The 60948-nt window shown below is 46.9% G+C and overlaps 2 protein-coding genes and 1 long non-coding RNA gene across 11 annotated transcripts in view; 2 read left to right on the forward strand and 1 right to left on the reverse strand.

Moving 5' to 3' along the window:
- The window catches only part of LOC119515922, a 14091-nt gene extending 4481 nt beyond the window's left edge, over positions 1-9610 (forward strand). Inside the window, exons 1-3 of one of the 2 annotated variants that reach the window (XR_005213173.1) lie at positions 4344-4792; positions 5579-5732; positions 5995-9610. Coding sequence is in view for 1 of the 2 variants with exons in the window: in XM_037812169.1 (XP_037668097.1) it covers positions 5579-5732; positions 5995-6368 (528 nt within the window). In the remaining variant the exon portion in view is untranslated. Of the gene's footprint in view, positions 1-4343; positions 4793-5578; positions 5733-5994 lie in introns of those variants that run through there. The other variant, XM_037812169.1, reaches the window with a different exon arrangement.
- A 5942-nt stretch (positions 9611-15552) lies between these two features.
- Positions 15553-53228, reverse strand: CTCFL (CCCTC-binding factor like). 7 transcript variants are annotated; one of them, XM_037812204.1, is made up of 10 exons: positions 52665-53228; positions 52053-52278; positions 40221-40391; positions 39799-39932; positions 37433-37553; positions 36624-36773; positions 34652-34812; positions 30120-30302; positions 21526-21646; positions 15553-16203 (listed from the first exon to the last, which is right to left on the reverse strand). In XM_037812204.1, the coding sequence occupies exons 1-10, from the start codon at positions 53226-53228 to the stop codon at positions 16043-16045; spliced, it is 1992 nt and encodes a 663-aa protein (XP_037668132.1). In that variant the 3' UTR covers positions 15553-16042. The 7 variants fall into 7 exon arrangements, with proteins under 7 accessions (XP_037668132.1, XP_037668133.1, XP_037668131.1 ...); XM_037812205.1 differs by lacking the exon at positions 15553-16203 and having other exon boundaries at positions 19941-21646; positions 52665-52790; positions 52890-53228; XM_037812203.1 differs by lacking the exon at positions 15553-16203 and having other exon boundaries at positions 19941-21646; positions 52053-52263.
- Positions 53229-57421: 4193 nt separating this feature from the next.
- Positions 57422-60449, forward strand: LOC119515694. Of its 2 annotated transcripts, none has more exons than XR_005213122.1 (3): positions 57422-57503; positions 57993-58131; positions 58792-60449. It is a non-coding gene; the product is annotated as an uncharacterized LOC119515694 (long non-coding RNA). The 2 variants fall into 2 exon arrangements; XR_005213123.1 differs by lacking the exon at positions 57422-57503 and adding an exon at positions 57558-57581.
- The last annotated feature ends 499 nt before the right edge of the window (positions 60450-60948 follow it).

Genomic DNA, 60948 nt, shown 5'->3' on the forward strand with positions numbered 1-60948 from the left:
CCTGGGCCACCACCTGTGTGGGGTGTTCTATTCATAGCCGCTGAGGGCTGCCCCCGACCCTCCCCAGTCACCGGTGGCCTTAGAGTGCCAGGGAAAGCTGTCCTTGTAAACACAGTCACCACCATCGCTGTCCTTAGACAGCACCAGGCGGCCGCAGCAGCACGTGTACAAGGGGCCCGGAGCCTGGCTGGGGAGGGGGTGCAGGGGCTTCGGGACCTGCACCCTCGTTTCCCCTTCTCTCACATACTGGTGAGCCTCAGTTTCCCATCTTTAAAATGGGGGTGGTGACATACCACACATGTAGTGATGCTGATTCGGTTAGCCGATGCCGTGGAGGGGTTAGTGCAGGGCTGGGTTAAATAAGGGTTAAAACAGCACCGATCCTCAAGGTCATGGTAGCTGAGCACCCCTCTGCTTTAAATATGACCTTGCCATCCTGAAGAGTATGCAATTCTATTCCCACAACCCCTTCCCCTCCTCCCCTCTGTCCTCTCCTTGGGTTGGGATCCCGAAGTGGCATGAATGGGGGTGGGGACTGGCTTCAAGATCAAGCAGCCCCTCCATCAAGGCCCGGCTGGGTCTGAGCATAAACTGCTCCACCCAGCTGTGATCTCTACGGCAGCAGTGGGGCCTGAGGGTCCCTGGCAACCTCCACCTCAAAGTCGGCCCCAAAGATGGCCCCAGCACCTGCCAGACCCTAGCCTGGCCTCAGGCCTGGATAAGGAGCCACTTTGCATTTGCAAATGAGTGCTGGGCCTCCCCAGGCCCCGTGGTTGCCCCATGCCGCCTGCCACCTGCTATGTGCAGAAGAGGGGGGGCTGCAGCCACGTGGGTCCCTCCAAGGGGCTGAGTTAGGGGACCCCCTCCCCCATCAAGGGCTGGAAAGGAGCCAGAATCCCCTGGGGTGGTGGGGGAGGGACACAGTTGGCTTTTCCTTCTCTCTCTGCCTTAATTCCTTCCTTCCCTTCTTTCTTTTTCTTCCTGCCCCACTCCCTCCTCTTTCTCTGCCTCCCCCCGCCCTTGTCGCTCCCTCCATCCCCCCGCCCCATCCTTGCCTTCCTTTCTCCTCTCTCCCTCTCCCTTCTCTCTCAGCCTCTCTCTCTCTTAATCTCTCCCCACCCCCTCCCTCGCCCCCTGCCCCATCTCAGGGAGAGCCCAGGCTGGCCTGGCGCCCAGTGGGGGTTGGCGTAGGTGTCACTTAGTCCTTCTGACCCTGAAGTATAAACTGCAGGTGGAGCGGGAGCGTGACAGTGATTTACATTTCTGGTCTCTGCCCTCGCTCTTCTTTTCCTTGAACAAATGAGGCGGAGGCAGCAGGCCTGTGGTGGGCACACTGTCTCCCGAGGGGTGCTGGGGAGGGGCGCGGATGGGGGTGGGCCTGGGGCAACCCCCCCACCCCACCCTGCTGTCCTCTGATGTCCAGAACCCAGAAGAGTGTGGGGGTGGGGAGCTCAGGCAGGGCCTGGGTGGGGGGCTTCTGAGGCTCCCGTGGAACACCCCCTACCCACCCCCACCCCATTCTCCCATCCGTTCTGCCTGGGCATCTGCATGGACCCTCCTGGGTGGTCCTGGGCCAGAAGCCCCATCCCAAGCAACCCACAGGGGAGGGACCCGCCCTCAGGATCACAAAGACATCCCAGCTGGGGGGAGTCCCAAGAGGAAAATGGGTCCTGAGGGCCAGGGATGTACCTAACGCTCACCTCCCCACCCCGTACTCCCCCAGCTGCGGTGGCACCTGAGGCTGAGGCCCCCGAACTCCTCCCCAACACCCGGGATCCTCCCTCCGCAGTGACTGGAAGCCCTGGGAGATGATGCAAGAGGAGGTGGAGAGACCCCTGGGAGGTTCTCTGTCCTCCTGACGGGATAATGCAGGAGAATCCCACAGCCCAGGCTGCCCCTCCCTCAGGGCCCCTCTGACCTGGAGAGCTGGATGGGACATGACGGGGCCAGAGAGGGGGGCCATGCAGCCTGCTCTGCCTCCCAGCAAGGGGCTGAACCTCCCCACCCCCTTCTCCAAGCCCCCTCAGGCCTGGGGGCTGGGTGGAAGTCCACTCCCCAAAGGGTGCTCATTATGAGGCTTATTAACTTGCAGAAGACGCCAAGCTGGACCATAGTGGAAAGGAATATACGAACCCTTAAGAGCATGGTGGGCAGACCTGGGCTTTGCAGTCAGATGGGCCTGGGTTCAAATCTCACCTTCGCTTCTCGTCAGCTGCACTTGGCCTAGCTACTCCGCTCCCGTGAGCCTCGACAGCTGTGAAGTGGGATGGAGCGCACCCCTGTCTGCAGGGTGTCGTGGTGTCACCACCGCAGCATTTACATTCCACCACAGGGCCTTGGCACATGCCCTGGACGCCCCCTCCCCAGCACTCCCATCAAATTCTCTGTTCACCTTTTTGAGACACCGTTACCCCAGCTCCCCACTCCAGTGTTTCCAGACCCCACCCTGCTTTCCTTTCCTCCACAGCCCGACTACCACCTGTCCACCTTGTTTTTCACTTCTTTGTTTGACCTGTCACCTGAGTCTCCAGGGCTCTCAGGTAGCCCAGAGGGTGAAAGCTGCATCAGTGGTTTTCCCATCACCAGGAGAAAGCACAGGAGGAACTGGGGTTACTCAGACAGCACCAGCAAGGGACCCCGGGGCGTCAGGAGCCCCTGCCAGGAGGGGCTGCACACCAGTCGGAGGTCTGCCTGAGCACTGGAAACTTCTGGAAGTGCCTGGGCAGGGGGACGGCACCCCCCAGGTATCTGCAGCAGGAAGTGGATGTGCAGGCAGGGGTGGCCCCTGGTTACAGCTGCACACATTTCATTCATGGTTCCACGTTCACTTTCTCTCCCCGCTGTCGGACGGCTCGGGCCGCCCATTCCACAGCCCTTTTCCTTCAGCTCTCTCCCTGCACCGCCCCCTTCCTTGCCCCTGCATCGAGGAAAGTTCCAGGTTGTCTGGTTCTCAGCCCTGGCTGCCTGCTGAGCTCCCTGGAGAACTCTAACAATCCTGATGGCTTTGCTCTCCTGTTTCACCAACCACCCAGCACTGTGGATGCCTCTTCACCATTTGGTTCAAAGTTCTTGAGTTGCTTCGGAAGGGCAGACGCCTTCCCACGTTTCCCCAGGTCACCCTCAGGCACCTGCAGCAGCGGTGGGGTCACTTTGTTCTGTAGGTGATAACTGCTATGGAATGAACTCTGTCCCCCAAAAAGGATAGGCTCGCGTCCTACCCCCAGTGCCTGTGAAGGGACCGTACTCAGGAGCAGGTCTTTACAGAGGCCATCACGCTAGGATGAGGTCACCCTGGAGCAGGGTGGGCTCTGAGTCCAGGGCGACTGCGCCCCTAGAAGGAGAGACATAGACGGGAAGGGAGGATGCCCCAGGAAGGCAGGGACACGGATGGCAGCGAGGTGCCTACAAGCCCAGGAACCCCAAGGATTCCGGAAGCCACCAGAGGGCTGGACAGAGCCTCCAGGAGGAGCCAGCCAACTCCTTGGTCTGGGATTTCCGGCCCCCAGAACTGCAAGGGAAGACACTTTTTTTTAATCACCAGGTTGTGGTTCTTTGTTAGGGCAGCCACAGGACACACACACAGTAATAACAGAACACATTTGCGTAGCACTCAGCACTGCGGTCAGCAGGTTTCCCTGCACTGTCTCATTTCAAGGGCTGGAGAATCCAAGAGGCAGCCTGTTACAGAGAAGGGAACTGACACATGGGGAGGTGACCCCTCTCGGGGGTGAGGAAACTGAGACTCAGAAGCAGGGGCTAGTCCGGGGTTTATTAGAACTGGGAGGTGGGAGCTGGGACCCAGGCCAGGCCGCTCCTGCTCAGAAGCCCAAGCTTTTCTCCTGAAACCAATCAAACAACAATTCGGATTTTTTATGTTGCCCCAAACACCCACTTTCCTCATTTACACCATAATTTCCACAAGTGCTGAATGGGGAGAGATGAGGGAAAAGTCACTTTTTCTAGCTGAGGTTGGCTACTTCAGAGAGTCATTCTTGCAAAGCCACATTGCTTTGCTAAGGGAAACTTCGGTCTTGAAAGATAAATGTTTTGCATATCTAAATCAGATTTACAAAGCCCCATGCTGTGAGTTGTGCTACTTAGAAATATTGCTCGTTATGAGGTTGCTTTTGGCATTTGGTAAGGAATTTAAATCCCCATCAAGTAAATGAATTGCTGTTAGTCTAAAAGAATGGCCGTGGGTTTCTACTTCTTTCTAAAAAAAAAGCGGGGGCGGGGGGGAGCTGCAGGTTAATTCTGTCTGTGTGTGCCTGTAAAATTCCAGAACATGTGCTAATGATAATAATATGGATACTGGCTCAAACTCACTGCAAGTGTGCCGTTTTTAAACTCACTTTTCAACTTACTTATAAAATCAAATACATTTTAAAAATAAACTTTTTAATGCTGCTACAGGGAATGCAAAACCATTACTTGCCAAAAATAGTCGTCATCATCATCATCATCATCAGAAACATTTTGAGCATTTACTCTGTGGCAGGAAACTGAGTTTAAAATCCTTATTCCAAAACACTAACAGGAGTGTCCGGGGGAGGCACAAAACTTCTTTTCAGCCGTCTTGTTAACGCCCCTGGGTTGCCATCCTCTCCTGGTTCATCCTTAAACTGTGGGAAGCTGGTCCAGCAGCACGGGGCGGGGCCGGGAGCCCACGGCACCATCTCCGGTCCCAGGCGGAGCTCCTGGGGGGCAGTGGAGCTCCAGGAACCCTTATCGCCTAAACGGGCCCCCCGGGAGTGAAGGCAGGAAGCAAATGCAGATTCAGAGTCGACCACAGGTGAGCTTCCCACACACACCAGGAAGCCTTAGGCAGCCAGGGCGATGGGTCTATTTTAGCGCCTCCTTTCCTGGTCATAAAAGGGGAATAATGGTGGGAAGGGATGACATTGTATCTCTCTCATGGGACTGTTGGAAGGATTAAATGAGATAGTGCTATAAAGTATTGTAACAGTGCTGGATAGAACAAATGCTCCAAATGTTAGCAATAATGTTATTATTACTATTACATTATTATTACTATTATGACAAGCGATATTGATGCTTTCCATTCCTGTAGCGTTGTGAAGTTTTATTTAAAAAGAAATGTATTTGATTTTTTAAAGTGAATTGATTTAAAGAAAATAAGTAATTATCAGGGCAAGTGGTACCAAACCATTGGGTAGCACCACCACGGGGGAAAGGTAACCCAGCTGGGGCAGCTTCTGGAAGCCTGGTGACCTGGACACTGGTGACGGCTCTGCCATCCGTGTGGCCTGGCGGCCTGGACGTCAGTGTAGGGAGGCGGAGGCTGGCTGGAGGAGGCTGCAGATGTCCAGGACCCCAGGGGGCCACCAAGCGGTTTCCCACCACCCCTGGGCTGGCCGGCAGCCTCCACCCCAGACCTGGGCTGGTATTTTTAGTACACAGGCACTCTGCACAGCCCGGTACACTCTGACCAAATTTAGAAATCTCAAGAGGCCTTTCACTTCCACGCCCTCGGTAGGAGCAATGAATGAAAAGGCCCCCAGCCGAGGGTCTTGCTGGAGCAAAGGAAGATTTTATTTTTAAACCCTAATGTTTGCAGGTCTCCATCCGCGGGGCTGGTCGGGAAGTCCAAGATTTATCTCTCAGGGAGAAAAAGCAAGTTGCAGAATCACGTGTGAGAGGTCTGAGCATTTCAGCAAAAACAAAAAAGCCCTCAAGTGCATGTGCGTCAGAGACCGCAGAGCAGAAGACAGGTGCAAGGGGGGCGCAGGAGGGGCCCCCCCAGCTGCAGTGGATGGGACTTTTCGGGGGGAGGGGGATGGTTGCAGGGGGAGGGGGCGGGTGGAGGGGGCAGGGAGCTAATTAACCTCACCCTTTCCAAAGCTTCATATTTACTGTCTCCCTGGTTACAACAAGCATGCGTTACTTTTGAAATTTGAAACCATTAAGCCCTCAAAGTTTTAAATTACCTTAAGATTGAAAAGCCTCAGCCCCAGTGTCTATATGGGACTTCAGGGCTTGCCAAGCGCGTCGGGCTGTGTGCTGGACACTTGTCGTCTCTGACCTCCCGGCATCGCGCCCCCTCTCCCCTGATGTCCCCCAAAGGTTCCCGGGCACACCGTCCTCTGCACCCCCAGGTCCACACGGCCGCTGACTCCATCCCCCGCCCACGGAGGGTGTGGCCAGGGCTGCCTTCTGCTGGGGTTGCAGAGGAGGTGGGTGCAGGCCTGGGACTGCTGGCAGCCCCCATGCCACCAGGAGGGGGGAGCCTGGCTGGGAGGAGGGAGGACGAACTGGGTCCCTGGTACTGGGCTGGATCTGAGGCTCTACCCATGGAAGGAGCCAGTTCATTCCCTGTGGAGCGGAGCCAGTGGGAGTCGGGGTGGTAGCGGAGTGCTGCTGGGGCTCTTTCGGCCCCCAAAAGCTGATGGCTAGACCTTCAAGAACTTGGCATATCGGATGTTAAACATGGCCATTGCTAAAAATTAAATCACGTACACTTACCATTAAATACATTATATTAAAAACAATGGTAAATACTCAAAACACATCACCTCCTAATCACTACCCTTTCCTGTTTTCTGGTCCTGAGGTTACTTACCTTTGCTGGGTCCGAGCCGGAAACACCGAACACAGTTGTGCAGCTGTATCTCTCTTCTGGGGTGACAGCTGGCCGGGGTCCTCCAACTTGGGATACAGCCTGCTGGAAGACGCAAGCATTAACGAGGCACCTCTCTCCACTGCCCACGCCCCCCAAAAGAAAAGACACTTTTTTTCTCCTCTTGGGTCCGAGGAAAGGCTGAGAGCCATTTATGGAGAGAGGCTCGGTGGCTTCTGGGAAAGTAGGCTCACGTGCCGTCTTTCATTAATTATCACGGGGTCGGGGTGTGTCTGGACGTGTAAACAGTCCCTAGATGGGGGGCGGTAACGTGTTTCTGCTAAACTCTGGTCTAGTGACACAAGTTCTGAGGTAAGGGCAATCGAAAGCACTAGGCGTCTCTGGAAGAGACTTGGAGAAGTCTGATGGTGTCCACCATGCGGTTTAACTTTACTTTGGCCCATGAACCAAAGGCAGCAGTGCTACTGAGAACAGGACAGGCACCCTCACAGACGAGGCTGGAACAGTCTCAAACCTGGGCCTGGGGTCAGGCTTGTGGGCCAGAGGCCACGGACGCTCGTTTTCCCTGCCCACACCTGCCGAAGGCACCAAACTGGCATGTGCCCTTGCGTCGGTGGCAGAGGAAGAGACTGCATGGAGGTGGGCGTCTCCCGTGGCTTCTGGTGGCCTTTCCACAGCACTGCTGGTCACCTGGACGCACGGGGCAGGGCCGGACAGGCCCCATCTGGGCCAGCAGCAGCCAGAGCAGCTCTGCAGTCCAGCAGCCTGTGGGCTTTTCTCTTTCCAAGGGTGGGGCCTGCCTCTCTCCTGCTGTCTGCCCAGAGCGAGTCATTCTTTGTTTAATTAAACTGGACGTTTTAAAAATAGAAACTGTCAAGAAAAGTGGAAGGTTCTAACAGAAGACCCAGCTGGCTTGGGTCCTACACATGAGGTCAGTGGCGGCAGGACCCAGGATCTGATGCCCATCATGGCCTGGGTGTGCTGTCCGGGGCAGTGTGTGTGTTAGCTGGAAGTCAACTCTATGCAGTTATTCGAAATCATGATTTCATCGTAGCTGGCACACTGACGGTTGTACCGGGGCTGTGCTAATGCCACACCCGAGAGGGAAGTCTGCGCATCCCTGTCTGCGTGACGGGTGACCCCGCAGTTCTGAGAAGCCCAGGACACACGCCACCAGCCTTCCAGCCCAGCACTGAGCTCGTTCTTCTCCAATGGCCCTGCCCTTTGTCCTTAGCCGCGTGGCTGAGGGAACCCCCACGCTGCCAGCAGCAGGGCTGGAGGTCACAGCGGCCACCAGCCTGGGCCCTGCACGAGGGGAAGGCTTGGGTCAAGCCCCTGCTCCACTGTGTATGAGGCCAGGGACTGCAGTCTGCCCTCAGTCTGTTCCTCAGTAAAATGGGTGTCATAACAAGCTGCAATGGTACTAAGTCCAATGATGCATGTAAAGGGTCTGGTGTAGGATAAATAGTAGATAAATGTTTGCTGCTATGAAAGAAGCAAAAGTACTGAAAAGCCACAAGCGATAATCTGAAAATGCTGTTGAACATAATGGAAGTCTTCCTTTCAAAAATTATAACCAAATAAAACATAAAAAGTGGTGCATTACACATCTGGCTCCTGACTAGGATGGAAAGCTGGAAAGTGCATCTCTTCCATCCTAACAGTAAGAAAAGGCCAGATAATCCACAATCTCATAACTTCACTTGAACAGATCTATATTAGCTTCCTTGAGCTGCTAGAACAAACCCGGTGGTGCAAAGCAGCAGACACTGACCGCTCAGTTCTGGAGCCTAGAAGTCCCACAGGGGACTCTGCTCCTTGCCTCTCTCAGCTTCAGGGGGCGGCTACAGTCCTTGGCTTGTGGCTGCCTCTCTCCAATCTCTGTCCCGTGGTCACACAGCCACCCCCTCTTCTCTTCCTTGTGCCCTTTGTACAGTGCCTTCGAATTTCTGTCACTGGATTTAGGGCCTGTCTGGGTAACCCAGGATCATGTCTTCTTAAGATCCCCACCTTATTTCCATCTGCAAGGACCCTTTCTCCAAATAAGGTCCTATTCACAGGTTCCAGGGGCTTAACATCTTTTGGGGATCATTTTTTCTTTTTTTTTTTGGATCACCACACTATCAGAGAGCTGAGATCAGGGGCATCCAACTAATCTGGAATCGAGACGGGGGCATCTCTGGGGAGAAAGGAGCACGGGCCCTGGCTTACCTGGGGCCCAGGCCAGGAAGAAGCCAGGACTGTCATGCCAGCAGGTAAGACTTCAGCTTGCATTTAAAATGCATTGCTGGGGACCTAACAGGGGCCAGCAAGGGGAGAGGATCCCCGGGCACGGCCAGCGCTGACTCGTGTCTGGCTGGCTTGGGCCATGGGCTGCAGTTTGTCTACCCCATTCTAGAGGGATCTGAAGCTAACCGCAGCAACCACAAAACCCGAAACTGGATCAGTTCCTGACTAGATCGACTCCATCCTCCCACCCTAAAGGCCCAGCAGAAGAGGGGTACTCATTTCCAGGCATAAAGACCTTCTTCACATGATGTCTGGTTTTTGACCAAAAATTATGAGATGCAGGAAAAAGGAAGATAAAAACAACCTCTGTCAAAAGACAAATGAATCAGAAGAACTACTGATGGTACTGACGATGGGCTAACTCAGTGGAATCAAGGAAAGTCCAGAAATCGACCCCCCAACATGTGGTCAACGTACTGTCAGCAGAGCCACGAAGGGATTCCAGGGCAAGCGGAAGTTCTCCAATAAATGGCACGGGAACATCGATGGTCCATGTGTGAAAAAATGAACCTCCATCCACATCTTGTACCACAAACAAAAATTAACTCAAAATGCATTGCAGACATAAAACTATAAGACTTCTAGAAGTAAATATGGCAGAAAATCTTTGCAAAACATGTATGATAAAGAACTTGTATCCAGAATATGTAAGTAACTCTCAAAAACCCAATTTAAAAATGGTCAAAAGATTTGAACAGGCATTTTACCAAAGACGAATGGGAAAAAAGCACATGAAAAAATTTTCAAAATCACTGGTCATCAGTGAAATGCAAATTAAAACCACAATGACACGTCACTACACACCTAGTAGAATGGCTAAAAAAAAAAAGAAAAAAAAAACCAACCACAAAAAATATCCCCCAAACCCCATATCTGATAATACTCAGGGGTGGGATATGTTACACCACCAGAACTCTCACACCTCACTGGGGAGACGGCAAAATGGCACACCCGCTTTGAGAAAATTTGTCATTTTGTTATCAAGTTAAACAGATACTTACCCTGTGACCCAGCAATCCCACCCTTAGGTATTTACTCAAATTAAATGAAAATTTATATTTACACAAAAACCTGTATGCAAATGTTTCTAACGACTTCATTCATAATCCCTCCCAACTGGAAATAACCCGTTTCTTCCTTCGAAGCGGCGAATGAATAAACAAGTTTGGCACATTGGTATACAAGCGAATACGACTCAGCAAGAAGCAGGAAGGAGTGCTTGAGACATGCAAACTCATAGGTGAAGCTCCAAATCATCAAGCTGAGTGAAAGAAGCCAGGCTCAAAAGACCAAATGTTGCAGGATTCCGTTGCTAGCACATTCTGGGAAAGGCAAAATGACAGAAAAAGCAGAAGCTGGGCCAGGGAGTGGAGGAGGAGCTTTCTTCAGAGCGCATGAGGGAAGTTTGGTGGAGATAGAGCCGTTGTGGTCTTGGGTTACACGACTGTACGCGTACGTCAAGACTCATAGACTTGTTCATTAAAAGGGGGAAATATTTACTGTATTTAAATTATGCCTCAAAAAAGTAAAAAAAAAAAAAAAAAACCAAAACAACAACAACAAAATGCATTGCTGAAAACTAGCACTAAGAATTATTTCTTATAGCCATTTCACTTAGATAAAAAGTTGTGATTAGTAAACTGATTTCCATTTGGCCAACATTTGAACATCCCACTTTCTCAGGACTAATTTCTGATTCTTCATGGATTTAACAAAATTTGTTTTGGGGGGATATAAGCAAGTATGTGTCTGCACACATACATTCATGCAAACATTTGAAATTCTCCTACTCATTGTAAGTGGTAAAAGTAATTTTAAAAAAGCACCCAACTTTTACTATTCTGAAATGGGCTTATCTTATCCAAAATAGAATGCTGCCCTGTTAAAGGGCAAGACCAGTTTGACTCATCAGACCAGTATGTTTCCAGGGTGTAAATGAGTCCTGCTGGTGTGCCTGGCTGCACTATTAAATCCTGTGCAGTGTCAGGTCCTGAATCTCCTCGTGCCCCCTGCTTCCCGCGGGGCAGGCCTGTGGCTGCAGAGCAGGTGTCCCACCGGCCCCCATCCAGCCACGTGTGCCATTCCCGCGGCCAGACCCTGTGGAGCAGGCCTGGCAGATCCCCGCACACAGGCCCCCTGGGCGTTTCCAGAGGCTCTGCCTTCTTTTATTCCCTCTGGAACCAAACAACAGTTCACAGTCCACAACCAGGAGAGATGCTGATTTTTTTTTTAGAGTAGAATCACCCAGAATAACATGCTAAGGGCCTGGCTACTGAAAGGCTCAAATTTTCTCACATCAATGAAAGCAGGAAAGAAATCCAGACAGGAAAGCAGAGCCCCCCACCACCACCACCACTGCCCCCAAGCAGGCTTGGCCACAGAATCAGCTGCGAGATTTAACACCAACAAAAACAGCCGCTTTCAGTGATTCCAACTTGGGGCCCCTGGGGGTGCCCAGGAGCTGGCCAGAGTCTGTATTTTTCACACCTGATGCCCCCAGGTGTTTGGGAATCACTGCCATTGAGCAGGGGCTTGGGCATCAGGCAGGAGCTGGGATTCCACCCTGCAGGGGACGGGCAATGCGGGAAGGTCAGGTGTGTCGTGCAGCCAGAACAGCAGAGGCAGGTGGAGTGACCCAGGGAGGGGTGAGGCCACTGGGACCTCAACCCAGTGGCCCGTGGACTCCCGGAGCTGCTGCCCACGTCCCGTCAGGAGCTGGGCTCTCTCCCCGTCCACCGCACCAGGCAGCACCTGGCCCCTGCCCACCCCAGGAGCTGGTTCACCCCAGAACCCACCCTCCTCCCAGCAAAGGCCTGGGGTCACACCGGCAGCTCTTTCCCTCTAGTGCTTTCTTAAAGAATAACTTGCATTTAGTTTTAGTGCATCCGAGGGAATTCGGCCTTGTCATCAAATGGTACGTGGGTTAAAAGGTATTTACTGTATTATATTGCAAACTGGCGTCTTGGGGATCATGTTCTAAAATCTCGGGCAGACAAAGTCGAACAGGTGTAGGGTCAGCAGTCGTGGCCCTTTGTAGGGAAAACTGTTCGACTTTACAGTAATGCTGGGATGAGCCTGTGTCTTGGGTTCCAGGGCTCCTACTGACAAATCCATACACCCAATTATAACCGAGAAATTAAGAATTAACAAATGATTATGGTTACTGAATCATTATACAGATATTTTTCTTTCTATATTGTAGAATAGGCAGAAGTCAACACCTGAAATTACTACAACTCAACTAGTCTCACCCTTCTTCTACTTCCCATTATAGTGGTCACCCTAGCCTGGGCCCAGCCCTGTTCATACTTGATTCTGTGATGGTAACAACTCCATCTCCCCTCGCTTGAATCCATGAAAACCCTGAACTCCTTTGACTGGGGGAGACAGATTTTGGGGCCCACAGGCCATCTGATCTCCTGCTTTGCGCCTGGCAATGAGCTCTTTCTCTCATTCGAAGCCCGGTGTCATGTATTGGCTGTTAGGCGCATCAGGCAGAGAACCCACCGTGTTTGTTTGGTGTCACATTGATGAAGTTGTCCAATTCCTCTGAAAGACGCCTGTTTTCAGATCTAAGGTCTTCTGGGGTTGCTGGGAACAGGAGGCCTGCAGGCTGGTTAGCAGCTCTCTGTGGCCAAGAGAGCCAAGCTTAATTGTTCCTGTATTCCATTTAAATTGGCTTTTCAACTCCCAGGGCTGTGGATTTAGACCCGTCCCTATCAGCAGCAAAACTGAGCGTGCGCTTGTATAAGAAACGTTTCTTCTCCCCTCCTTAAGACCATTTAACTGGCGCAGTGGCTGTCCTTATCTAATAGAAGATCCTGGGATGCCTCTAAGACTGCTCTATCAGAACTCATAGGTGACTTCAACACTGGAGCACTCCCGGCTCATTTTTCTAAGGGAAAACAGTTCTCATGCTTTGAACAGCAGATAAGCTTCTTTTCACAAACAAGTAAGTACTTGAATGTTTCCAAAGAGCCATTAAATGCAGGGGCTACCTTAGAAAAGCAAGATCAACAAAGCTTTTTCTACTGACCGTAGTGACCAATGCTGATTGATTTACAGTAGAGCGATCCTTTGTCTAGTGTGCTGTTTTCTGTTATTACTTCACTGCTTGTAACAAGCTCGGGCCTTGGGCTATAATTATAATCCTCATCGGGATGAGTCTTTTAACCAGTAACCTTTGGACGAGGAACTGTCACACTCATTAGCAGGAAATGATAGCTGCAGCCGTTTCGACTCATTGGGTTGCTCTAAGAGGGATATTTCTCTATGACAGCTCCCCGCAGCCTGTCTCTGCACCTCCCTGGCCGGCTTCTCTCCACTGTGGAGCAATCAGTTTTTTGCTGGACTTTGTGTGTCATCCAGCAGGGCTGAGATATAGTATGGGCCTACATCGGCACTGCACAGAAAATAAGATTTAGACTTCTTTCCAAGTCCTAAATTGTGTATAATAAAAAAGACAGGGAGTTACAGAGCCCAGGTTCATTATCAACTTGGAAATCAAGTCTTGGAAATCATGCAAAATCTACAAGGTGCATCGTGAACTAGGCTGCCTCTTACGATCTGTGTGATCCGAGGATTGCAGTTAAAAATAAACTGCAGTAGAAGGCTGGGGAAATGCTGAAAGAGTCAAATGAGTAAGCCAAATGTTCTGATGCTTTCAGTGAATGACACGGCCATTAATGATGGAGTTACAAAGGACACCTGCACAGGGGCTACTCAGTAAGACTGCCAATGAGTATCGGAAAAAATCTGGAAAATAAGAAATCTTTGCTATTGCCAAATGATAGGCTGTTGAAGTTTTCTAACATACATGACTTCAGTTTCCTAAGGACTAGCCCCCAGCCCCTACCACCTTTGCACTATCAAACCGTTTCAATGACTAACCTCAAACAATAGCAGACTGTTAACCACCTGGTTGTAGGTTTGTTTAAAAAGCATCCTTTATATAGTAAAACTGCTTTCAAATGCTGCTGTACTTTAAATACCACCCCCCCCCAAAAAAAACCCAAAGTTGTTGAATTGCATAAGAGGTGGACATTCGAGAATTATTTACTCCTGGATCCCCACACTATTCTAAACTAACATGCTCTGCAGGCAGGTCACTCACCGAGAGCTCACCAAAGCTTCCCAAAGGGCCCCTTCTCTTATTCAGCCACAAGTACAAGAAGTCTGCCAGCTGTCATTAAAGACAAACCACTTTTAAATTAATTTTTGGGTTTGGCACGAAATTAATAAAATGAACTGCCAGGAGGTTGCTATAACTGCGCTATTTACAGAAGTTCTCAAATAGCGAAACGAGTCCAAGTGTTGAAAAGAAAGGCCTGACTGCCCTCTGGTGGGAACTGCTGTCACTACATCCGTGTCCCCAATCAAAGGCACTTCAGTAGTTCACTTCAGGAGCTATCCAGGGACTGTGGCCACTTACCAATCGATCAATCGATGTCGACCATCTGAATTTTGCTCTATGTAATACCTCATCTGGGTATTATACATGCAAAACACTTCAATTACTTATTAAAGTCCATTGAGGAGGAGTTTTTGATGATGTTTGGATACCACCTGGGCTTGCATTTCAAACACATTTCTTATATTATCTTTCCTTTAAAAAAAAAAAACAAACTATACTTCAGCTGGACTGTAAATACCACATTTCTGACCATTTTCAATTTTAAAATACTAGAAATTAAAGATGTACATGCTGTTTAAGGTTGCCAGACATTCAGATCTATTTTCTACAGAGGCAATCCTAAAGTCAATTTTTATTATGCTAGTGATGGAAAAAAAAACCCAACAGCTTTGATACAGAGAAGACATTTTTAAGGATCATCATTCACACATAACAAAGATAGCAATTTTAAGACATTTTATTTTATTGAGTTACGCAAAACACCTTGAACAATAGTCAGAAAATAATGAACTATCACAAACATTCGAACAGTCACAATGATAGCATACAACAGAGTGTAGGATTTAAGTCTTAGCATATGAATTTTACTGCTTTGTTGGCATGAAGAGAATATAATGCCCTTCTGGCTGGGAAATCACGTCCAAGTGTTAAGCTTCTACAGGGCTTCTGAACTTGGGAAATTTATAATGATAAATCAAAATTTCAAGAACTTCAATTTAAGATCTATCGATGATTTTAAATTTGAGGGAAAAAGTTCACATCAAAAAATAGCTGTTTAGCGAAGAAAAGAAGAAAAATCTAGCTCATTGTAAAGACAGGGACTAAGTTAATTCAAATGCTAAAGAGGCATTTCACAATCTGCTAGGGGGTGGAAAGAATCTTTTCAATCAACAAAAGAGAAATTCTCACTAATTATAGGACATTACAAAAAAGTACAAACTCTTCCCAAGTATACATTTTCATTATCAGTTTTTATGTTTCTTCTCATTCTGCCAATTATTTTAAAAAATATTTAAAAAAAAATAGTTTTACCAAAACAAAAGGACTATGAACTGATATACTAATAAGCAATAATAGAGACTAACTGGGGGATTTCATATCTGCCAAAGAACATAATTAAGAGAGAATACAAATTATAAAAGTGAACCATGTTGATACACCAAAGTAAAATAGATTTCATTATTTTCTAGCCTAATCTAGAGTTTTTCCAGTTCTTAGTTTTTAAAATAACATTAATATCTTTTTGGTTGAATTTAGAAATGATTAAAATCATTACAGTAGTTTTAAATTTTATGGAAAATTCATTTGTATAAAAAAGGATATAAAATTAGTCTTTTATATTTAAAAATCATAAAAGTATTTGAAATATCATGGGTGTGTGCAATTCAACATAAAAATTTCCTGCTCTGACTGTTTAGGCACTAAATAGTTGGTCTGTATTACTATCAAAATGACCATTATCCCAAAATCATGACTCATTTGTTGTAAGCCACTGTGTCAACACCAAGAGAATTCATAGGTTTGAGGTGTTATCTCTCAATTCAAGATTTAAGCCTTTTATAAAATACCTGCAATATTTTTTGAAATAGCTAGCCAAAAACAGGTAAACTATTCAGAACACTATTCAAACTTTGGGAAAATTACAACCATCCACTGTCATGAATAATTTTTTCAAAGAAGGTGCTGAAGGTTCCAACTTGCTTTAAGAACTAAGAGCTGCCTGAGCTGCAGCGCGCCCTCCATCACTTATCCATCATGTTGAGGATCATTTCGCAGGTCAGGCCTGTTTCCGGGTCCTCGCTTCCGGCCGTGGGCCCTCCGCAGTGCACGGGAACAATCTCAACCGGGTACTCTTCCCCTCCCACAGTGGAGACCTCCACAGCCAACACCTGCTTGGCAGCAGCTTCTTGGGAAAAAGGAACCAGGTTACCACACTTTAAAAAACCAAGAAATCAGAACTGACAGACCATGCAAATAGAGTTCAGAGACAATTGCTTGATTTTGAAACACAGACAGCAAGCATCTTAGAAAACCAACATTTACAGGACAGTACAAACATTCCAATCTCAACCGCTTGCTCTGAGTCAGGATTTCTTCATCCAGCACCACCTGCATTCTGGGCTGGATCGTTCTGTTTCGGGGGCCATCCTGTGCATTGAAGGATGTTTTGCAACACCCCTGGACTCCACTTCCTCGATGCCAGTAGCACCTTCTGCTCCCCTGAGTTGCGACAACCCAGAATGTCCCCAGGCATTGGCAAATGTCTCCTGGTAACCACTGCTGTGGGTTGAATGCAGATCCTACAGACCTTCACAGGGGCCGAGCTGCTCACCCATGTCTTGTTTCGGGGCTCACGGAATGACACTGCTGAAATGGGAAAAGCCAGCAGCTCGCAGGCATCTGTCCATTCAGAAATTGACAAATCCTGGGCACTTGCAATGCAAGTCAAGCGATGCTTCAGTCATCCCTGCCCACCCCCCAGCGCTGAGAGACCAGCCAGCACAAGTTAAACTTGGGAGGTGTAAAACGGATCACCGTACGGAACCCTCTTCTGCCCTTTTCCAATTACTTCCAAGGACATCCATGGGACATGAGGCAAAGAGCCTGCATCAAACGATGCAACTGCTGCCCCCAGCAGGTAAAGGGATAAACGAATGTCCATACACTGGACTGTGACTCGGCCGTAACAGGAACAGGGCTCTGACACGTGCTACAACACAGACGAACCTTGAAGACATTACTGCTGAAAGAGGCCAGATGCCAAAGGCCACACACTGCATGATCCATTTATATAAACTGTCCAGAACAGTGAAATCCACCGAGACGGAAAGTAGATTGGTGGTTGCCAGGGCTGGGGGGGGGGAGGGAATGGGGAGAACTGCTAACGGGGACAGGATTTTTGTCTGGGTGGTGAAAATGTTTTGGAACAAACAGAGGTGATGGCTGCAAACGTTGTGAAGACACTAAAGACACTAAAGGACGCTGAACTGCTCCCTTTAAAATGGTTCATTTTATGTTATGTGAATTTTACCCCAATTAAAAAAATAATTACTTCCTATTAGTACAAAGTTGAAGATTTTTTTTTTGCTCATGTTTCCTTGAAGCATTTGGGGGGAAGGGTAATAAGACCCAATTGTTCTGTATGAAAATAAACACTGAGATTCACCACCCAGTGTCATCGGCAGCTGCTGGCAGAGATGAAGCAGAAACCTGGCCAGACGATGCGCCGACTTAACAAGCAAAGCAAACGAGCAAATGAGACAGTTATCTGGATAGTGCAGGTTAAAAAAAAACGTAGAAATGCAAACGGGGGTGTATTTACTGCTGTCGTAAGCCAGGATACTTGCCTCAATTCATACTTTGCTTTGGATACAACAGTTGATTATCTACAATAGGAAAAAAGTTTTAATATGTCTGATCTCATAATCATCGTTTTCTGCTCTTTCGGAATGGGAGGGTTCAATGCCACCAGCATTTTGGGGTGCCCTCTTTCCTGATCTACGTCTAAATGATGCTCCTGTTTCAAAGCCAACTGTAAGTAAAAGGGACAGAAGATGTAAACTAGGATCTGCCTTTCATCTCTTTAATGTTTTATCACCGACTTTGATGTCTGTGTGTGGAAGTGCAGTTGCAGATGTCAGGACAAGTTAGTGAGGGCCACGTGTCTCCCCCCAGCTGCTGGGCTGGGGGCGCCGTCTGGAACCCATCAGGCTCTTCTCCAGAGCAGAAGTGTCACCCACCCTTTATATCCCAGATTGTTTGGTTTCTATTAACAGCTACTCTTATTCCAATAGAAACTTGACAGACATTTGGGGGGCTTTAATAGATAGTTAAAAAAAAAAAAAACCGAACTCCACCAGGTGTCAAGAGGAGAGCAGCAGGGCGGAGCCTGCCTGACGGCCGAAGTCACAGCTTCTTACAGGTTCAGCGTCTGTCCCACCTGGAGTTGGGGTCCCTGTAATCTAGCCTCAGGATCTCTTTCCACTGTGATTGAAGGATTATGACTTGAATTGCACTTTGCTATCTCCAACAGAGAACCACGTTCATTCTTCATCCACTTATTCAACCAGCGGGGAATGAGTGACCGGCTGCCGATGCCAGGGCTGGTGCCAAGGGCTGGGACGAGCCGGCCGGCCAGGGGAGTGTACGGGCATCTATTACAGAACCGATAAATGGGAAACCAGGAGCTTGGCCGCGTTCCACAGAGGACAGATTATAAAGTGGGGGCAGTGCTGAGATCTCAGGGAGCCATGGAGGCGCAGGAGCCGCCCAGGAATTCCAGGCCAGGGAAGAGCTGCCTGGCCTGGCTGAGGACCCAGGGGGGCCAGTGCGGCTGGAGTGCCAGGAGATTATTTGGAGCGTAGGGAGTCGAAGAGGGGGTTGGCAGCATGGGAAGCAAGATGGAGGGGCCTGTGGGGTGTGCGGAGAGCCCTCTTAGCTGCTAAGGGGAGGAGCAGATAGCCAAGGAGGCTGCGGACAGGCAAGATGGTGTCCGGGGCCTGGGGTGTTAGAAACGGATGACTCGGAGACGGCAGGCAGTGGAGTCCAAGGTCGGGAGACGTGGGGGAGCAGGGCGAGCAGTGGTGTCGGTGCCAAGTCCTGGACTTTACAGAACATAACTGCGTGATATGGTTTGCAGGAGAGAACCTGGAGATGACGGGAGAGATGATGCATGGGGTGTTGAGCTCAGTTCCCAATGGACTGAATCTGAGAAGCCAAGGAAAGACGCTCACCAGGAGGCTGAACATTCACACCTGGTCTCCAGAACCAGCTGGACTGGAGTCCCCAGCCATGAGTGACCTGTCCACGGGCAGTCACTGAAGGCAGGAGCAAGGGCATGGGTGCAGGCGTGGCTGTGGGACAGATGTGGGTGCAGGCGTGGTGCAGCTATGGGACAGGTGTGGGTGTGGCGTGGAAGGGAGGTGTCACCTATGGACAGCAGGGGAAGGAGCGGGAGTTGCAGGTGGTAGAAGATAAGGCTGCAGGGGAGAAGGCGGGGTGAGGGGAGGGGCCGGAGAAGCCCCAGGACTGAGGAGGCCGGTGGAGGGTGGGTCCGGAGGCTGGATGGCCAGCAGAGAGCCTGGAAATGGGCAGTGGGGTTATCACGGTAAGACCCCTGGTGAGAGAAGCAGACAGAGGGAGCTGAGGTGTGGATAGGGGATGAGAACTGAGGACACAACCTAGACTCAGTGACGTGTAAGAGGAGAGATGGGTTCAGGACCTGGAGGAAGGGGGAGTCCGCAGTGGCCTGTTTTTTCCTTAGGATGCCTGAGCATCTTTATGAGGAGGGGAAGGATCAGGCTGAGAGGGGTAAGAGAGAAGCGGCTGGAGGAGCTGCTGAAGTACAGGCCTCAGCAGAGGGGCAGCTCCTTCCACGCTGTCATGGGCCCCTTCCTCCATAAAAAGTAATAAAAAACTATGTTTTATGGCCACATTGGTATAAAGACAGCTACAAAATCCAGATTGAAATGATTATTTCACGTCCACCATTATGATGTTAATTTTTTCTTCTACTTTACCCACAAGCACGGTGGGCCCAGCTCCTCCAGGAGAGGACAGTGGCGATCGGCCTCCTCAGCTTGTGAGGTCGCCGAGGCCTCGGCCCAGAGGACAGCAGGTGCAGATGTGGATGCAGAGGGGCAGCCTGGGACGGCCTCTGGTGAGGGGTTCAAAACAAGGACTCTGGTTCTGGCCGTAGCTGTGTCGCCCCAGCCTGGGTGCTGGGGCAGGTTGCTCTGCTCTGGGATTCGACTCTCTGCACCTGAGGCTGGGAGGTAGGTGCCCAAGGCGTCAGGCTGCAGGAAGCTACAAGGAGCTTAGTGTGCAGCTGCAGACAAATGCCTGGCAGGTAACGAGTGCTCACTGGTAAACTTTAACTCCCGCAGGACTGAGATTCCAGACAGTTCTAACTGAGCTGGTGGCCGCATGCTGACCAGGGCCCCTCATCCTGCCGGCTCCCCGTCCACAGGACCTGTGCCATGGGCTGAAGCGTGTCCCCCAAAGCCACATCCAAGCCCTAAGCCCCAGTCCCCTGAATGTGACCCTATTTGGAAACAGGATTGCTGACCACATGATTGGTTAAGATGAAGCCAAACCGAGTAGGGTGAACCTTTGATCCTTGTAAGAAGGGAGAACTGGAGACGGACACAGAGACAGAGGAGGCCACGCGGCGATGGCGCAGACAGCAAAGCCCGAGGGCCGTGGCATCACCAGAAGTGGGAACAGGCGAGGAGAATCCTCTCCTCCTGACTTTAGACTGCTGACCTCCAGAACCCTGAGACCGTAAGTTTCTGTTGCTTTGAGCAGCAGCCCAAGAAAACCAAGCCAGCTGCCTACACAGGCAGGGAAGTAGAGAAGGTAGGACCTGAGGCACATCCAGGGTGGGAGGTTTGCCAGAAAGTGAGGCGCAGAAAATGGGGAGGCAAGCAGCATGCTGACAGTTACAGAAATGAGGGGCCCCAGAGCCCACACTGCACCAGGAGGAAGGGGAAGCACTGCAGGACACCCAGTTAAATGCGAATTTCAGATCCACAACAGATCATTTTTTAGGGTAAGTGTGTCCCAAAGAGTGTGTGAGACGTATTTATACTAAAAATTGCCTGTTTATCTGAGATCCAGATTTAACTGGGCATCCTCTACGTTAGCTGGCCATCCGTGGGAGCAGCTGCAAGTCAAGGATGGAGGACAGCATAACAATTTCAGGTAATGCTGCAGAATGCCGGGACACGCCAGCATTCCCGTTTGTTTCTGTCGTCAGCCGTGCTCTCTAAGATTCTCAGATGAAAGGCACTGAGAAGATAAAGCAGCACCCGCACCAGGTGAGGCCAGCTCCCACTCGGTGCACAGGAGACCCCATCTCTGTGCTCACCTGGAGCTCACACTGCTCCCCTGAGCCAGAGGGTGAGGACAGTGGGGCCCCAGGGCTGCAGCAGGCCCGGGGCCCTCCGCCAACGCACAGGACTGAGGGGAGGTCTGAAAGGGCAGAGGGCAGCGGGCGCGCGGTTATCATTCAGCTTTGCTAAAATGTCTCGTGGGCGAGCCAGTCATGTGTGTGTGCATGGGTGTGTGAGTGTGTGAGTGCACGGCTCCCCGCGATTCTGTGAGGTGGCAGATAACTGTTCCCACTTCTCCAGTAACCGAGCGTGGGCACCTCCAAGTCCACACCTGCCCTCCGAGACGGCCAGGCCGACCCGCACCCAGGAATATAAAGGGAATGCACAGGTACCGTCTTCCTTTCCCGCTCCCGGGGACGTCTGCCTCCTCTTCTTCGTTCTCATTCCCCTTCCCAAGGCAGCAGACTTTTCTCGCCCCGCTTCACACTTCTCTGAATGTTTGTGCATGTTATTCTGTCGGAGAAAGGACACAAAGAATGCACAGAGAAAGTCAGCATCACCAAAAGAATACATTTGAAAAAACTCATGATTGCAGGAACAGGCTCTGGGACAAGAGTGGGCCACGTGTACCTTGTATAATCTTGTGCAAAAAGATGGCATTTATGTAAAGCGACACTTTCTGTTGTGTTCAGGTCTAGCCGTAAGCTGGCTTGTTTTTTTTTTTTTTTAAACCACAGAAGACAGAAAATATGATTTATCTTTCTAGAATGCTTTTACTCTCTAAAGTGAGGCTGGCTGTTAGATGAGAAATTCAGCCTCCAAGTCAATTTTATGAAAATTGAATAATACACCATAGAGCTTTTACTGACTGACCAGCTTCTCTCCTAAACCTACTGTGCATGGAACTCTTGAATGGAAGTTGTGAAAATTGTTTGCAACACACAGAATGAAAAGGAAGCCAAAGACTTCCCAGTTAAGCCAACAATGATACAGTCTTATATACAAATACACACTCAGGATAGTTTAAAACAAGCCAGAACATTTTCACTATTTGCAAAGTTCATATGCAAAATTAAATATTGGTGACACGTCTTTAAATTTGTTCTTGGTTGCTCCTGGTTTTTGGCAAATAGGAATAAAGCTGCTTTAAACATTTGAGCGCAGGTTTTTCTGCTGACATAAGTTTTCAACTCATTTGGGTCAATACGAAGAACGTGATTCCCGGATTTAGAGTAAGAGTAAGTTTGGCTTTGAAGAAACTTCCAAACTGTCTTCCAAAATGGCTGTACCATTTTGCATTCCCACCAGCAGTAAATGAGAGTTCCGCTGTCCCACATTCTCTCCAGCATTTGCTGATGTCAGTGTTTGGATTTTAGTCATTCTAATAGGTATGTAATGCGATCTCACTGTTGCTGAACGTTGCAATTTCCTAATGACATATGACAGCGGGCAACATTTCATTTGCTTATTTACCATCTGTACATCTCCTTTGGTGAGGTGTCTGTTCAGATCTTTTGCCCAATTTTTAATTGGATTGTTTCTTTTTCTTACAGTTGAGTTTTAACAATTCTTTGTATATTTTGGATATAAATCCTTTGTCAGATACATGTTTTGCAAATATTTTCTCCCAGTATGTGGCTTTTTTTCATTCTCTGTTTTTCGCAGAGAAGTTTTTAATTTTATTGAGGTGAACGCAATAATATTTTTCTTTTGTAGATTGTGTTTTTGGTATTATATCTAAAAAGTAATCACTAACCCCAAGGCCACATCATTTTTCTCTTCTAGAAGATGTGGAATTTTGCATTTTATATGTAGGTCTAGGATTCATTTTGAGTTAATTTTTGTGATAAGTGTAAAGTCTGTATCTAGATTCTTTTTTTTTTTTTTTCACATAGACATCCAATTGCTCCAGCACCATTTGTTGAAAAGACTGTCTTTTCTCCATCAACTTGCCTTTGCTCCTTTGTCAAAAATCAGCAGATTGTATTTCTGTGGGTCTACTTCTGGACCTTCTGTTCTGTTCCATTGATGTATTTGTCTATTCTTTTGCCAACACCACACGTCTTGATCACTTTTCAGTTAAGTCTTGAAAGCTGGGTAGTGGAGTCTCTCTGACTTTGCACTTCTTTGGTATTGTGTTGGCTATTCTGGATCTTCTGCCTTTTCATAAATACTTTAAAATTTTGTCAATATCCATAGAGTAACTTGCTGGGATTTTGATTGTGATTGCAGTGAATCTATAGATCCAGTTGGGAAGAACTGATACCTTAATAATTTTGAGTTTTCCTATCCATGAACACAGAACATCTTTTCATTTTATATCTTCTTTGACTACTTTCATCAGAGTTTTATGGTTTTCATCATACAGATACTGTACATATTTTGTTAGGTTTATACTTAGGTACTTCATTTTTTGCATATGCTAATGTAAACAGTGTTGTGTTTTTTAATTTCAAATTCCAATTGTTCACTGCTGGTATGTAGGAAAGCATTTGACTTTTGTATGTCAACCTTGTACCCTGCAACCTTGCTGTTACTGTTTATTAGTTCCAGGAGTTTTTTGGTTGCTTTTTTTAAAAAAAATTTCTTAATAGATATTCCTATCATCTGTGAACAAAATTTTATTTTTTCCTTTCCTATCTGTGTACCTTTTATTTCTTTTTCTTGTCTTATCACATTAGCTAGAACTTCTAGTACAGTGTTGAACTGGAGCACTAAAGAGGGGACATCCTTACCTTTGTCCTGATCTTAGGGAGAAAGCATCTAGTTAAAGAGTAAATTGGATTCAAGAATCCAGATTTGCTTTCTTTAAAAAAAAATAAAACACACAGCTTTATTGACACATAATTCATATACAATTCATGTGGTGGTGTGAAGCTGTATGTACTCCAGAAAGGCATTCCTTAAATCTAACCCACTCCTGTGGGTGTGGACCCATTGTAAGTAGGGCCTTTTGAGGAGGCAACTCCAGTTAAGGTTTGTCCCAGCTCATTCAGGATGGGTCTTAACCATCTTACTGAAGTCCTGTATAAATGGAATGAATACTGAGGGGGGTGGGGTGGATATCCATGGAAGCAAGAAGCTGAAAGCAACGAAATGCGGGAGAGAAGGGAGAGACCAACAGATGCCGCCATGCCCCTTGTCATGTGGCAGAGGAACCAAGGATTGCCGGCAGCCGGTCTTTGGGAAGAAAGCATCGCCCTTGTTGATACCTTGATTTGGACATTTTTCTCAGCCTCAAAACTATAGGCTTGTAAGCTCATAAATTCACACTGTTAAAGCCAACACATTTCATGGTATCTACTGTCAGCAGCCTGGCAAACTAAAACAATTCACATACTATAGAGCTCACCCTTTAAGCTGTACAGTTCAGTGGTTTTTAGTAAATTCACAGAGTTGTGCAACCATCACCACAATCAATTTTAGAAAATTTTCAACACCCCCAAAAGAAATCCCAAACCCGTTAGCAGCCACTCCTCATTACCCCCTGCCAGTTTCTGTCTGTACTGATTTGCCTGCTTTGGAAATTGCATATAAATGGAATCATGCAATATGTGGTCTTTTGTGTCTGGCTTCTTTTACTCAGCATAATGTTTTCAAGGCTCATCCTTGTTGTAGCATGAATCAGTACTTCATTCTTTGTAGCTGTTTAATATTCCATTGCATGGATGTACCACATCTTGTTTATTGCCAGTTGATAGACATTATTCCATTGTATGGCTATACTACATTTTATTGCCAGTTGATAGACATTTGGGTAGATTCTACTTTTTGACTATTATGAATAAAGATGCTAGGAACATTCAGGTATTATTATTTTTTTTTGTGTGTGTGAACTCTGTTTTTTATTCTCTTGGGTGTATAACTAGGAGTGAAATTGCTGGGTCATATGGCAACTCCATGTTTCACTCTTTTAAGAGCTTCAAGACTGTTTTTCAAAGCAGCTGCACCATTCTACATTCCCACTAGCAATGCATGTGGTTCCCCACATCCTTGCTAACACTTGCTATTGTCTGTTTTTTTTTTTTTTTATTATAGCCATGGGTGTGAAATGGTACCTTGTGGTTTTGATTTGCATTTCTCTAATGACCAATGATGTTGAGCATCTTGTCACAGGCTTATTGGTCATTTGAATGTCTTCTTTGGAGAAACAAATGGACCTTTTGCCCATTTTTAAAAATTGGGTTGTCTTTTTATTATTGAGTGGTAAGAGCTCTTCATATATTCTAGATAAAAGTCCCAATATGCTTTCTTGGATGGAAGAAAAATGTTTCAAAACTTCTGATTTTAGGTTCTCAGGTACTCTATGGGGCTGACTCATTCTTTGTTTTCTTGGTTTTCACCCCACAGAGCAGCCCTTTTACAATATTAGCTCCGTATTAATGATACTGTTTTTGTAGCACTGCCATCACTTTCATTTGAAATTTTGAACTAATATCACTCTTTAATGTTCCAGAGTGATCCCAATACATAGGAAAACGCAAAGCACTACTCTTTTCTGTTAAGAAAGGATAACATTTTCTCTCATAAAAATAGCCAACTTTCAGAACATTCAAAACTTTTATCAAGTTGAGTTGAAGCACCGATTTCCAAATGTGGTAGTTTAAAAACGTCCACAGATTCTCTGATAGTCTTCCCCATGAGGGACCTCATTTCCTTCCCCTTGAGTGTGGCTGGACGTAGAGACTCACTTCTTTTTTTTTTTTTTTTCCTTTATGGTGTACTTTTTTTTTTTAAATTTTATTTTGAAATAAATTCAAAGTTACAGGAACAGTTGCAAAAACAATACTAACCCCATACACAGAACTCCAGCATACCCTGACCCCCTCCCCTGATACCCCGATCCAGCAACTTTAACATCCTGTCACACCACCATTTCTTTCTTTCCCTCCCTCCCTCCCTATCTATCATCCATCATCTATTGCTCTGTCTTCTGAACATATGAGAGCTAGCTGCACACATCCTTGAACAAACAATATAATTCACGTATACAATTTCCATGAACAAGATCATTCTTTTATGAAATCCCATTAAGCGCAGCTAAGAAGTTCAAGGAATTCAACATTGATACAAAGCATACATTATATATTTCCTTTTTTTTTTCTTATGACTCAACTGTGACCCTTTGAGCCTCCTGTCCTCCATCCTCAGATCCCATCCAGGATCATCCTTGGCATTCAATTGTCATCTATTTAAACTGTCTTGTTTTTGTGTTTTTTTTTTTCAATTGTGGAAACATATATACAGCCTAAACCTTCCCATTCCACCTCCTCCCTAGCATTCCATTAGTGGGATTAATCACATTTAGAATGTTGTAATGCTATCACCTTCCCACCTTCCATTACTAGAAATTTCCCTTCACCTCAAACAGCAACCCTACACTCATTTCTTAACTCCCCATTGCCCCTTCCCCCACTTCTCATAACCCATACTCTACTTTTCATCTCTATGGTCTTATTCTCTGATAATTTCTTTGTGTTTACTGTGGGACTTAAATTTAACCTCTTAAATCCATAACAATCTTGTTTCTCTTAGATACCAACTTAACTTCAATAGGACACATAAACTATGTTCCTATACTCCTCCACTCCCCCACCTTTGTATAGTTCTTGTCAAAAATTACGTATTTTACATTGAGTCCAAAACCACTGATTTGTCATTAGAGTCTGTGTATTTTATGTCATGTAGGAAGTAAATAGTGGAGTTACAAATCAAAAATTATTGATTTCTATTTGTATTCCATTGTGGTCAGAGAATGTGCTTTGAATATATTCAACTGTTTGTTTGTTTTTTAAATTTATTGAGGCTTGTTTTATGTCCCAGTGTATGGTCTATTCTGGAGAAAGATCCATGAGCACAAGAGAAAAACGTGTGTCCTAGTGATTTGGGATGTAAGGTTTTATATATGTCTGTTAAAATTCTCTCTCTCTCTCTCTCTCCTTTCTTTGTTTCTCTGTTGGTAGGGCTCCCTTTAGCATCTGAAGTAGGGCAGGTCTTTTATTACCAAATCTCTCAGCATTTGTTTGTCTGTGAAAAATTTGAGCTCTCCCTCAAATTTGAAGGAGAGTTTTCCTGGATAAAGTATTCTTGGTTGGAAATTTTTCTCTCTCAGAATTTTAAATATGTCATGCCACTGCCTTCTCGCCTCCATGGTGGCCGCTGAGTAGTCACAACTTAGTCTTATGTTGTTTCCTTAGTATGTGGTGAATTGCTTTTCTCTTGCTGCTTTCAGAACTTGCTCCTTCTCTTCAGCATTTGACAGTCTGATCAGAATATGTCTTGCAGTGGGTTTATTCTATTTGGAGTTCACTGGGCATGTATGTTTTGTGTATTTATATTGTGTAGAAGGTTTGGGAAGTTTTCCCCAACAATTTCTTTGAAAACTCTTTCTAGACCTTTACCCTTTTCTTCCCCTTATGGGACACCAATGAGTCTTACATTTGGATGTTTTATTTTATCTATCATATCCCTGAGACCCATTTTGATTTTTTCGATTTTTTTCTCCATTCTTTCTTTTGTTCTTTCATTTTCTGTTCTGTGGTCCTCCAGGACACTGTGTCGTTGTTCAACTTCCTCTAATCTTGTATTATGAGTATCCAGAGTCTTTTTAATTTGGCCAACAGTTTCTTTTATTTCCATAAGATCTTCTATTTTTTTATTTACTCTTGCAATTTCTTCTTTATGCTCTTCTAGGGTCTTCTTTATGTCCTTTATGTCCTGTGCCATATTCTTCTTCATGTCCTTTATACCCTGTTGCCATGCTCTCATTCTTTGTAATCCTTTGATTAATCGCACCAAGTACTGTGTCTCTTCTGATATTTTGATTTGGGTGTTTGGGATTGGGTTCTCCTTATTGTCTGGTTTTATCATATGCTTTAAGATTTTCTGTTGTTTTTGGCCTCTTGGCATTTCCTTTGCTTGATAGGGTTCTTTCAAGTTGTAAAAAATACAAGTTGTGGGGCGTGTGTCCAGGTGGTTAGGGAGGCAGGGCAGCTTTAATATTCAAACCTCCCAGGTGTTCCCAGAGATCCAAGGCTGTTGCAAGAGTTTAAGCCTTCATTTCAGTTTTGCCCCAGATTTTCTCTGCTGCTGACCCACAAGTCCCTGGCACTGACATAGCGTCTCTGGGTTTTCCGAGCGGGCCCCCCTTCTCAGCTGTGATCTTCCAGGACCTCTGCTGAGGGATGGCTGTGCTATGTCACAAGTGTGCGCCGTCCCTCAAGGGAAGCCCCGGGCCGCCGGGCCATGCAGGGGCGCTCCCAGCCTGATGCAAAGATGGCTGAATGGGGCATCTCAACCCCCCCACTTTTCGCACAGCTCCGCCTTCCCAGCTCTGGGATAACTAGTTGTGTATGCACCCAAGGCCACTGTCCACGGCTGATATTGTGGCATGTGCACAGTGCGGTGGGATACACTCCCCCGTCACACTGGGTTTCTTGGCGCGGCTCTGGGCTGTGGGCACGGCCCCAGGCAGGAGTGTCTCCAGCCCGCCAGGGAGCCGGCTGCAAGCAGCATGGTTTCTTTCTCCTTTTGGCTCTCCCCTCTGCCCCCCGGCCCTGAGGGAATCAGCAGTGGTCTATCCTCCACACCAGACACCGAGAGGTTGGCACAGCCCGCTCCTGCCGTGCTTCACTGCGCAGTTCTCACCGTCATAACTGCAGCTGCTCCTGGGTTTCCCCACACTGCAGCATGGCCACAGGACTTTCAGCCGGCTTACTCACTCATTTCAGAATGCAGACTCCCGGTTTCACCAAGTGCACAGTCCCTGTGGTTTTAGCAGACCTTGTCCAGCTGGTGCATCTCTGAAACTGGTGTTCTGGGTCACTTGCTGGTTTTTATCTAGCATTTTTCACAGAGGTGTTTTTTGGCTCTGTCTCACCTAGCCGCCATCTTAGGTTCTCTTGAGACTCACTTCTAACCAACAGAAGTCATGTGTGTCGCTTTCAAGACCAGGCCACAAAGGCACAGTGCTTTTCTCCTCTCTCTTGATTGCTTGCTCTGGGGGAAGACACGTTCTGTCACGAGGACACTCAAGTAGCCCTGTGGGGAGGTCCAGGTGGCAAGGAACTGAGTCTCCTGCACGAGAGGGCTCCATCTTGGAAGTGGATCCCCTGCTCCGTCAAGCCTTTGGATGGCGGAGCCCGGCCAAAAGCATGACCCCAAATGACCACAAATGATCTCGAATCAGCTCAAATGACCACAGATGAGCACAAATGACCACAGAGGACTGCAAATGATCTTAAATGGCCACAGAGGACTGCAAATGACCACAAACGACCACAGACAACTGTAGATGACCACAAATGATCTCAAATGACCACAAATGACCACAGATGCTCTCAAATGACCACAAATGACCACAGATGCTCTCAAATGACCACCAGTGACCACAATCCCATGAGGGACCCCAGCCAGACCCCACCCCCAGCCAGCAACTCCCAAACTCCTGACTACAGAAATCTTAAGAAAAATAAATGTTGTTTAACGCCATTAAGCTTTGAGGTAACCTCCAGCAGTAGATAACTGATCTATCATGTAAAAAGAATAAAATTAAAGAGCAACCTATTTCTTAGCACTATACCAACAGCATTATTCTAAGAACATCCAGGTGAAACTCTGAAAATTGTGTTTTCTCTGTGAAGGAGCCTAAATTGGATTCACAGGAATTACTTTTTAATTTTACCCTAAAAGCAGGGGTTCATTGCATGTGGGTTTTAGGGAGTCTGAGCTTCCTGGAAGTATCTACACACTTGGGTTTGTGGGCCTGTCCTTTCTTGGGGAAGGAGGGAACCACACTGTCATGAGCTTCTTCAAGAGTTTTGTGCTGCTCAAAAATTAATAACCACTTCTCCTAAGGCATTACAGATGCTATCTTATGTCCTGGCAGGTTTCTAAAATTGGGTTTCAACTCTCCTGGTGTGACACTGTCCTTCTGAGACACAGGGATCTTCCTAGGGAGGATTTACTATGATTTAAGTAAGCTCACCCAGCGGGAAAAGCCTTTGCCACATGTGGGGCATTCATAAACAGTCGGAATGAAATTTGTATCATGGTATTTCTTAAAGCGAACATTTGGAAGTTGCTTCTGCTGGAAACATTTATTGCAGGAAAGGCAGGCAAACGGTTTTTCTCCAGTGTGGGTACATATGTGAATTGTCGTATGACATTCCTAGGAGCGAAGGGAAGAAAACAAACAGCTTCCCTATTTAAAGGATTATTTTACTATTAGACACTGTTTATCATGTAATACCTTTGTTTTCTTCCCAAAGATGAGTGTACTGCTAAGCAAAGCCACTCCAAACTTTCTCAACAGTGTACCACTAAATCTCTCCGTGTATGGCCTTTTACAAGACAAACTCATTTACGGTCTCTGCCATCAAGCTACAAAGTTCCTAGAATCGATTTCCTCTCAGTTCTTCAGTTCTCTGAGGGATGCAGTAGCACCGTTTGGGGGAGTGAATCAATAATCCCCTCCAAAAGAGATCCTTATTTCTATATAATTATTTGCAGTTACTTGAGTTTACAAAGGGCAGACAGACTCTGCAAACTTAAAAATCTAATACTAGAGTTTCAATTCAGAGGATATTTGGCTGAAAGTATGAAAGTATTGAAACTTTCCCTCCTACTTCCAATAGCTTTAATATAAATCTTAAAACAGATTTAAAAGCACAATGGTGAAAATAATTGTTCTTGGCAAAGAAATTACTACATACTGTAACTAAGCTTTAGAGTGAGCAGGTAATTTAGGGAATTAGGACCAAAATATGTCTAGAGTCAAGCGAAAGTACGCATTTTGTTTTACTGAAAATGCTATGATTATTTGGGTTCAATACACGGCCACTTCCGCGTTCCTGTTAGTACCCAGGGGCTGGTTTTCCTTCCCAACTCTCTCCTCTAAGTGCCCAGATGTCCTCTTCCTCACCTGTCATCCCCTCACTCCCCAGGAGAGGGTCACTGGGTCTCCCTCCTGGGAGTCACCCTCCTCCCCGCCAGGACCACAGCCGCTCAGAGGCCCAGTGTGTCGGGCCTCCTCTCCCGCCTCTGCTCTGGCCAAGGCCTGTCTGCTGCCCGCTGCTCCCCCAAACGCCGAGCACCCTGCGCCCCCTACGCTGGCCAGCCTCCTCCCTTCCCAGCTCACTTTCACAGACGTGACCCTGGGGCCTCAGAGAATCCCAATGCTTAGGTTCTGTTAGAAAACTCCTCTCTTTCATTCAAAGCATCTACTATTTATAGGCTGCCCTTCAAAACACAGTAAGTATAGAGATCCACTTTTGCAACCATGGGCACAATATCCACCCAGTGCTTCAAGGCCTCAGTTTTGTAACTTTGGTCTTGGCGCCTCCATGTGCTCTTAAAAATTACTGCGGATTCCAAAGAGCTTTTGTTTATGCGGGTGATTTCTATCAATATTTACCATCTAAGAAATTAAAACTGAAGAATTTAAAAAGTACTTATCAATACTTTTAACAATAACAACCAACCAACTACAAGTTAACATAAATAGCACATTCCTGTAAAAAATATTATCTTTCAAAACAAAATATTCAGTGAGAAAAATGGCATTGTTTTATATTTCTGTAAATATCTTGAACGTCTGGCTTAATAAAAAAGATTGCTAGTTAAAATACAGGCTGTGATATTTGGGACATACTTATATTTTAAAACCATTCATCATTTATCTGAAATTCCAATTTTACTGGGTGTCCTGTTTTGTTTTGTTTTTTAAATGAATGAAATCTATTGCTTCCAACCTTAGCCGGGCTCTCGGAGCTTTCTCTCAGCAACCTTTTTAGCTGTCCTTGCTCAAGCCCCTATCTTGTTCCCTTCTCTGGTTGACTCTTCCAATTCCTCAAGCCACCTGCCCGATAGCCCCTCTGTCCTCAGCAGACAGTAACGGCTAGCATTACGAGTGCCCGCTGCAGACCAGGCACTGTCTCAAGGGTTTCACATGCACTAACTCCCCCAGTTCTCCTGAACCCTACGAAGCAAATACTCTAACCATCACCTCTATTTACAGATCAGAATGCGAGGGCATGGAGAGCACGCTACTTGTCTGAGGTCGCAAAATAAAAAGACAATTCCAACCAGGTGGTCTGGCTCCAGAGTCCACATCCTACACTACTGATTTTATTTCATTTCCAAATTTTATTTCCAAATTTCTAAAATTTGCAAACACTCTATACCCACCAAAAAACAACTCCCCCACCCCCATCCCCTGGTAACTGCTAATCTACTTTCTGTCTTTAGGAATTTGCTTTTTCTAGATATTCCATGTGACTGTAATCATACAGTCGTTCTTTTGTGTCTGGCTCATTTTGCTTTGCATGGTATTTTACCTGGTTCATCCGCGTTGCAGCAGGCGTCAGAGCTTCAGTCCTTTTTATGGATGAACAGTATTCCACTGCATGTATATACCACATTTTGTTCATCAGTCAATGGACATCTGCTTTTTTCCACCTTTCAGCTATTGTGAATAATGCTGCTGTGGACACTAGTGTACAAATATCTGTTCGAGTTGAATTCCTTTGTTTATATACCTGTTCTAGTTTGCTAATGCCACTGGAATGCAAAACACCAGAGATGGATTGGCTTTTATAAAAGGGGGGTTATTTGGCTACACAGTTACAGTCTTAAGGCCATAAAGTGTCCATAAATAGAAGTGTACCTTCACCAGAGGATGGCTAATGGTCTGGGAAGGCACATGGCTGGTGTCTGCTCCAAGTTCTGGTTCCAAAATGACTTTCTCCCAGGATGTTCCTCTCTAGGCCACAGCTCCTCTTCAAAATGTCACTCTTGGTTACTCTTGGGGCATTTGTCCTCTCTTAGCTTCCCTGGAGCAAGAGTCTGCTTTCAATGGGCATCTTCAAACTGTCTCTCATCTGCAGCTGCTCTCTCTCAGCTTCTTCAAAGTGTCCCTCTTGGCTGTAGCTCCTCTTCAAAATGTCACTCTCGGCTGCACTGAGTTCCTTCTGTTTGTCAGCTCATTTATATGGCTCCAGTGATCTAATTGACACCCAGCCTGAATGGGCGGGGCCACACCTCCATGGAAACTATCCAGAGTTATCACCCACGGTTGGGTGGGGCGCATCTCCAGAAATAACCCAATCCAAACGTTCCAACTTAATCCCCACCGATATGTCTGCCCCCACAAGATTGCATCAAAGAACATGGCTTTTTCTGGGGGACATAATATATACAAACCGGCACAATACCAAAGAGTGGAATTGCCAAGCCATCTGTGCTTTTATCTGCTAGGTCTAGCAACGCTATTAAAATAAGACAGCTGGATTCTCATCTCTGCTTCTGCCTTCGGCCTACTGGGGTATGTTGCTGTGGTTGCAAGTATATGAAGAAAATCAGGTCTCATGTGTAGCTGGGAAAGGGAGAAGACTTCGGATAGCTTTTTCAAACAATTGTGGACCTTCTTCTTTGACATTATATCAAAACTCAACAAGTGGTAGATTCTTGAAGGTTGGTTGCAACAGGCAATCTTAAACCACACCATGAACTTTTGTATTCTGTTAAAGTCCACTGGCCTGGCGTGTGTGTTGAATGGATATTTTACCCAGACATGAACTTGTAACACTAGCACTGGTCATTTGGAAAACATCAGTTTACTGAGTTATGGAAAGCTTCTAAAGTTTGATACATTTCATTATATAATATAAAAAAAATTGCTTTCTTAAAACCACCCCATCTTATGAGAAAAGTCTTCAAGTATTGGAAAGCTGTCAAGCTCATGGCAGTTGTTATAAGTTTTCTAAAATTTGAACTTTCTCTTAATGCTGAAATTGTATCACGTCAACGAATATTGCCCTCAAAGTGACAGGCTCACTGTGTTCATTTCCAAGAGAACATCCGCCAAATACCCAGTAACTGAGTAAGCCAAGTCTGTGTGCAAATCATTCTTTCCAGTAAAAAGGGGGCTCTGTGAAAAGGGGCTCCCTGGTTAAGCTCAAACAGTCCTGCAGAGATGACTACTGGGCTTTGGAAGACGGCAGGAGTGCTTCATGAGAACTTAATCATTTCATCACACAGAATATTAAAAAGATGAGTATGCGGGGTCAAGATTTCATAAAGCTTGACTTGTACAGCTTCATCAAGAACATTCTGCAGTAGAGCTGCCACTTCCATCACACGTGTGTGAGACTGACAGGCACAGCGACAGTGGTCCCAGAAGTGCCGCGGCTTTGACCACGCTCAGGTGCCGCCTCGGCTTCTGCACCATCGGCGCAAACGTCAACACAGAGCAAAGGGCATGTCACGTCCTGGTGTCATCAGGACAGTAGTTTTGATCTTGTGGCCCCACGTGGGTCTGCGAACCGTACTTTGGAGAATTATTGCTTTAGAAGTACTGGCTCCTGGCTCCTTGTGGTTATTCTGAATGGTGTATTAGATTAAAGCATGACTTTTTTTACCCCCCGATATTTTCAGAGTGACAGAGAATCTCCCTCCAACCCTTCCTCCCGCCATGTACCACTGCCTCCTACCGCCTCCCCCAACCCACCGAAACAGTACCTGCTTGCAGGCACAGCTGCAGCACTTGCACTTGAAGCTTTTCTCATTTTTATGAGTTTTCTGGTGCTGGATGAGGGCATAGCGTTCATGGAATACGGCAGGACAGTAGCGGCATTTCATCTCGGTAGCTTTGTATGTATGCAAGTTCCGTAAATGGACACCTAAAAGAGGGGCACGTTATGTACTTGAAGGGCAGTGCTTTCAGTCAGGCTGCCATTCCCCAGTTCTCTAAGTCAGGGTTTCTCAACTTGGGCATGATCAGCATTTGGAGCCAGCTGATTCCCATGGGGGGGGGGGGCTGCACATTTAGGGTGCTTGGCAGCATCCCTGGCCTCTACCCACAAGATGCCAGAAGTATCCCCCCAACTGGGTATCTCCAGATCTTGGTAAATGTCCCCTGAGGGGTAAAACTGCTGTCAGTGAGACCAACTGCTCTAAATGAACAGGATGCTGCCATGTCTTTTCAACCTGAAGCTAAATATCATATAAGATAGGTGAGATTGGACAGGTGCTACAGTGTCTCTTTAACAAAATACTTTAAGACCTTTATCATGGTGTGGGTGGATTTTCAGGATAACAATAAGGTGGTTTTACAAAACAAAAATATAACCTCTGTATTTTATCCTAAAGACTAGTAGCCAAAAAAAAAAAGTCCAGGCATTCTGCTAGAGGCCAAGGCCCTGAGATTTCCTATGCCATAAGGGATATGGGGCAGGGGGAGGTCTAAGAGCTCCAGGTCCACTTCTCTTCAGCCCAGTTGGGATTCAAAGCTGCCCAGCTTTGTGATACTTTGTGTAAGAGGCCAAATAAAAATATCCAATGACACACTGCCTCGGTCATTCAAAGGGCTTGATTTCTCATATGGTAACAGGAGGGAAAATCGAGTGTGTTATATGATGGCACCTACTGGGACAGAATACAGGCCATATTACTTTGCCATGTGCCTGAAACATCTTATGTCCTTTCTTGGCACCTCACTCATGACCCTTGATCTCTACAAAGTCCTGCTGGGGCCGTGCTTGTGCTGGCAGCTATGGTACCAGTGACAGAATGTACAGGATGAAAACCAACAGGTAGAACTTTGTTAAACACCTCCACCCTTTCAGAAGTGTCTCAAAACAGTGCATCTCATCTCCAGGATTTCTCTGGGCAAACTGGTGAATTTGGATTTTTGCCAACATATTTTGCACATCTTGGTGTCATCACGTATTTTGGAAAGAGATAAAAGGTACTGGGAAGAGGGCAGCCCAGGGTTCCTGGGACACCAAAGTCATTCACTCCTCCTCCCTACGGCTCCCCGGAGCTGGATGTTGCCTGGCTTCTCTTGAAGGCAGGATAAACTCCAAACTCTGCAGTTTGGCCAGCAGAGTCCCTCACCATTAAGCTCCCTTCTTGTTCCATGGCCAGACCTCACGCCGTCATGAGGGCTGGCTGGGTTATAACACGGCTTTTATTGAACTGAGCTCCTTAGGGGAGAGCCATCCATGCCTTGGTTCTTAACTTTATACCCTCGGCTCCTGGCACTTTTCAGGAACACAGTGAGTGTTTAACAAATGCTTGGTGAGTATCTCTGGAGCGAAAGTTACATAAAGAGCCAGAACGACCCACCTGGCAGCCTCTAGCCCCCCCAGTCATGTACTGTCAGCCAGTGCACTCGATGTCTCTGTGCCTGTTTCCTCATCTGTAAAAATGAGTCCCATGTGGACTAAAGTAATACCCACGGAGGTGCTTCATGAGCTAAAGAGCCTGTGAGAGCAACCACATGCATCAGGAGGCAGGGCCGGGAAACACGTCATGAAAATGCACTTCTGCAGTGCAACCACAGGGTGGCACCACAGGACCGGGGAAGAAAACTCCTCCCTGGGAGCCGCGCGGGGAGACCACAGCCGTGCGGGAGCAAAGCCCAGGGCTGCACCTGGACAGCCCTGCAAGGATCGTGGAGAAAGAAGGGCCACAAGACCCGACCACTCACGCAGGTCGCTCTTCCTTGCAATGATGGTGGCACAGTGTGGGCACTGGTACTTGGGCACGTTGTGGCTGTGCTTCTGCAGAATGTGGATTTTCATGGTCCCGCTCTGGGTGAAGCGTGCGTGGCACACGTGGCACTCGTACGGCTTCTCACCTGGGGGACAGGTGACAAAAGTGACCACCTGGAGTGGCCTCCCTGCCAGGTCGAGCCTAGCCTGTGGCTGAGGACGTTCCTCTCACGCCCCGGGCCCCTTTTTCAACTCCACTCACCTGTGCATAAACCCCACTTAGTCCACGCCTCCGAAATCAAGGCGATGTCAAGGAGAGAAGTGGCAACAACGCCCGGACGGGCAACCTTCCCAAGGCCTGGGGCCTCCCTACTTCATCAGTTCCAGACAGATGTAAAGTTCATATCCAGGGGTGGTATAAAGAACCGAGACGGTTGCATAAACAATAGTCTATGCAACAAAATATACAGTGAGCACATTCTGAAACCAGCAAATTTTGTTTTGCCTTGAAGGATGAATTTAGGGGCTGACTTTAAATATGTGAAAAATCTATGAAAGCAAATACCTTACAGTGTTTTGTTTGCAATGGCTGGAGAGATAGCAAAGCATTATGTGGCCTCTTTAATGCTAAATGAATGCAAAAATATAGATCAAAATCCCCAGGTCTCCGTGGAACAAAGAAATTCTTCCACATTTGAACTTTACCTTTGCCATTGCAGAGTAATGTTTAAAAAGCTCTGGCACTTAAAAAAAAAAAAAGAAACAACTATACCATTACTAGATCTGAAACATGCAAAATGTTTACCTGAATGAGTCCTCATGTGGCGTTTCAGCTTGTAGGTGTCCTTACTAGCATAACTACAGAGACAACACTGAAAAGGGCGTTCCCCGGTGTGAGAACGAATGTGACGCTTCAATTTACTTGCCTATTAAACAAATGTAAGTTGTAGAGTCTTAAATTAACCAGCATTATAAAATATTTCTATCAATTGGATTTTAACATATTTAATCAGAGCAGACTTCACACGCTAAAAATCAGGGAAAAGTCATGACTTTTATTTTCTGTTGCAGGCTGTTTCTTTATTCAACACCTGTGTATAAGATCCTAACGAACAGTAGTTTCCAGAGACATTCATATTTAACTTCTCTTTGCAAAGGGAGAACTGAAATCTATCTTCTCAATGTTATACATGATTATATTTTTATTTCTAAGGCAATATACAATAGAGTTTGCATCCTATTGCAAAAACACAAAGGCTAGAAAATTTTCTTTAGCTCAAGTAAAGTGAGATCCTTGACACATTAAATCCTTAATGTCGGATGGGATATCTGCATGAGGTACTTCAGAATTACAAGTCCTGAAGACCCCAAAATGCCAGCCCCAAGGGACAATGGCACATGACTGAGGAAGGTTTGCCTGAAAATTAAGCTGAGGTACCATGTGTTAGTGGTTTCTTGATAAGAACTAGCTTTTAAGTACAGGAAAATAAATTCTAATTTGATTAATTACATCTTCCAGACAATCAGTTAAAAGGCAAGCAATTGATCACTTTTTTGCCTGGTTGTTTTATCACCTTCTAGAGCACCTTCTAGAGCACCTTCTAGAGCATTCTCATTCACTTATTGCAGCCATTCTCTGCTTTTAGTAGGAAACAGAATGCAACCCACCATCCTGGGCTGCAGACACTAGAAAAGCCCACAGCGTCCTGCTCGTGGTCTCAGCAAGGCCACACTCGGCTCTGGTTCCGAACCACCCGACAGGCACGCGTGAGCCCGAAGAATGTTCAGGAACAAGAGAGGACTCAGAATGGAAAACAAGATGCAAACCAAAAAGGTCAGCCTAGAGTTGTAAAAAAGTGGATGTCTTCATGTCCTTTGGAAAGCAAAAGTAGTTTCTAAAATCACAGCACAGAGTGCCTGGGTAAAGCAGGGTGAAGGACCAGAGAGAGCTGTGCATGAACCCCCCGCTGGAGGCGGCTGGACGAAAGCTCTCAGAAGCGTGTCTGCACCAGGGTGTCCCCTGCTGGCCGTGGGCAGACGGACAGGGTGGGGGGGCTACACCCTCTTGGAGCAGACAGCTGGGGGGGGTGGCTTGGACACTGCAGAAGTGGGGATGGGGTCAGCAGTGGCAGAAACTACCCCCCAAGCTGCAGACTGTGGAAGCTCGGAGAGTCTCAGGAGGGCCTCAGAATTTTATGCCAGGATCTGGCGAGACACCAGCAAAAAGTTCATTCCAGGCTTAGGATTCTAAGATGGCTTTGTGCTTTGAAACCTTCCCTTTATAGTCTTATAATACAGTCACGACCTTTACCTCAGATGAGAAATAATTTTTAAAAATAGTAATGACAGGAAAAAAAATAGTGCAAAATTTCTGACCCTGCCTGTGAAATGCCCCGATTTATGAAACACAGTTGCATTATTACTATATTTAAACTTTAGCTCTCCCCTTTAACTTACTTCCATTTGAGTGTATTTTTTATCCCTTTCCAACTGGGCTCAAAAATAGGATCCAGGCTGCTTCCTAATAAACAGTGAACCTGTAAGTTCACTGTAAGTTTGTAGGAAATGGATGTCAGAAAGTAAGGTGTAGGGTTCTGCCATCCTTTCATTTAGAGCACTGCAAACCTGTTAGAAGGTATAAATAAAACGATCTAGTTGCAATGACCATGACACGTAACTGAAATTTGAAAAGGAGAGTCTCGCTGTAATTACGGGTGGAAAATGCTTGTGCTTTTCAAGCAAGTTGCTTTGTATCTGACCAAATGGCATTGAGGTAAACACAAAAAACTCGGCAAAAGTTCAGAACGCATCTGCGTTCTCCATCAGAGCAAATACACTTCGACTCTGGGAGGGAGCACTGCCTACAGGACTTAAGTGGAACTTTTCAACAAATCTGGGAACTACTTCCTGGACACAAGTAACCTTATTTGCGACCAGTACACCTTTATGTATTGCTTTCATTAAATGGTAATCAGAGGAAAAGAGAAATCCAATTTCCTGTTTTAAATTAAAAAAATAAGAGTATGTACTATTTCCTGTATCGATTTGTATGGCAATGTCTTTAGGAAAAAACGTTTTAGAGCAGATTCTAGCGTTAATATAACTTGATAGAACTTTTGCTGCAACAACTCATGAAGGCCTCACAAAGCTTGAGTAGAAGCGTGCACTTACTTCCACGCTAGCGTACTTGCACATGGGACACTTAAAGGGCTTCTCATGAGTGTGTTTGTAACGCCTGTGTCGCACGAGCTCTCCGCTGGTGACAAATGCCATGTCACAGTCGCCACACTTATATGGCCGTGTACCTGTAAAGACACATATTTTATGCTTTTAAAACAAGATTTAACCAAAATATTTCCTAGGAATTTATAACTTATAAATTACATTAAGTTTCAAAATGCTCTTGCAGTTAAGCACAGGTTCTTTAAACCACAAATACATTTGAGAAAATCTTTGCAACATTCAATGATTTTAAGCAAAACTGAAGTTTAAAACAGTAAGACATTCTTTTAGCGCACAACTCGGTGGACTCCCAGGCTACCTAAACCTTGCCATAAACCATTCAAGGAGAGGGCACTGCTCAGCTCTTTCACCTGTGTGGGTGTTGACATGATTTCGCAGCAGGGTGACGGTACGGAACGCTTTCAGACAGAGGTGGCACGTGTGCGGTTTTTCATTGGTGTGAGTTTTCATATGACGATTGAAACTTGAAACTCGAGAAGAGGTGAATACGCAGATATCACAATGGAAAGTTTGCTTTCCTCCTACAGGAAGACAACATAAAGTTCAATTTTTCTTTGGAAGAAACTGTTCAAATTCCATTTAAACCACAGAAAGTGACTTGTCACATCCCTTTTTAACCTAACATGGTAACTCAACAATAAAATACACTATCTCTACGTATGCGCTGATTTAAACAGTTTAAGACAAAATGCCCTTGGACAGCAAGCAACACGTTTTTGCTACCAAAACAATGGTCTATCTCAGTTTCCAGCCAAACGGACCATCTTTCCCACTGAAAACAAAGAATCAAAATGCCAGGGGAAAAGTGTTGTAAAGTTTTAGAAGGCCCTGGAGTTCACAGGAGACACAAGACAAGGCTTAGCTCTTGCCCAAAGTGGGGAGTCCAAGAAGACAGTCACCTCTAAAGATGGGGCCTTAACAGATATACACTCTCAGTACGACGGTGAACTGAAGATAACCCACCCCTGTCACCTGCACCCCTTGTCCCAGCCCCGGGACTGCAAGGAAAGCAGTATAGAATGGCATAATCACAAATAATAGCCACTAGCCACATATGGCTATTTAAACATGAATTTACAGTCATTAAATTAAACGCAATTAAAATTTAATCCCTCGGTTGCAAGTCACATTTCAACTGCCCCAAAGTCACATGTGGCTAGAGGCTACCAAACCTGACAGTCCTGATGTAGAGCATATCTACTGTCACGGGAAGTTTCATTGGATAGTGCTGGTCTAGAACCAGAGCAGGGGAAAATTCTCCCCTATGAAGTTGACTCCAAAGAAGGTTTGCAGCCCCAGTGAACCTTTCCCGGGTGGTTCTCAGGGTGGTTTTTCCAGAGCCTGGCAGAAGTCAATACAAATCATCCCTCAAAGAAGCCACCTTCACCCCAGGCTTTGAAGATAAACCTGCCCCCCGCCTCCAAAAAAAAAAAAAAAAGATTCACAATAAATAAAGGTGCCACAATCAAGAGCCGGCAGAAAACACAAACCGAAGAACCAGGCCTGCAAAGACTTCAGATTACAGAATGATCGAAAACAGAATGTAGCTTTGACATGAGCAAAAACAGGGGAGTAAGGAACTCCCACAGTCTCTGCCTCCATAAAAGCAGCAAAAAATCAGCAAAAACTATCAGAATCAACTTTTTCCAGCTCTGCAAACTAACCAAAGCTTGCAGCAACCAGGAGAATGCTTAACCAACAATAACAAACTGGCTGAATCTTGGTAAAAACTGAAGTTCGTGGCATTTTAACCTACCCTGGTCTCACCTTCCACTCCCCAGCTCAGTGGTAGCCTTGAAAATAGCAACCTACATCCCCAGTACTGGTACTGGTGGGAGCAGAACAGATCTCCTTTGCAAAAATCATCATTATTGGTTTGACCAGTCTGGAGGCCCCCTGGAAGTCCAGCTCGAAGCGCTTGCCTTTATCTCCCTAACCTGGAACTTGCTCAGTGCTAAAGCAGTTACCTGGTGGTTGGGGGGTGTTTGTTGAAACATTTACAGGCAGTGGATAACAGTTGGGGCAAACATCAGGCTAAGTGAAATCTTGGGAAGAAAGTCTGGGAATGAGAATGGGGAATAAGGGCTCTGAAAAGCTCTGACATAATCCTGGAAACCAAGAAGTCCCAGAGCTGTGTGTAAGCTCCGGAAAGCTCTGGAAAGCCCTAAGCTCTCACTCTGGCTGACTTTCAGGCTCTGCAGAAGCAGGAAGAGAAAGCTAGGGTGGAGTTGTCAACTGCCTGGCTGGGTGCTGAAGGCATGCCCCAATACCCACCCAGAGCCCATCTGCAGAGACTGGGGATTTCTTTTGGTTCCAGGTGTTTTAAGTAAATCTCTGCTCAATCATTAGCTGACCACTAAGCTAATGGGACAGAAACTTCTGCGGCCACACCTAACAAAGAGTACACACTTTACAAAATAAGTTCAGAAACGCCACCAAATGACCTAGGAAGGAGAGGACATAATAATATTTATCAAAAACTAATGAAGCATGCAAAACAACAACAACAACAACAAAAACAATCAAACATGGTCCCTACACACAATGGGAAAAAGCAAACAACAAAAACTGGGTCTGAGGAAACCCAGACACTGGACTTATTTCTACTAAACAAAGACGTTTAATCAGCTATTTTAAATACGTTCAACGAAACCCTGTCTAAAGAACTAAAGGAAACCATGAGAATGAGGCCTCACCAAACACAGAATTTCAACAGAGACAGACATTATAAAAAAAAGGACAAAATAGGATTCTGGATAAATGAAATTAAATAAATGAAATAAATAAACGAAAAGAAAAATTTACTAGAGGGGCTCAACAACAGATTTGAGCAGACTGAAGAAAGAATCAGTGAACTCGAAGGCATGTCAATTGAAAAGAAAGAAAAATGAATGAAGAAAAATGAACTGAGCAACATATTTATAATAGCGAAAATATGATGGACCCAAACGTCCATCAGCTGATGAATGGATAAACAAAATATGGTCTATCTGTTCAAGGGAATATTATTCAGCTTTAAAAAGGAATGAAATACCAACACATAGTACAGTGTGGATGAACCTTGAGAACATTATGCTCAAAGAAGGCAAACACAGAAGGCCACATATGGTATGTGTACGACTCCATTTACACAAAATGTCCAGAACAGGCAAATCTGTAGAGACAGAAAGAAGACTAGCTGTTGCCAGGGCCCGGGAGGGGGAAGTCGAGAGTGACAGCTTAATGAGTATGGAGTTTCTTTTTGAGGTGATGAAATGTTCTGGAATTAAACAGTGATGATGGTTGCACCACATTATACTATATTAAAAACAACTGAACCACAGAGAAATACATTGGAAGGGGCAAAAATGACAAATTTTATGTTATGGGAATTTCATCTTTAGAAATATGTTTATATATCATATAATACAAAGATATACAATAAATATTATATATTAACACAGCAGATATATAATAAATGTCAAGTGACTAAATACTCCAAGTAGAAGCGAAGACCATTAGCCTGAGATTTAAAAGAAAATCCAGTTACATGGCATTTACAGAAGACATAGCAACAGGATACAGAATGCATGGTATGCAGTGTGATTAGGTTAGAAATCAATAACATGAAAGTTAACTAGAAAAAAGCCCATGTGACTGGAAGGTAAGAAACACTTCCAAAAATCAAGAGTCAAAGTAGAAATCATAATAAAAATTTAAAAAGACACAGGAAATGATAAAATATTGTCAAATATCATGGGATGTAGATAAAGCACATTTAGAGAGAATTTTATTATCTTAAACACTTATACAAGACACGAAGAAAGGCTGAAAATTAAAGAGCCTGGTAAGTATCCAGCTTAAGAAATTAGAAAAAGAATGGCAGACTAAACTAAATGAAAGTACAGGGAAGGCAAATGTACAATACAGGAGACCCAAGCAGCCAGAAGGTGGTTCTTTTAAAAGATTAATAAAATTGACAATTCTCTGGCAATACTGACTGAGAAAGAAACAATTACAACAGAAAAACTATATGGACCTCACTTCCTCACAAAATTCAATTCCAGATGGAATAAAGATCTAACCATGAAAGGCAAAACGTTAAAGCTTTAGAATACAGTATAGAATCATATATTTATGACTTTGGGATAGGGTTAGATTTCTGAAATAAGATACCAGGGGGAAAAATGTGAATAAGAAAAGAAAATGTTGATAAATTCAACTACCATGAAATCAGAAATTTCTTTTTTTTAAATCAAAAGACACCATATGGAGTAACGAAAATGTTCAAAAATTTACTGTGGTGATGAATGCACAACTAAATGATGGTACTGTGAACTGTTTGTGCACTCTGGATGACTGTAGGGTATGGGACCATATCACAATAAAATTGAATTTTAAAAAAAGACACCATAAACAGTAAAAAGCAAAGCTATGCGCTGGGAAAAGCTATTTGCAACACAAATCACTAACAACAACAACAAAAAAGAATATGCAGAATACGTAATGAGCTCTTACAGACTGCTAAGTAAAAGACCACCAGCCTGGCAGAAAAATGGGCAAAAGACATGAACAGTCACATCCCAGAAGGGACCCCGACTTCGGTGGCAGGAGCCATCCATTCTGGAATGTGCTTTGTGCACGTGGTGACCAGCATATCCACTCCCAGGCACGGACGCACCCTCGACAAGCTCCTGCACGTGGGCTTCGGGAAAACCCGTGCAAAACCCAGAAGCAATCCAAACGTCCACCGACGGCGGAATGAATAAATTATAAAGAGAATGAAATACCATAGAGCAGTGGGAATAAAAGAAACTAAAGCCACTCACAGCAACATGGACGGCTTTTAGGGACTTGGCAGTGCATGGAGAAAGCAGTCAAACAAAACAGCAAATCAAACAAAATGTATTTAGATCAAGCATTGCGTTCAAACAAAGAAGACCAAGAGACTTGTGAACATAAAATCTGAGGGCAGAAGGGAAGGGAAGTGATTCAAAAGAAGGCACCTAGGGCATTTCAAAGGTAAAAGCAAATTCTTTTCTAGACTGAGTATGAGGTGCACTGAAGCATCATCTGCTGTATTATCCTTACACCTTAGGTATATTTTATTAGTATTTTGTAGCTACTTAACTTTTAATAAAATATTTAAAAAGATATGTGTACACTATCAAGTTACGCCAAGTGACACATGAAACTTATCTTTGGGTCACGTGACACATGAAACTTATCATTCGTAAACTCAGTACTTTCAAAAGGTATGTATGCATCCAAAAAGCAATTGTGTGCAACCTTTCTAAAGTGAGGCTGTGAAGACTCAGGGCATAAAACCACTTTGCAACCCAAGCACAGGGATAGTCAGATCCCCATGTCTTATATTACAAAATACCCATGAAACCCCACAAGCATTGTTTTAAGACAATATCAACGATGCAGAAATATGAAGTCAAATGGAATCAAAGAGCCCAGAAAAACTGCACACCAAAGGCCCTGCAGTGCCAGTGATTTGCTGGGTCTTTGCTGACTTCCTGGGACACCTTAACTGTGCTTGAAGAAGGAAGTCTTTTTGACAGATAAAGTTATAATAAAATGCTAAGAGCGGTTATACCTGGGAGGAGGGATTATGGAGGATTTTATTTTCTCCTTTCATTCACATTTTATGAGGCTTCTTTAGAGACCATGTTTTAATTAGCAAAATAAAATTAAACAAAAAGTACTTCCCTTTCCTTCTACACTCCTGAGTCTTGCAGTTTTCTCCAATAAATTTCTCTCCCAGAACTGAGTCATGCAAAAGCTGCAATGGAGGTCAGAGACGACCAGGTGGCCAAACAGACCCGACCCCGACAACCACTTTCCCAGGATCACCGAGTGCCCGCAAGCCCGTGGCCAGGCTTGTATAAGTCTCCCCAGGCCAAGGCTGAAGGGGAAACTAGCTTCGAGTGTGTACGTCGTTACATTGGTTAAATTGTTTGGGAAGTGTTTACTGACATGGTCATGTCTAAAACTCAGGATCTCAACATCCTTGGGAAAGGGACATTCTGCTGGCTTCGTCCCCGGCTTTACTGCATCTCAAACCAGGGGCCTGTCTTGCACGTGTGCAGCTAGCCACAGGGGAACAAAGTAAAAAAATGTAGGCGATTTGATCAAATTCCCAAAAGAGAAAAGCTCAAAATGCAAAAGCTGCAGGTGGGTCAGGCTGTGTAGGCAAAAAGTCATCTTGAGTCTAGATCTGGCTATTTGACTCCAGCTGCCAGGCACAGGGACACGGGTGGGCACCTAGTGCAGTCAGAAGTGTAAAAAAAATGAGCTAGAAATTGGCATTTTGGTGTGAAATCACTTGATTTAAATAAGCAGGAAACTAATATAAAAATACTTCAAAAATATATAAGCCAAAAAATCATTTCTGAGAGTCAAATTCCTCCGGCGGGCTGCTGGGCTGCCAACTGCTTTAATAAGCCTTTCGTACGGTTTCCAGGTCCTTTCTAATCCAGTCAACCTACCTCTCCAAGCACCCACCCCACACCCACCCACAGGAGAGCTGCTCACCCACCCTCATGTAGGAATCCACACACTTCCGGAGCGTCACACTGGCCCTCCATGGGCTCCTCGTCCTCCTTCCAGGCTACCTCTCCCAGAAGCGGTCTCCGCTGCCTCCTAAAGGAGTGACAGCTCCTTCTGTCCCGAAGTGCGGGGACTGAGCTTGTGCCTCGACTTACCAGGCCTGGGCCAGGGGACCTGATCACCCCCTGGGGAGGGTAGTAGGTACGGGCGTGAGTGCCCTCTGCAGCCCCCCCGAGCCTGAGGAGCGAGGTCAAGGCAGCTCCCTTTTCCTCACCCAAAATGCCACTGGCAGGGGAGGCTTGCCGGAGGAAACCGCCTTTCTCCCAACCGCCCTTTCCTCACTTCCTTATCTTACCCACTCACTCCCTGGTGCCAAGGCCACTCCTGCCACCGCCAGCGCGCATGCACCGTGGCCAAAACAACCCCCGCCCGCTGCAATGGCTCCTGCGTCCTCTCAGAACCAATCCTAGCCCCTCTTCCTTCAGTATTGCCATTTAAGGCTACTTCACCTCCTTTCCAGCCCTGCCCCTCTTACCAGCCTATATAACCTGTAATCACCCCAGAATAAATCTCTTTGGCGCATACTCCTACTGGATGAAGAGTGTTTTTGTCCTTATCGCCGCCCTCCATACCTTGCACGCCTCTCGCCGAGGACCCGGCCACGTCCTCCGCCTCGCCCTCGCCTCCGGGAAAGAGCCCCCGCCGCCGGTACCCTTTAAGCAGCCCCGAGAGCTGAGGGCTCGGCTACCGGCCGCCACTCCCCCTAGAAGCAGTAACCCCGACCACAACTGGTGCCCCGTGTGAGGAACGTCTCCACACAACAGTTTGGCAGGTCACCCGCTCGCCCGGACGCCTCTCCAGCTTCCCATTTCCTCGCCTGCAAGGTAAGGGCCGCCTCTCCCTCGCCGCTTCCGGAGCCGTGTGAGGTTCCTTGCTCCGAAGCCGCTCCTCCCTTCCCCCACGCTCTCTTCATCCAGTAGGAACTCCTCCCTTCCCCCACGCTCTCTTCGTCCTCTTGTATGCGCACTTCTATGACCCCCGTTCCTCCTAACACTCTCCCTCTTCCCCTCCATTACTTTGCTGTAGTTCTTTGTATCTTTATTTCCTCATTTGGTGCCGTGTGCCTCTTTGCAACCGCCCCCCCTGACTGCTCCCGTTGCCAAAGGGCACTGCTTTCTGCTCTCGCCGTCTCCTTCGGCCTCAAGGCCACAGTTTATCTCATTCTCTCTGCTCGGTAAACAACTCCTCCTCCTCCTCCCCGCCAGCCGGGCCGGCCCGGCTCGGGAACAACTCCCCCTCCTCTCCCCTCAGCTATGGGTAATCGTATATCTACATGTCAGGCACCTCAAGTTCGTGCTCTAGCGGGTCTCCTAGACACGCATCGCTGTAAAGTGTCTGTCCGGCAGCTGCAGATATACTGGGATCTCCTGCTGCCCTTTAACCCATGGCTCACCACTTGCCATCTTTGGGACCCTGTTACTTATGATCGCCTTATTGATCGAGTCACCAACGCCATGGAACATGAGAGCAAGCGTTTCCCTCCCGGCTTGCTCCCCACCTTAATAACCATCCGCTCCTGCCTTCAAGGCTCCCTCCCCCCTGATCGAGGCCCCGTTAAATCCAAGGAAGCCCTATCAACCCAGCCAACAGATTCAGATAGCGATACTAATTCAAATCATGACTCGGACACGGAGTCCTTAGTCGAGCAGATTAACAACGCGCTCGAGGTGACTCCCAAAAAGCAAAATAACACTGCGCCACGCCAAAATGGCGAACTTCCTCCTTCTTCTTCCATCGAGGGGAGGAAATGCTCCGGCGATGACATCAGCCCTAAGCTGGGCCGGAAACCGCATATGCTTTACCCTGCCCTTTCACAGGGCGGAGCTAGTCCACCATCTTGTGCCTTGGACCCCGCCCTTTCACAGGGCGGGGCTGATCCACCATCTTGTGTCTTAGCCACACCTACCGCGCCGCCATCTTGCGACGCTTGGGGCCTCCCACTCCCGCCTTCCCCTTCGGCGAGCTCCCCCTCGGAGCCGCTACCGGCAGCTGCCGCCGCTCCTCCCACCCTGCCGACTAACAACCCCTGGCTGCCTTCTACACCTCAAGGCAACCCTTGGGGCAACGCTCCCCCTACCCCCACTCCCGCGCCAAGCCCTCTGCAAGCGCGTCCTCCTTTCTCTCGTGCTTTTCGCTGTTTTCCTCTTAACCTTGCCCCCACCCCACAGAAGCCGTATGACTGGTATCCCATTGACTCAGATGCTATCAAGCAGCTTCGCAGGGCCGTCAAGGAGGACGGGTTAGGTAGCCCATATGCTTCCCAAATACTACAGGATCTCGCCATGAACTATTGCCTCCCCCAAGACTGGGCCTCGCTTGCCCGTTCAATTTTTAACCCCGGTCAGTTTGTTGACTGGCGTGCTCACTTCCAGGCAGAAGCAGCTAAGCAAAGTGAGCAAAATGCAGCCATTGGAGTCTATCATCCCCCCGAAGCCTATTTGGGCACTGGAGCGTTTCTAAATGCGTCTGCTTATATTAATGCACCTGCCACCTTTTGGCCTATTCTTTGGGGAATTGCCTTACGAGCATTTGCCAACTGCTCTGCCTGTCGGCCTAATAAATTCACCAAGCTCTTCCAGGAGCCGAGTAAGCCTTTCACCACCTTTGTCTCCAGAGTCGAAGAAACCTGCGCTCAAAAGGTAAGTGATCCCCAGACCCAATATTACATGTACCCATCCTCAAATCCTGGAAAATCGTACTGTAATTCCCCCAACGAGTACTACTGTGCATACTGGGGGTGTGAAACATTAGCCACTAATTGGAAGCCTCCTGTTCCTAATCATTACCTTACCTTAAAATGAACCCCTACAGGGTGCAAACTCCCTACTGTTAACTGGCTCGGCCAAGAAAGTAAGGGATCCTGCACACATCTTAATCTTACAGTGCAGCTCCCCACTGATCCCTCCTGGTTACTCGGTCAAACTTGAGGCTTCAAAATCTATGAGAAAGGAGCCGACCGAGGATCACTTATTCTTATAAAAAAGGAGGCTGTAAGCCAACCATGCCAAAATACTGCTTTAAAAACACCCTCTGGCATAGGTCCCAATAAAGTCATTAACCCCCTTTTTCCACAGCCCTCCAGCCGCACTTCAAGTACAAGCAGTGCATCCGGAAACCGCACCTCAGCTGCCAACAACGCATCGCCAACCCCACCACCCCAACCTTTTCTGCCCCCTTCTCGTTATTCCTCTCCCCTCCTTAGCCTCATCCAAGCCGCCTTTGCCTCAGTGAACTCCTCCAACCCCAATTTTACCTCCTCCTGCTGGCTCTGCCTCTCCACCTCTTCCTCACTGTACGAGCCCGTTGCCTCCAACCTCTCCTTTTCAGAAAGCACAGAAGACAGCCCCTCGGAATGCAGTTGGAATACCTCTGCCGTCCCCCTGACCTTTCATTCAGTCTCCTATACGGGAAAGTGCGTCCGCCCTCGCTCCAGTAACTCTCCCAACCTCACTGCCTGTGCCAGCTACTCATTTCCCAGCAGCTCGGCAAAATTTCTCATTCCTCATAACTCCTCCCAATGGCTCTGCTCCTCTACAGGACTTACCCCCTGTCTCAGCACGAATATCATCAGTGAATATAAAGAAACTTGCCTCCTAATTGTCCTTATCCCTAGGGTCTTATATCATAGCGAAGAAGACTTCTTCCTCCGTCTAGAAAGAACTGCAGCTCCTGCCCTTCTGCAAAAGCGAGAGCCCATCACCGTCCTTACAATTGCCTCCCTCCTAGGTCTTGCCGGCACTGGCACCGGAATCGCTGCACTAGCCAGTCAAGGCTCCGCCCTAACTCACCTCAGGGCGGCTGTTGACGAGGACATTTGTCACTTACAAAACGCTATTTACCATCTAAAAAATTCTGTCAATTCCCTCTCTGAAGTCGTGCTCCAAAACCGCCGAGGTCTTGACCTTCTCCTCCTCAAAGAAGGAGGCCTCTGCGCCGCCCTAGGAGAAGAGTGCTGTGTATATGCCAATTCCACAGGTCTCGTCGAGGACAGCCTAAAAAGGGTCCGAGAGGGACTAGAAAAGCGTAAAAGAGATCATGAAGCCACCAATTATTGGTCCAGTTTTTTCACTCTCATCCTCCCATACATCCTTCCTTTTCTTGGCCCCCTATTAATAATTATTCTAGCTCTCATCTTAGGACCCTGCCTCATCCGCAAAATTGTCCAGCTTGTAAGAAAACAAACGGATGCCATTTTTTCCTCGTTCGTGCAAATCCAGTATCAGCGACTCGCCACCTCTGACGCCCCCCACTCCAAGATGACAACCAACCCTCCGCGACCTCAACGCCACCGGTCAACCCGCCGACCGCGAGGCCCTTCTCAATCACCTGAACATCGCTCTCGCCTCGAGTTCCAGCTTCTCTGAACCCCTGAACTTTAAACCCCTGAACTTTAAACTCCTCACCTTCGCCCAGCCCGCTGCAGCGAAGCCATTGTCAAACGCCCGGGCACCACACCAACACTGAGCTCCAGCCTCGCTGAGCCACCGTCAACCCCTTTTTCCCTTCCCTTACCTCCCCCTTCCCTCACCCTTAGCGGACCTCTCCGGTAAAGCCTCTTCCTCTAATTAGAAAAGAAAGGGGAATTGCGGGGACTGAGCTTGTGCCTCGACTTACCAGGCCTGGGCCAGGGGACCTGATCACCCCCTGGGGAGGGTAGTAGGTACGGGCGTGAGTGCCCTCTGCAGCCCCCCCGAGCCTGAGGAGCGAGGTCAAGGCAGCTCCCTTTTCCTCACCCAAAATGCCACTGGCAGGGGAGGCTTGCCGGAGGAAACCGCCTTTCTCCCAACCGCCCTTTCCTCACTTCCTTATCTTACCCACTCACTCCCTGGTGCCAAGGCCACTCCTGCCACCGCCAGCGCGCATGCACCGTGGCCAAAACAACCCCCGCCCGCTGCAATGGCTCCTGCGTCCTCTCAGAACCAATCCTAGCCCCTCTTCCTTCAGTATTGCCATTTAAGGCTACTTCACCTCCTTTCCAGCCCTGCCCCTCTTACCAGCCTATATAACTTGTAATCACCCCTGAATAAATCTCTTTGGCGCATACTCCTACTGGATGAAGAGTGTTTTTGTCCTTATCGCCGCCCTCCACACCTTGCACGCCTCTCGCCGAGGACCCGGCCACGTCCTCCGCCTCGCCCTCGCCTCCGGGAAAGAGCCCCCGCCGCCGGTACCCTTTAAGCAGCCCCGAGAGCTGAGGGCTCGGCTACCGGCCGCCCCTCCCCCTAGAAGCAGTAACCCCGACCGCACCGAAGGAAGTCTCGCCTCTGTGAGGGGTCCCCCCCCATCACCCACACCCTCATGGGACTGTAAGCTGGAGGGCAGAGGCCAGGGCTCCAGCTCCTATTTTCCTGCATGATGCTTAGCAGGAGCGTTTTTATCATGCTTTTAAAACATTTGTGTGCAAAATGCAAAACCCATTCGGGTTTGATTCACGATGCAGAACATTGGTTTAAAATTTCTCTCATTTCCAGACATTCCGAAAGCAACTAAAAGTCAATCACTTACAACTTCAATTACCAGCTCCTTCCCAAAACTAGCAACGGGCTAGTTTTATGCAGTCTCTTACACAAGACGAACTAGCCTACCCTTTGCCTTTCTTTGAGTTTTTGCAGAGTTGGCTTTTTCGACATTTGCTTGATCGGAGGGAGGTTTATCTTCTTGTTTTCCCACATTTAAGTTTGAAACTGTCAGAACAATTTCATCTCTTCCTTCATCTCCCGGCTCCATCTCCACAACAAAGAGCTGCTCCTCTGTTTTTCCAGCAACTACTCCTTCAACCAACAGCTGGTCTTCCTTCTGACTTTTCTCAAGCTAATAAACAAAAATAAGTATTCAAACAAATGTAATACTATTAATAACAATTTGATTAAACTCTTTGCCTTGATGAAACCATTGACTCCATAACGAAAAACAAAGATTAAAGAAGTGCCCAATAGTGTATGCTGAAACCAAAATGCTGAAGCCAGAATTATTTAGTATCACCTTGTAGTATTCTAATTTAGTGTAATTTTTTTAATATCTTAAAAAAAAGTACAAAAGGTTTCCCAGGTTTTTCCTGGGAAGTACTTTTACTGCATTTAATTTTAAATTGCAAAGTAGTTTGTCCATACATACTACTGCACAAAGGATAACTTAAAAAAAAAACAACTTCATTTTCTCCACCATGTATGGGGTCCGCTTATTAAAACCAGCTCTACCTTTACGCATCCGGGGCTTGCAGCCAGGCTCTCCAGTAACTTGCTGTCTTCACTGGCTACCTCCTTGTTCTCCTCCAGAAGGTGAATCTGCATCACCTCCATCTCCTGCAGCGAAAACACCTCGTCCTGGATGCTGATGGTGACACACTGGTGCAGAGTGGACTGGGGCGCCTTGTCGAGCCACAGCAGCGAGGGCACCTCGCTGTTGGCCTGCGGCACCATCACCTCCAGCTCCTCCTGGTGCTGTGCCAGCCAGTCCATCTCCGGCAGCTCCACATCGTGGGAGGTGAACTGCACCGTCTGCAGGGTCACCATGTGCTTGTCACTCTCCTCTGCGGTGGCTGGCACCAGCTCCAGCTCTCCCGCCGGGATCCCGGCCTGGAAGGCCCCACTGGTACACCCGGCCTCCAACTCACTGGGGCTCGCACACGCCTTCACTCTACACTCTCCGTTCTCCTCCTTGTCCTCCCCCTCCTCCTCCTCTAAGACTTTCACCGGCATCAACTCCAGTTCTTTGATTTTGGTGAACTGCTCATAAGGGATGGAGAGCTCCGCAGCAGCCATTATGACTCGGCCTGTTTGGGAAAGAAACAGTCTACATACGGCACGTGGGGTTTCGGCCCAGCAGGCTTTGGGTCTGATCGAGGCCTAGCAAGGTTGTGGCCTCCAAAGGCTTTGGGCCTCTTAGGGGTCAGAACTAAGTAGACCCAGCCTAGGCCTAGGAGGGGTTGAGCCTATGCAGGATTTAGGCTAAAGCAGGCTTTTGTCCAAAGGATTCTAGAACTAACAGGTTTGGGCCCTAGCAGGCTTTCTGCAAATGCACATTTTAGGCCTAGAAGGTTGGGCCTGAGCAGACTTTCAGCTAATGCGCGTTCTAGGCCTGGAAGGTTGGGTTTGAGTAGGCTTTCACCAAATGCACATTTGAGGCATGGAAAGTTTGGGCGTAAGCTTTTTTAGCAAATGCACAGTTCTAGACAGCAACTTTTGAGCCCGACAAGCTTTGGGCCTACTACCCTTTAGCCGGGATAGACTTGGCGAGCATCCCCCATCCTGGGGCTGGGCAGTGCCCCCACTCTCCCGGGCCCTCCCCGGCCCAGCCCCCCACGCCACCTGCCCGCCTTTCCCGTCCGCCCCACCGCCCGCCCACGCTCCACAGCCAGGCTCACGAGCGAGGCGGCCGAGTCTGCCCGGGGCGGGCCCTCACCGCGGGAGGCGTGGCCTGGCGCCGGCCCGCCCCGTCCTGCGTGGGCTCCGCCTCGCGCCACAGCGGGCCGCGTGCTGCAGCCCACTGTCCCGCGACTGCAGCGCGAGGGGGAAGGCAGCAGTGCGCAGGCGCAGCGGCAGGAACGGTGGGGGGAGGGTGGCGTGTGAGGGGCGGGGCCAGGGCCGGGTTGGGGGGACTGCAAGGGAAGGGGGCGAGACCTGAAGGGGGCGCTGCGAGACGCGGGGGTGGGGGGAGGGAGGTGGAAGGAACCAGTGGGGGGCGCTAAGAGACGGCGCATTAAGGCGAGGAAGTGGCGGGGAAAGGAGGCTCCTGAAGGGGGCGCTGAGAGGGAGGGCTGTGGGAGGATGGGGAAGGCGGGGGAAGGAGCGACCCCAAGAGGGCGCTGGGACACCTAAGATTGGGTAGATGGACATGGGGGGCGAGGGGAGTGAAAGGGGGAGAAGAGTCCAGAAAGGGACTCCAGAGACGGGGTGGGAGGGGATGGACGAAGGGGGCAGAGGAGGAGGGAGGAGGGACGCTGAAGGTCCCGCTGAAGGGGGGGTGCGGTTCCTGAGACCTGAGGGGAGGGGATAGATAAAACTGGGCGGGGGGGAGAAGACATGGAGGGAGAGGGGAATATGGCAGCCTGATGGAGAGCAGAAGGAAGGCTGAGAAATGGGGGGTGGGGGTTAGTGAAAGACAAAGGAGTAAGAGAAGTTGAGTGGGAAATGGGAGAACTCTGAGGGCAGATGCGCCTTCGGGGGAAGCTGGAGGTGTGAGGAGATATCCTTCCGGGAGCCAGAAACCCTGAGGGTGCAAAGGGAGCCTCAGGGAAACATGGAGGGGAGAGGGGTGCAAGCAGGAAAGGGGGGGGGGGACGCTGACAGGGAGGCCCGAAGGAAGAAAGTGGTGGTGGGGGCTGTTGTTGAGCAGAGAAAGGGCCGGCCTGGGAAGATGGGGGAGAGAAGGGAAGGAAGCGCTGAGGCGGCTGACGGAGGGAGGGGCGGGACCACCAGAAAGCCCTCATTCTTTTCCAGCTCTTTAGACTTTATAGACTTTTTTTCCAAAAACATCTAAGTCCGTTGGGAGCGTGAGGGACATGAAGAGCAAAGGAGAAAGAGATAGTGAAGAGAAGAGGGCATGGGGAAGAGTTAACTCAAAGGAGAAAGCGGTCTTGGGGAAGAGGCCGAGACAGGCCTCTAAAGCGGGTGGAGCCCGGAGGAAGGATGGAAGATGAGTGGCTTGTTTGGCCCTTGTTTAAGCACAAGTGGTGACCAAGAGCTTTCTCCCATCCCCAGCCAGGGAACGTTCTATGTCTGTGAGAGGCTTTCTGTGTGTCAGCCTTTCTCCACAGCCCCTTGTAGCTCTCTGTTTTTATTCACAGTCCCGCACATAGTAAGTCCTCAAATAGTTATTTTTTTCATTTTTAGTAGTACAAAACATAGCACTGAATTCAGTAAGAAACCTTGTGTACCAGTGGTAATGCTTTCGTTAGTTAGATTCTTGGATCACTATTTTCACATTCAGTCTGAGGTTTCTTTTACAGTATATGTACTGTATGGAGAAGATAAATATTTGAAGGTCACTGGAAAAATAGTGTGTTATAATAACTTCTTTTAAATCATTTAAATGAGTTTTTCTGCTTGAGCAATCACCACCTATTTAGTGCCTTTTTGGGTAATCTCGCGTTATTGCTGTAACACTCATGCAACTAGAAAGTTTTGTTGGTGTTTATATTAGAAATTCGTGTTTAGAAAATTTCAAATTCCAATTAAATAAACGTTTTTTAAAGGGGATATAAGGCCTGTGAGAAGAGGGATGTGGAAAGGGGGAGAAGGAAGGATTGGGGAGCAGGAGGAGCTGCGGCCTTGAGGGGAGAGGGTGACCGGCGGAGGGGCTCAAAGGGCAAGGCGGAGACAAGCAGGAGCCACAGTCCACAGTTTTATGAACTTTGCTCCTGAAGTGGGAAGTTGCACCCAAGATTAACCTTGTTTACTTGTCTGAGACTTTCCCCTTGGAGTCATTGCAGGAAACCCCCTGGCACTGTGGAGGGGAGCCTCTTCCAGAAGGTAGAGGTTGGGGGGATCCCCCAAACGGTTGTCCTCCTTTGAATTGTGCCCAGGCGGCCTTGCTGGCCATGTGGAAGGAAAGTGTCCACCTGCAGGTGGGGGGTGGCTGGCGTTGAAGCAGGTTCTGAGCCAGGCTGCCATCCTGGGCCATGCCAGTGGATGGGTTGGAAAGATCCGAGGGCAATATTTGGAGCCCAGCTGTAGGCCAAACCTAGTACAGAGGCAGTGGGCTCATCTCTGGCAGTCTGTGGAAGAATCTAGAAGGCCTGGTCACAGCAGGGCCGGCTTTTCGGGCTTGCAGCTGGCCACAGGATTGCAGTGCCGCCTGAGCTGTGTCCGTTCCTCGTTCTTCTGGGCTTTGGGACTTAAACTGACCTTACAGGAGGCTGTTGGCCTCCCTGTGTTCTTAATAATCCAGAGATGCTGGATTTCCTGCTAATAGGCAGGTGGATCTTGGGGGAGTATGTAGAAGAAAAAAAGCTGTAACCCCATTTGTACCCCAAGAGTGTGGGGCAGTGCCTACCAGTTGAACTTTTAGCCCCTGCTTTTTAGGGGATCTGGATAGAGTGTAATGGAAGTTACTTGGATTTAGTGTAGCATGAAATGAGCAATTAACTCCTGCACCAAAGACTTGTTGTCAAATCATGTCAAACCCATTAACCGTTAACCCTTCTTCTTTACTGCCTCTGTAATGTACATAAAGGGTGTTGCATTTTTCTGTCCTCCAGTCTTACATAAATGAATGTCAGGATGGCTTGTCTTCGGTTGCTCCGCAGTGATATTTACCTGAACAGTTAAATGCTGGGTCTCCAACCTCATAACTTTAGGAAGCCTTTCAGGAACTCTTTGCTTCATCCAGTAGTCGTCCATTCATGCAGTAGGTGTTTATGATTAACTCTGATCTCTACATTGTTGGGAAATGGAATGTGCAGAGGGTTTTTCTGAAGTGTAATCTGGAGTCCAGAATTTCTGACTTTGACACTGAATGTGCCATTTCCCAAGATGGATGAAGGGCCTTTTCCTGCGCTAATAGAAAGAGAATTTAACACGTAATAGGCTGGGGTGGGAGCTCTGATGAAGATATGTCAGTACTACCCCACCTGCACACGGTACTATAATCCGCTCAATTCTAAGGAAAAAGAACTGGAAAGTTAGTTACTATATTGTTAATTATTAGAATTGGAGAGTAGACACCAAGTTTTTCTTTTGCATGGGTGTTTTTGTATTTATTTATTATTATTCTGGCCCCTGACTGGTAACTGGTATGTCAACTGATTTTTAATCTATTCTTACATGATAAATTTGGCTCCTCAAAGTGTTATAAAGATAATTTGTACTGAAAAGTCCATAAACAGCCTAGCTCTTTTGCCTGTGATGTTATTGCGATCGCCTGATTTCAACCAATGGGCTGCAAAGGAGTGTCCATTTTGGAACATGTCAGTTAACCTGTTGGGAAAACATTGTTTTGCTATAGATCAGTGTACTGTGAACTTTGGTTTGAACACAGAGAGAATGGACTCTCATTAGAGTACTTCAGCAGTGCTCATGGATTTCGAGGCCACAGGGGTGAGGTGTATTTGGGGACAAATGAGGCACAGGAGAGAATTCTTAAACTGGAGAGTTTGCAAGGAGGGAAGAGGCAGAGTATGGGAATTTGACTCTCATGATATGTGTCTTCTGGAATGTTCCATAGCTTTATCGTTATAACCTCTTCCTTGTCCTGCTTATACATGAAGAAACATTTGGAAATAAACAAGAAACTTAAATTAATTAAATGGAAACAAATAAGTTTAAATTAACTAAGTGGAGTCTGAAAATAAGCATCTTGGGGGGAAAAAAATTGGAAGGGTGTGTTCCAACCCATGAATGGAAGTAAATTTGGGAGATGGAGTGTTGAAGGGGCAAATGGGATGGACTCTTACCCTTTGCATACGTCCTTTAAACAGTGCAATTATGAGTGTCATACTTTTTTGTTTTGGGGGAAAAAGTTAGGAGGATCAAAAATTTAAAGTCTAAGAAGTTAGTCATTGTATGTATCCTTGCTTGTCTTTACAGCCCAAGCTTCTAACTGCTGTTGGACATCAGGAGGCAGAATACCATGGTAGTAAAAGTGGTATTCAGCTCACCAGCTGTGTGGCCTTTAGCAAGTCACTCACCGTCTCTGAACCTCTGTTTTCCTGTTTGTAGACTGAGCGTAAGTACCTGCCTAATTTCATTATACATGACTATATATATATATATATATATATATATATATATATATATGGTATATGTGTGAGAATAAATGGAATAATTCATGCCAAGAGCTTAAAAATAACAGTGCTTGGGATATAGTAGATGTGAAGTACTTGTTAGCTATTTTATTATTTTTGTCATTCATTTATGCAACAGATGTTATTTATTATAAAATTATTCAGGTGTCATTGGAATTCTACAAGTCTTTCAATCTTTACTTTTTAGATTTCTTTTGCCAGTTGTAAAATGAAATCTTCCTTTTAAAAAATGACATCCCTAAGTCTTCTGGCTTAGAACAAGGTGCTGTAATCTTATATTTTTCAAGTAGATTTAGCATTAGGAAAAGGGCTAAATTTGGCGGCATCATTAAATCACACCCAATTAGAAGCTAATGAGAGGCTGTTAATTCTAGTATAAAAACCTGAAGTGGTATAGGTACTTGACAATGTACAGTATTGAGGACAGTTCGGGGATGTCCTGCTTTTTGCAGAAGCTGCTCCATTCTTGCTCGTCAAGGCCACCGGTAACCCCCACATTGCTGGATACTTTTGTTCTCAGTGCTCGCCTTAGTCCACTAGTCAGGGGCTTTGATGCTGTTGGTCACTCACTCCTCTTTCAGGTCTCTTTTCGCTTGCCTGGTGGGCTGAGTGATGGCCCCCAAAGATGTCCACACCCTAATCCCAGGAACCTGTGAATATGTTACCTTCTGTGGCAAAAGGGACTTTGCAGTTGGGGTTAAGGTAAGGACCTTGAGATGGGGAGAGGATCCTGGATTATCTGGAGGGGCCCAGTGTAACGACCAACACCTTTGTGGCAAAGGTCAGTGTCAGAAGAAGGCACTGTGATGACTGAAGAAGAGAAAATGAGATTGAAGATGCTGTGCCACTGGCTTTGAAGATGGAGGAGGGAACCAGGAGCCAGGGAATGCAGGTGGCTTCCAGCAGCTGGAAAAGGCAGGGAAACGGATTCTCCCCTAGGACTCCAGAAGGAAGACAGCCCCGCTGACTGGTTTTAGACATCTGACTTTGAGAAATGTAACAGAATTCATTTGTTTGTTTTAAGGCACTCAGTTTGTGGTTTTTTGTTACAGCAGCTGTAGGAAATGAATACAGCTCATAATTCACATGTCTGGTTCTTCTTCCTCCCTGGCTATACAGGTTGGTCTCCTGCTCTGCACTGTTCTTCCTCCTCTTTCTGACTTGCAACAAGAGTTGGGAGGGAGGTCCTTCTGCCTTGGTGATCTCATCCCATCTCAAGGCTTTCAGTGTGCTATGGGTGCACTATGGCTCCCAAACGTACATCTCCAGACACAGTTCTCCCCTTGACTCCAGGCTCTCTTACTCACCTGCCTACTACCTGTCACTGTCAAGACATCCACTGGGTAAACATCCTGAGTAGGACTCTTGACTTTTCCCCAGTCCTGCTCCACCTACAGTTTTCCCATCACGGTTAATGTGGATCCTTCCAGAGGCTCTGGTCCAATATCTAGCAGTATGCTCTCTCTCTCCCAACTGCATTCATGCCTTCAGTAAATCCTATTAGCTCTACTTGAAAATGTCTGCTGAATCTGACCACGTCTGCCTCCCATGCTCCCCACCCTGATCCAAGTCACCTCTGCCCAAAACACCTCCATGCCCCATGCAGAGCCCCCACAATGGCCCTGAGGCACTACGAGAGTGAGGGTGCCCCCACCCTCCTTTCTCCTCTCAGAGTCTCACCTCTCACCCTTCTCACCCTGCCCTAGCACAGGGCTCCTGTTGTTCCTCAGACACCCCAGGCAAGCTGGTGACCCAGGGACTTTGCACTTGACATTCCTAGTCATGGAATGTTCTTGTTCCACATAGTAGCACGGCTTGTTCCTCCCCCTCCTGCAAATCTTTATTCAACTGCCCCCTCTCTGAGGCCTTGTCCAACTTCCCTGTTTAAAATTGTGCCCTTCATTTCCCTATCAGCTTGATTTTTTTCTCAGCATTTAAAAATTGCTGGCATCTCCACCAAAAATTGAAGACTCATGGTCTTCTAATGTTAAATGTAACTAAACTAGATGCTTCCCTAGGGCAAGGATTCTTTCTGTTTTGCTTCCTGCTGTTTGTTCTCCCTTTGCCCAGTACGTAGATCAATGTGGCACACATGAGGCACTCAGCACATCTACTGAGTGAACAAATCTGAACAAATAGTTGGGCAATAAATTTATGCAACAGTTTTACCTGAGTATAAGAGCTGAGTGTCCAAAATAAATGTAATGGGCCCAGTTTATAAATAAGTTATTTATCTATATTAGCTAAACATAATAAGCATCCAACATTTCCTTAATGTCTTGATTTGTAGAAATTATAAAGGCTTTATACCATAGCAAAGTAATATAAAATATAATCCCCAACTGAAGGTGGAAACATATTCATGGTTTAAGCTTTACTGCCAAAAGTCCCTCTGGCTTTTTATTGATACATGTTCCAAGATTAAGATTCAGAATTACCACTCTGGAGAAGGGAAAAATCAATGTTCATTTGGAACCAGGGATAGGTTTAGTTTGCTAAGAGGACTTATGAGAAGAGATTCTTCCATGTCTGTGGGATGCTTGCTGAGAGGCCCCTCCTTCGGGGCAAGGACAGTCTTCTCTCCATTTTTGGGTCTTCTGGGTCATCATTGTGTGCTGCCCTTGGGAGGGGCTGACCAAATGTTTGTGAAGGAAAGAATGAGAGAAAAAGCTAATTGAACAGTAGACAAGAAGCCCGGGTACAACCTGCATGAGTCTGTGGGGAACTGGGGAGGAGGG

This window comes from Choloepus didactylus, chromosome 19, assembly GCF_015220235.1.
Source record: "Choloepus didactylus isolate mChoDid1 chromosome 19, mChoDid1.pri, whole genome shotgun sequence".
Lineage (NCBI taxonomy): Eukaryota > Metazoa > Chordata > Mammalia > Pilosa > Megalonychidae > Choloepus > Choloepus didactylus.

Bases quoted from the DNA above. Each gene is read 5' to 3' on its own strand.
- CTCFL (XM_037812201.1), bottom strand. From the start codon at position 53,228: ATGGCTGCTGCGGAGCTCTCCATCCCTTATGAGCAGTTCACCAAAATC. The intron at 37,554-39,798 runs GTAAGTGCACGC...TTTGTTTAATAG, and splicing joins GCAAGTACGCTAGCGTGGAA to GCAAGTAAATTGAAGCGTCA. The intron at 21,647-30,119 runs GTGAGCTTACTT...TTTCTCCGACAG, and splicing joins GCAAAGGCTTTTCCCGCTGG to AATAACATGCACAAACATTC.